Source organism: Sitophilus oryzae, unplaced genomic scaffold (genome assembly GCF_002938485.1).
Source record: "Sitophilus oryzae breed Bouriz unplaced genomic scaffold, Soryzae_2.0 scaffold_111_pilon_pilon, whole genome shotgun sequence".
In the NCBI taxonomy this organism is placed as follows: domain Eukaryota; kingdom Metazoa; phylum Arthropoda; class Insecta; order Coleoptera; family Curculionidae; genus Sitophilus; species Sitophilus oryzae.
Genome location: NW_022145749.1, coordinates 371,598 through 443,686, shown reverse-complemented (window position 1 = coordinate 443,686; position 72,089 = coordinate 371,598). Strand labels below are relative to the sequence as shown.

Genomic DNA, 72,089 nt, shown 5'->3' with positions numbered 1-72,089 from the left:
AAACTGATTTTTACCTTCTTCTGATCTTCAAAAATAAAATTTAAAACTCTCATTAACATCATAAAAATCTCATCACTCATGGATTGTGAGACAAAAGAGAGCATCTATAAATAAGACTAAAAAAATAATATAGTACGGGTTTTGTGCAATATTATAAGGAATAAGTAATAGAGTAGACTGGGTAGAGTTGAAACAATTTGGATATTATTGTTCGTAGTATTTTTGTTTGTCGGTTAATGAACCGAGCGATAATTAGGACAGTTAATCTGGCACCTTTAAGTTCCATCAAATTACCCCCGCTTTCATAGTTTGCCAGTCGTAAGTGGTACACTGGAAAAGATTAAATTCGAAAATTCGTATCCCTCCACCCCACCGTTTTTGAGAAACTCAAAAAAAATTAGATTCAATTTTCTGGCTGAACCGTAGAATAAAGGGAATTAAATTCTCTGAATGAATCTCTAAGTAACAAACCTCTAAAATCTACGGGGACAAAGCTAGAGGGCGTATTTTTTTCTAATTTATTCAATAGAAAATGACACTCTGAGTAGAAGACATATCATATTATTATGTCAACTTTTAACATTTTCGCTTTAAAAAAAAAGTCGTATTTGAAATTTCATTCTAGGGTGCCATGGCTGTGTTAAAAATACTAATTCTTAATCAAGTAGCCTTGGAAAAATAGATTTGATCGTCTATTGTTTTTCGTGCCTTGTCCTGGCCGGTTAAAATATGCCCAAATCCCATTTTTAATTATATCTCAATTTTTTTCAAATGGAACGAGGGTGGCACATTAGCAATTTGGGAAAAGCATTTTTTTACGAGTAATTTGGTACTACACTTGGTATTTCGAATCAAATTGTCGTTATGAATCGCATGTTGCAATTTCAAATAAATCATATTCGAAAATGTCAAAAGTTGACATATGATATATGTCCTTCTATTCAGAGTGTCATTTTCTATCGAATAAACTTACAGAATAGCGAGGGTGCCCTTTAAAAATCAAAAGTTGTAGTTATTTCCGGTGAAAGAGGAAGTGACCGAAAACAATAATTGAATACGTCAATCAATCCTAATTTAGCAAAACTCCATTAGCAAAACTCTGATACTCGAGTTTTTTGAGGATTTCGGAAATTCTGTGTATTTTTTAACCCGACCTCACCAGTTAAGTAACACTTCGGCGTTTTTTCTGTTTGCAAGTATTACTTATTAGTATACTTATTACTGTGGCTTATAGAAAGGTGTTTTTGAAACGATCCTGGTTTTGATCAGTGGGTTGCGTCGGTTTTGAAGGAAACTGAAAGTGTTTTATCGGCAAAAGAAAGGAGAGAAGGAAATGTTCTCGAAGTATTTATCTTCAACACGATTTGTTTTGTCCCAAAGGACAGTAAGCCTGCACTTTTTGGTTTGGTTAGCTTCAAAGCACCATACGAAAGCAACCGAAAATCTCAAAAGCCGGAAATCTTTCCGTTTTAGGATAAGACAGAGGTGGAATTGCTGGTTTTACCTCTCTTTGCTTCCTAGCCTACTACTATAATTTTTACACCAAATGATCCTAAGCGGCAGCCTAACATGATTTGTTCTCTTAATATATCCGGTTAGAGAGTAGATAGAAAGTTAGGCGCCGAAAAAAGGCGCTGATATTTTGGAAATTTTGTGCCCGTGTAAAAAGAAACATAACCTGCTATTTAAATTTTTGGTGCAAAAGCGCAATATCTGTTATGATGTCAAACAGCGCCCTCTAGCTACTACGAAAAAATCTATGGAAACAAAATTTGTACCGGAGATCATTAAGGAAGAAAAGCTCTTTTAAACAAGCCTTAGTTTGTTAAAATTGGTTAACCTAAACCAGAGTTATCCTTATTTTAATAAAATCAAATTTAACCTTCCCCCACCACTTTATTTTATGAGAGAGCAAAATACTCAATATCAAAAAAATTACAAATTTCTGGATGATTACAATAGTAATATTTAAAATACCTCTTCACCTGCATATTTTTTAGAAAACAATAGTAGTTGACGTTTTCCAGGCTTGAAAATAATTTCCAGCGATTTCTCTTGGCCGATTTACGCATTACATTTTTTTCCCAACGCTACACGATAAGTGGTTTCTGAGATACAGCCGGCGTCCATTCTTAGTTGGCCACCCGGTACATTTTTTCTAATGATATTTCTTGTGAACAACCAACCACTTTATGTTGTGGTAGTTAGTAGGAGTAAGCAAGTATTTTCAGCGTTGTTATTTAAGATTACTATGTTTTAATTCAATACTATTCATTCCAGATGTTACTAAGTAATCCTTTTTTTAACAAACTTACGAAAGAGTTTATGTTCTTTAAATCTATTTATTTTATGTTGATGACAGAAATCGTTATTTTATATATATTTTAGAATATCCTGAGCATCAGTTACAACTTTTTATTTTACAACTAGTTTCGCATAATTACGGATATTTATATAAAAATTCTGAAGAATTATTAAAGAAAAAATTTTAATTCACTTAAACCGGCAGTATTTTTTAGTTTTACAACATAAATTTTAAGATCTTATACGAGACTTTAGACGTCGTTTGATTTCGTCTATATTTCCCTTAATTACTAACTTTACGTGCACACTAAGAACCGTACGATGGAAATAATCGAGTCTGAATAATGCGAGCGAGTAAGAAAGCCAACAATCTTCATTATTCATCGCGAAAGACAAGTCATTAGTTTTCCGACGAGTTGGAGCGCTAGTGCGCGAAATAGAGAATAGAGCGGGAATTTTGAGCGATTATTTTGGGTAATAAATAAACTTTCGTGCCTAGAGTGCATTTTCTCTCCATCGTCGGTTTTTGTTAAATTTGTTAAGAGGAATGTGGTACAGCAAATGTACACAAAGAAATTAAAAATGTTTGAAAATTCATTGTCTAAATAAATTTTAACTTTTAAGTTCTTTATAATCATATCTATAGTCGTTTATTAACTATTAAGTTCTTTATAATCATATCACAAAAATCTCTAGATCAATACATTTAAGCGGCCCATATATTATCAAACAAAGTGCGCAACAACGCGATGCGCAACGTTGGGTTTGGTTTGGTTTGTGATGCGCAACGTTACGTTGCACAACTGCATCACCTATGCACTTGTTAAAATTTTTATCAAATTTTTTATTAAAAGTTGTGATTTGTTCGAGAAACAATCATGTCCTTAATTGCCATTGTGTCAATTATTATCGTATATACACTAGATGATGTCGACGATACCAAAAAGGAAAAATAAAACAAAGAATTTGGATGAAAGAACTAAAATATTGCACAACGAAGCGCAACACACACATACACTACACAACGCGTTGCGCAAACAGTCCTGTTGCACAAAAGAGTTGAAACATTCTTGAAACTTATTAAACAATTGCACAACGCATCAAACATTACCATACATTGGCAACTCATTGCGCAACATCCTGTGTTGCGCAATTTGTTTGATAATGTATGGGCCGCTTTGAAATCATCAGTATATTTAATTTATCTCATTCATTCGTTTCTTCCTTTCCTTTCTCTTCTCTTATCTCTGCATTTTTGTAAAAATTTTTGTATAATTATTTTAGTTTTTTTTTATATATAAATCGTTAAATACTTTATGGCTGAAACAGTATCTAGATCTTTCTAGATGTCTGCAATATAATGCCTTTTGTCAGCTTTATAAGCTAAAAAATTGTTATTTATTATTATTTTTTTTGTTGTTCTTTGTAATTGGGCTTGTGACAATAAACGATTTTTTTATAATTCCTACGTGACTACTCTTGTAGCCCCGATTCTACAAGACGTCATGCAGATGGCTAAACGTAGGCTTTCAATGTTTGCGTCCGTTCGGTCAGTGATCGTCAGCCAAACTCATCTGCCTCAAAAGTCTTAGGGATTCCAAGATAACAGCTTTCTGCATGTTGGTGGCCAGATTTTCGGATGACTCTTTACAGTTTGGTATTCTCTGTAGTTCCGTTATTGAAGTGTCTTTTGTTCCACCCAAAACACCGATAATTAACACTACAATATGCACGCGACATCCAGGATAGAGTCTGCGTAACTCTCCCAGTAGCTGTTGGTATTTGGCTTTCTTCTCTCTATTTTTGATCCCGATGTTAGTTTCTGCTGGGGCGGAAAATTCTATAACGTGTATGGAATTGCACTGTTTGTCTAACAGGACTATGACAGGTTTGTTAGCCTGAATGCATGTTATGGTGGGAAATGCGTAATTCCAATATATTCGGCTGTTGCCATTCTCCACCACCGCCTCAGTGTCATCCAAAGCAAACGGCGGTATCGTCGTCTCATCAATACCGTATCGGTGCCATAGATGGTAGTATAGCACACGTAACGCTGCGTTGTGCCGTTGGATGTAGGTGGTGGCAGCGTGTACGGGGCAAGCAGACAATAGGTGCATCATGGTCTCAGGGTGTTGTCCACATGATCTGCAGTTAGTGCCACTTACGTTGGGGAATTGGCTACGATAGACCAAGGTGTTAATCACACCATCCTGGTAGGCAAACAAGAATCCTTCGGTTTCGGACTTTAAACGAGCCGACCTCAAGAATGGAAAAAAAACGTTCGATTATTATTATATATATTAAATAATGAAATTTAAAAATATACAGTCTCCACGAAACAATCTACATAAATGCGGATTTTTTGTTATTATTTGAGAAAGGTAAAATTAGCAAACACAGTTACTTTATTTTTGTCTAAAAACCAAATATTATAATCATATTTGCACCTGTCAAATAAACATTTCTTATTAAAAATCAAAAACGTCCAAAACTGCTTTCTTTTCTTAAACTTTTTAAAATGTTGACTGAAGAAGTTGTTGGATTGTACACATTTTATACAGTGTGTCAATTTTAAAACTTCCCACTCTTAATATCTTTCTTGCAGTTAAAAATATGAAAGACACGTCAATTTTATTAGTAAGGGGGACACTTTAAATGAATATTTCTGGCCTTTTTCTTTCAACCCCTTAGGAGGGGTAGATGTTACCTTTACAATCTTAAATGGGAATGGGGGTCAAGTGGCACACCGTTTTAAAGGGCGTTTAATTCTCTTTTCAGTGGTATCCTACTTTATTGCTTTTTATCCAGAGGTTGCAGAATAATCGGGTTTCAAAGGTGCAGAAACAATTAAACGTGCCAGATTTTGGTTTTCAGGTTAGAGTGTTTACACAAAAGTTATTGCAATGGATCTCCTTGTAGTATAAATGATTAGAAGATTAGGTTACTAATTAGTAGTAAGTAACTGATTAGAAGATTAACTTACGCCCTATCTTATAAGTTGTTCAAAATGTTGTCCATTTTCCCGTAAACAGTAATAAAGTCTGTCAAACACCCCCCTAACTGACTGGCATTCTGCTGTAATTTGCCTTTTAAGATCATCAATATCAATATATTGTGTTTTATAAACAATGGATTTAAGATGTCCCCCCCCCCAAAAAAAAAGTCTAAGTGATCTTGAAAGCCATTCAATCGGTCCCCTTCTGCCAATCCATGTACCTGCAAATCTCTCGTTTAACCACTGTCGGACCGGAAAAAAATAATGAGCTGGAGCACCGTCCTGCTCGAATATTAACAATTCCTCCTGTGAAACTGATTAGAGGTTGCCACTCATTCGAATTTGAGAAAGGAAACGTTAATGTTTATGATGTTTTCTGTTTATTAGTATTTCGAATTTCGACCCTCTAGAAAAATGTAATGGCTACGTCCATGTTTCCACCTAACCTTCTAATCATTTGTACTACAAGGAGATCCACTGCAATAATTTTTGTGTAAACACTAGCGTGAAAACCAAAATCTCAATGCAGGCATGTTTAATTGTTTCTGCATCTTTGAAACGCGATTATTAGAAAATCTCTGGACAAAAAGCAACAAAGTAGGATACCGCTGAAAAGAGAATTAAATGTCCTTTAAAACGATGTGCCACTTGATCCCCATTCCCATTTAAGATTGTAAGGGTGACATCTACCCCTCCTAAGGGGTTGAAAGAAAAAGGCCAGAAATATTCATTTAAAGTGTCCCCCTTACTAATAAAATTGACGTGTCTTTCATATTTTTAACTGCAAGAAAGATATTAAGTGTGGGAAGTTTTAAAATTGACACACTGTATGCAAAATATTCAATTTTGTTTGTTAAAATTTCGATTATTTTGATCAGTTTCTGTGCCTAAATCGTACCGTATATACAGGATGAGTTCTCAACGATGTTCTCTATGGATATGTCGGAAACTACTGGGGCTAGAAAGTGAGTTAAATGGGAAGAGAATTGCATTGATTTTGTGGGGTCATAAAGATGAGCCTTTCGGATTTTTGAAAAAGTATATAGCTTACTAGATATTTCGAAAATAACAAATTTCGGCTATTTTAAAAATGCTTAATATTTAAAAATGCTAAATAATTCAATTATAATATATTTTAGACAAAAAGTTGTCAGATAAAAGTTGTAAATAATCACATCCCTAATGAATTTGTGTTCTCTGATTTTTTCTAAATATTTTTATTTAGACATATTATTTTATTGACATATGACACAAACATATGTTTTTTTTAAATGGAAACCCTACTTGGCCATGACTTCATAAAAAGCGCCATTTTTTAAGCTTTTCAGCGATATAAGTTATATGTTTTTTTACAAAAATTACTGCGTTATAGCCAATTTTTATCTTTTTAAAACAATTTCACTTAACCATAAAAACAAGTTCAATCGTCGGTACTCTCAGGGATGTCAAACTGTCAAAATACAACAAACAGAAATATCTTATTGAGACGCAACTAAATTGTAAATGTGAATTTTTCAAATAAAGAAAAGCGTGTGGAATTATTGGGTCAATTTTTCTTGGTCATACATTTTCGAGGATATGTTGACCGGTAACGTTACTTACGCTTTATAAAGAACGGTTTTGAAGGCATGTTAGAAAGTTTAAATTTAGAGACTCGCGCATCAATAGAGTGGTTCCAACATCACTTTCATTACGACGTTCCCCTTCGTAATGAAAGTAATGTTCAAAATTATTTATGCCATAATTTGCAAACTCAGTGATAGGAAGAGGTGGACCAATTGCCAATGGGCCTCCTCGATCACCTGACCCTACCCATTTTAGATTTTTTTATGCGGTATAGTTAACAACAAGGTTTACAAAAGAACTTATGATTTAAAAGAAGCACTCGAAGAGGTGGTACGGAAGAAGTTTAACGAAGTCGAAACTGCTTCCGTACCGCCGGCCGTTCTGTGAGAAAAACTTGTAATTAAATTTTAAAAAGATGCATTTTATGTACTCAAAACAACGGCGGATTTTTTGAACATTTGCTAAAATAACTTAAAGTGTATGGAGTGATATTAGTTTTAATTTGTTTAATGTAAATTGTAAAGAACCGTTTAATAAAATATTATTAAGTTTTCAATCATAATAAAATAAGAATACCATACCAACTCAGTGAAATTATTAAAAAAAGAAAAGAATTGGCAATAACTCAGTAATTTAAAAAAAAACATATTATAGCTTATATCGCTGGCAAGCTTTAAAAATGACGTTTTTTATGAAGTCGTAGACAACTATGGTTTTCATTAAAAAAAAATATGTTTGTGTCATATGTCAAAAACAATAACACAATCTGATTGAGGATGTGATTATCTACAACTTTTATCTAAAAACTTTTTCTCTAAAATAGATTATAATTGAATTAGTGAGCTTTTTTGAAATAGCTGATTTTTTTTTCAAAATATCTAGTAAGCCGTAAACTTTTTCAAAAATCCGAAAGAGCATATTATATATGACCCCATAAACCGGCAATTCTTTCCCCATTTACCCGACTCTCTAGTCGCGTCTGCTGACCTGTTCGGAGTCAATTCAGTACGCGGGATTACATTTCTTTCTATGTAAAATAAAAATCGTCGATAGCTCTTAGTCACAGTCACTCACAGTCTTATAGTCAAGTCGACCAATTCACTGCGCGTTTAGATTAAATCGAACATAATTTGCTACTTAAAAATAAATTATTGCAGGGAATGTTAATAAGTTTGTTTTAATTAATTATTCAGATTTAATACACTTTGTTAGAGTATAATTAAGATAAAAAGTTAAAACCCAGTACCATTTACCCCAGCCACTGTATATAAAAAAGTTACCCGTTTCACATACTATGGCGTGAATATATGTTCTTACCAGATTTAGACAGCATCTAAATAATTGCGTAGCTGGAGCAAAAAAGACATATCTCGGATGTATCTCGGCCAGAAATTAGGTAGCTGAAATTAAGAATGTTGAACATTATCGATATAAATATTTACAATATCGATAACTGTTTTGATTAGTTTTATTCCGATATTTTTAGTATTTCTTTTTCAGATAAAAACGATATTTGGTGTGTTAGTATATAACAAATCAGGATTGATTGACCTATTCACTTCAATCAGTTTCGTTTTGCTCTCTTCCTGTTTCCCCGGAAATGACTACAACTTTTGGTTTTCCAATGGTATATTTTCGGTATTTTTAGCATCGGCAAAATTTTTTTTTTTTTAATTTCACTCAAAATGAGTTATCTGGGTCATAAATGACCTAAATACAAAATATCTTCATGGTGTCTGTCTGTCTGTCTGTCCGTCTGTAACACGATAACTCTAAAACCGCTAAACCGATTTTAACCAAATTTGGCACAAAAATACTGTGGCACCCGAGAATCTGGCATTAGTTTTTGATGGGGGTGGGGGGTTGGTAAGGGGATATGGGAGGGGGTTAAAAATTTAAAAAAATCGTAACGTAAAATTACAGTAGCTAGCGAAACGCGGTTTTCAATTGAAGATTAGGAATAATATTTGCAACAAAATTTGTAATAACATCAAAATCAGTCAATGTCGCAGATCTTGAGATAAAAAAAAATGGAAAAAAAGAACTTTGAACTTGACGTTTACTTTGAAACTAAAAGAACTGCCTACCAACTTTGTATTAATATATTTTAGTATGGGCGGGTATACGTGCCTTCCGGCGCCAATTTTTTATATTTATTTGATACAAAATGACTTTCTGAATAGAATGACATATCATATGTCAACTTTTGGGATTTGCCCTTCAAAAAATGGCATTTTAAATTTCAATCTAGAGTACCAAAGCTTTGTTAAAACTACTAATTTTTAATCAAGAAACCTCGAAAAAATAGATTTGATCGTCTATGTTTTTTGTGACTTTTTCTGGCCGGTTAAAAGATACCCCAATCTTATTTTAAATAATAACTGAATTTTTTCAAATGGAAAGAGGATAGCTTATTAGCATATTTGAAAATAGCATTTTTTAAGAATAATTGGTATCCCAATTCTTGATATTTCGAATAAAATTGTCGTGATGAACACAGCCATTGCACTCTAGATTTAAATTAAAAATATTATTCTTCTTAAGCGAAACTGTCAAAACTGTACAGGGTGATTCCTGTAAGTCGGTCATGCTTTCGAGGAATGATAGAGGACGTCGAAATATTAATTTTGATATAGCACACTATGGGTCGGAAATGCCTCTTACGCCAGATACAGGGTGTTAAAGTTTTTGAAAAATTAAAGATATTCTTTAATAATTTTTTAACAGTTGAAGGTATCGTTATAAAATTTCATTATAGGAATCTACCTAACAGAGACACTTTAAATGTAAAAAGAAGATGTTTTAGTTTCAACCAGTGGCGTAGATGTGATACGCATCGAGTAATTTTTTCAAAAAAAATAGTACGCCACTAATAAAAATAAAAATTTCGGAGTTTTTTTTTATTTACTCGGTTGATTTCGAAGAAAAATTGTCTCTGGCAACTTTCTCCTATCTAACACCACTTTGTTACAATTTAAAAATAAATACATTTTTTAATGAGAATCTTAAATACAGGAATTATTATAATTAGAGGGCAGAAACACATGTGCATCGTTAGCTCCCTTCATCTTGGGTAACTTTAGTACTTTTTACTATTAGCTCTAAATAAATTTTTAAAAAATTATAAATTTAAACTGGATTTTTTTTTATTGTTAATAATAAAATTCGTAGTTTTAAGGTAGTTATAATAATTCGCATATTTAAGGTTCTCATTAAAAATATATTTATTTTTAAATTGTGACAAAATGGTGTTAGATAGAAGAAAGTTGCAAGAGACATTTTTTCTTGAAAACAAACCGAGTAAATAAAAAAACTGCGAAATTTTTATTTTTATCAGTGGCGTACTATTTTTTTTGAAAAAATGACCCAATGCGTATTACATCTACGCCACCGGTTGATACTAAAACCTCTTCTTTTTACATTTAAAGTGTCTCTTTTAGGTAGATTCCTATAATCAAAATTTTATAACGATACCTTCAACTGTTAAAAAACTATTAAAGAATATCTTTAATTATTCAAAAACTTTAACACCCTGTATCTTGCGTAAGAGGCATTTCCGACCCATAGTGTGCTATATCAAAATTAATATTTCGACGTCCCCTATCATTCCTCGAAAGCATGACCGACGTACAGGAATCACCCTGTATATATCAAACCAAACCAAATAAAGTAAAAAATATTGAAGCTAACATTTAAAATTCAAAACAGGAAGTGGCTAAAAATAATTGAATACGTCATTGGTATCGTATACCGTACTAAGTATACATATGGAATATCGTTTTTTGTCTGGTTTTGTTTGGTTTGGTTTTTGCCAACACTTTTGAAAAACACCAATTAGAAACCATTATGTCGACAAAAAAAATTCAATATTTACATTAAAATTACCATAAATATGTCTTAAACCTATTATATTATTGCTTGGTATACAGGTATATGATTCTATTCTCCAAGCAATATTGATGGAATTAACCAGTGGTGTACTCAGAATCGATTGAACCTCAACGTCCCGAAATGCTGTGTCATGTCATATCCAATTATCCAATATATATAAATATCTAACAATATACTGTCTAGAAAGATAACGTTTAGGTTAGGTTAGGATCATGTCATATTTGACGACCGACTAACCTTTATAACTCATATTATGCTCATATTGATCAAGTTGTTGCGAGTTCATCAAGACTTCTTGGCTTTATTATTCGAAACTATAAACTCTTTGTTGGTTCTGAACCTCTCAAGCTGCTCTATTTTTCGTTGGTCAGGTCAAGGCTGGAGTTTGGATCGTTGGTATGATGTCCAATCTATGAATGTCATGTTGCATCCCTTGAAACAGTACAGTGGCGTTTCTTAAAGCAACTGGTGTTCAGGGAGGAGGGGCCCTGTTAGAGGTGTGGATCACGTTGAGCTGTTGTCTCGATTTGATGTGCAACCACTTTCCTTGAGAAGGATCATTCACTCAGTAACTTTCCTGTGGAAGCTGCTGAATGGTCTTATAGATTCCCCCACTCTTTTGGAAACGATACCATTCCGGGTGCCGCGACCGACCTCCCGAGCGAATACCACTTTTTCGCTTCCTCGAGCCAGAACTAAAGTTAGGTTTCAGGATCCGATTTTCACCATGTGTAGCAACCTTAACTCTGTCTCCGTTGACTATGATTTGTTTGACTGCTCTGTGGGCCGTTTGGTCTCACTGGTGGGTGGGGGCATGAATAGTTAAAGATGGTTTATAGCAATGGTATAACAATGGTTTATAATAATAATTTAATAACTAATAATTTGTTATTATCATAATTGATTCATTTAGGTTTAGTTTTCACTTTTTTTTTGTAATTTGTTTTGTTTTTTTTTCTTGGTTTTGGTTTTTGTAAATTTGATATTTAATGTTTAGTAACAACCTATTTTTAAGGTTGTATTTCCTGTAAGTGGGCTCTAATTGCCTGTTGGAAGTCAACGCTATTATTATATGTTATTTATCAAATACCGCACGTGGAAATATCGATATAAAATATATCAACATCTCTAGATTACGGTTCAAGATGATGTAGCGGAAAATTAGCCGGACGCCCATCCTGGTGGAAACTGTTTTTTGTGGTGCCCTTTGTACAACAGAGAAATGAACTTTGGACAGGCTGGTTTTCTTTCGACTAGGAAAATTGGAAAGAAAATGAAGGAACAGAAAAAATTAGAAGCAGATAAAAAAATTGAGTGGCGAACGTGCATAGCATTTTATATATTCGGATTACGAAGAGCTTCTTGGTCTTAAGCATAGATAATAGAAAGCTTTACAGACAACTCTCCACTTTCAGCGAGTTCTTAAGACACGGCCGATAAAGAAAACTGTAGACGTGACTATTTTTAAAATTTCCTCTCCCTTTTCTTCTTAAATTCTAGTGTATAAAATTTGATGTTATTTTATAAAATTAATGAATTTAACTTCTGGAGTCCTGCAATAGTGCGTGGAAATTATGAGTGATGGAGTCCTTGGATGACTACTAAAGCTACAATTTAAAATTATTGGCAAAAGCTACAGAATGTCCTAAATAAATAAAAAAAATATCAAAGTTGTATTTTTAAATGGGACACCCTGTATATGATTACATATTATTTAGTTTCTACGATTAAAATAAATATACATTTAATTAAGGTGTACCGCACTTTAATTTAAAAATATTTACGATTCTGTGAAAATGTAGTAACAATTTTAATGTTTCATTTCTCCAGGCGTATTTAAGTTTTTGAAGCTAAATATTGTGATAAAGTTTTTCTGTTTACTAAATTTTATGTTGAAATAATGAAAAACACTCAACCTTATACAGAGTGTCTAAGAATTTATTTTAAATAATGACTAGCTTAATAATTTAAATGGAATACCCTATATATTTTACGTGTATCAGATGCACAATTTAATTGTCTATCAAATTTTATTATACCATTTTTTACCTATCTCTTCCAGTTTGTAGAAAATATGTTTTCTTATAATTTAGACCTCATTTATCAATATACATTTTAGATTTTCTTTTTTTTATGTAACAAATTTACAAAATGTACAGATGCAAAAAACGACAATATTGGGAGCATATATGTTTATAAAAAAGCTATTTAGATCATTGTAATAGACTACTAATTAAATATACTACCATTATTTCAGCCCAAATATTTTAATTAATTGCACACCTACTTAATTTTTTTAGTTAATAAATTATTCTAAATAATAATTGTGAATTTGAATCAGTAATGAATATATTATCAAATTATGAACATGAACTTCTCTGTTGTTATAAATAAGCATTCGTCAAAAAATTAAATCAAATTTATAAGGTGTTACTTTTTACCACACTGTCTTAATACACATACAAAATTCAGTTTTTTTAGTATTTGGAGCAATTATTAAACGCAAATAGCCAATTTAATGTAGTTTGAATACTGGGATCATAATAATTGGTCCTCTTTTAGAAATATTTAAATGGTATATTATTTTTTAAAGAAATTAGCGGAATATATCACCATATCAGTATCTGTACTCTTTGAAAATTTGTTTCATCTTTAAAAGTAATCAAAAATGTAAAGATTCCATGGGATACCGATATATATCGATTAATAATGTTTGAATTATAATAATATTCATTTTCTACGAAAACCCGAAAAGATAGCTAAAAAGGCGTAATAAAATTTTATAGACAATTACATTGTGATTGTGCATCCCACGTACTATGTATCATTCATGGAAAATATACCAGATGTTCTATTTAAATTAAACAAGTTTTTCAGTTGGAAGCTAGTAATTAATAAGAATATTTTTTAGACACTCTGTATAAAGTTGTAGTAGTTTTGTTATTGCCCAAGACAATATTAAAAAATTAACAATATTAAAACTTAAATACGCCTTGACAATTTTAATGCTTAGAGGCTTTTTTAATCCAATCTAATAAAAATAAATGTATTGTTTATGCATCTGTAGATGTTAGTAATGTATGGCAATCGTTTCTTTGATTTTAAAGAACATAACATACGTAAAAATTAAAAATAATCATACAGAAAGTTTGGGGCTTTTTGGTTTTTTACCTTACTAAGTAATTATTGTTATCAGGTACTAATTGTTAATTTTGAAGTTTAACTTGATACCTATAATGTCCTTTTAACAGAACGTCAACGGTTTTTGTAGACGTATCTGTTTTAAAAAACTAAAGTGTTCTCGAATAGTTGAATTTAAATATTTTAAATAGTTTTTTTCTTTATTCTTTGTATTTTTTTTTGCTTCCGACGACGGAAAGAGATAAACTTTCTCAAACGTTAGGCATTTTTTTGTTCGTTAGGCAAATTTGTATATCTGTAAATCTAACTTCTGACAAGTAGTTTCCGTTTGGGATTAACGCAGAAGTGTTTACAAAAAATAATTATTTTATTTTGTAGATTTTCTTGCAGTGGCGAAATACCCATAAAAGGTTTTTTGAAGAATTTCAATATTGTGTGTTATTTACCAAACGTTTAGAGCATTTGAACATTAAGGTAATTGGGTCTGCTAAGTTTATATAGAACAATATTTTTTGCTAAGAGAGTACATTAAAAATTAAAATGGTACCGTTTTCTTTAAGCGTCAAAAGACCTTTTATCCACTTTGGAGCCTATGTTATAAATGGATATGTGACTGCCCTGGCGAAAATATTTTAACCGTTTTGCGACAATAACAAGGAAAGGCCCCACGCAGCAAAGGATAACGATGCCCCGGGGATAGCCCTTGTCTCCCGTCCAATACCTACACTGGCCTCTTCTTTAACTTTTGCTTTTTGACCCCCCTAACTGATGTTTTATAAGCGAACGTGTGAAAGGCGCTTTTATTTAAGGGGGAATTTCCGATTGAGCATAAACGAAACGAGATAGGAAGGGAGCGCATTGTCATAACAGCATTTTTGAGCACTGATGTTACAGTTTCCTTCGGGTCGTATAAAGTTATGTCAGAAATTGGAGCTGTATTTGTATTTGTCCTGAAAAATTTGCGATTCTTATACATTTTTTCCTACACAGGAAAGTATATATATTATTCAGGTCTATCTCTAGGGATTATTACATTATTCATTTGAAAGGCGTTCATTCATAAAGAAAAATAACTTTTTTCTGTACTAAATATTTTAACAATGTTTTGTATACTAATAGCACAGTTCTTTGTTTATCAAGGCTTGGATCATTTCTTTGTTTACTTTTTAAACTTTTCTTCCGAAAAAAAAAGTCTCTTCTCTTTTTTGAAAAAACAACTATATTTGGACGCTATGTAGAATGTTTAGGAGGGGAGTTAATCACCGCGATCTTACAGATCTACTGTGTGTTCCCCTTTTTTGAGTGATAACGAGTTATAACTCATCATACAGTCTCACGGTTTTGATAAAAGCCAGTATCTGAGACAGCCCCACAGATGCCAGCTATCCATCTTTGATATCAGCCGTATCAAAGTTTATGGCACGAACGGTTGTCGTCTCGGCACATTCAGTGATTAGGTTTTCTGGTGTTTCCCCATTTTCCCCACAAAATCTGCATTCGCCATTGTTTTTCAGCTTCAACATATTGAGATGTTCGTTGGGGCAATGAATGTCCTGTTGGAAACCCCGTCACAATCTGAAGATTGTTTTTACTTAAATCAAAAAACATATATGATTTTTCTCGATCGTAAAAGTTCTGAGAATTTTTTTCGATTGTCTTAGACCGTTGGAGGAGTCCCATTCTACGTTACGGATGGAGTCTTCCAGGTTTTTCAGTTTCGCTTTAAGTTGGTTTCCGCTTGGAAAGCAGAACGGTTCTGGTTCAGTTAGTGTTTTCCAAGGTTTATTTACTTTCTCTAAAACGGTATGGTAATTTGGAAAAGGATAAACTGGATTAACCATTTTAGAACTAGCAATTTTTTAGGAATGCATTTTTCTCAAAATGCCCATAATAAAAAAGGATTTCTTCTTATAAAGACCATCCGGGGACCTACTACCAGGGAACCTACTGGCCCGGGTGGATTTTTTTTCGCCTTACGTTTTGGTTAATTGTTCCCTATATTCATTTCTTGTTACTGTTTGAAATCAGGAAACTAGTATGCAAAAAAACTAATGCAAAGCAAATGTTAATATTGTTAATCTAAAAAAAAGTGCTGGGAATAACCTCAGAATATTACCGTCACTTTTTTCCGTTTCATTTCTACACTGAAAAAACAACATATAAAAAGAACTACAACATTGCACCACAGAGTGTACTTAGTTTTTTGTAAACATATGACAGACAATTGTTGTATTAGCTAAGTTATTATTCTTTCCCAACTCAGTTTACAATAATAGTGCCTAGTAACAGCAAATTGTATCAAAAAAATAGCTAGTCTTGTAATACCGATTTTCTCTGACGCAAATTATGAGAATTGCCATCACACTTGTTCGCTATTTTCGTTCGCTATACTAAAATCAAGCATATTTAACTATTTTGGAGATCTTGTTATAGAAATAAAAGCTAAAACTTGATGCCTAGTACCATTTTAGGCGCAAAATGCAGCACCAGTCCCCCCCGACCCTGCCTACTGCAGAATATCCATATTATATCCGTGTAAAAAGTCTCTATACAATGATAAGGCATTTTTATATTATTCTATGACAAAAAGTTTTCAACAACATTCATGTAGTTTCTTAATTAAACAAAGCTGTAATTATAATATAAAAAAAGTTTGTATTAACTGAAATTTTAGATTCTTTAATACTTTTCTGTGATAAATTCAAGATGCAAAAAATATCTATATTTAAAAACAAATATAATATAAAACAAAAGAAAATCAAGACGAAGTAAAAGTTTACAGTAATCTTGGTAATTACAAGAATTCCAAAGTCATAAATATGAAGTTTGAATTCAAACTAATTTTTTATATATCCCATAATTTTGGAATGTTCAGAAGTAAAAAGGAAATTAACGGAGATGCTTTATCATTTTTATTGCTCGAAGTTTAATAATATTGCTCAAACTTTGTTTAAGTTATACGGTTAAAGCTGGATATAAATTTCAAAACCTTAGATTTTAAAATATCGGGCGATATAATTCAATTTATTGATAGTTACAATCAAAGAATGATAAATATTACACTAAAATATTATTGTTATTAATAATTTATAACAATATTATTACAATTTTTTTTGAATAGGTATATTTGAATTAATGTAGCCAGCTTTTACTATAAATAAAATTAATTATTCTAGAAATTAAAATAATTTAAATATAAAGTTAATTAATAAATAAACAGATCGTTGTTGTTATTGTTGCAAGCTGCAAGTAGAGAATCGACGCAGTTTATAATTTTGCGATCTACGCCCATTAATATGAACTCATGTGATATTCAAAAAAAAAGTCCAAAACGATGGGGAATGTAAAATTTAAAACTAACAGATAAAAATGCAAAACCAGGAAAATTACTAACATACCTTAAGTTGTCAACCTACGATCTTGTGAATGTCAAATTTGATTTCCTAAACGGCTTTTGCCTGTTTCAAAGAAGTTTTAAATCAGGAAATTCCTTTCGGGCCCACTAACTGTAGGTACTACTATAATGTAGAAGCGTAAATAGCACAACAGATTCACAAAATCCTAAGTCGAGGACTTAAAGTTTGTTGATATTTATTTGGTTTTGCATTGTTATCCTTTCGGTTTTAATTTAAAAATAGATGCAGTTTTTCTTAAATCAGTTAAAAAGGGCTTATCCAGAATTGTTCAAATTTGGCATGTTTATTCCATATGCAGACCTTTAAAAGCATATATAGAACGTTTGAAATTGTTTAAAAAATTATTTGTGGGCGTTTGAAAAACATAGCATGTTCTATTCGGAGTAAAAATGACTTTTTGTGCCTAGCCTGGTTAAACGTACAGCCTCGCCTCAAAAAGTATCATTTTTACTCCTAATAAAAGAACATACTATTATTTTATTAAATTTATTTTGTATCTAAATAGAAATAAAAGTTTTAAGCTACAAAATCTGCTCCATTAATAGTTTTCATGCAATTATTAATATTAGCCTACTAACTTTGCAAATAAATTCATAAAGAAAAACGTCCTAATCCACATTTTTCTAGTAATCAACATTTATTATACATATATTTATGTCTAAATTTTAGTGCATTAGATCTTCAGGCAAATACTTGCAGCAAAATATCAAAATACTGTTCGAAAATTAAAACAGTAGCGTTATTGTCACTAAACTATATTCCAAGTTTTCTCAAAACAAGCTTTTTAGGGTTAGGCCGATTTTGCGCGGGTAGCCTCAAGTAACATATGGAGTTTTTAGCCCATTTCCAATGCCAGGGTTACACCAAAATGTAATAGATTATGATTCTGAAAAATAAATAATTCTTCTCTAATATGTGATTCTGTAAACATATTTCCTGTCTAGTGACTCATCAATCGTATACAAATAACATAGGCTAGACAAGAAAAGTTTTTGCTACGAAGCTTACAGAATCTCACTGCTATATGTCCTAATCGAAACAGAGTATGACAATTTTGAAGACGGGATAGTAAGTTTCACGAAAAGCTAGCAAAGATTCGGGAAATACTTTATTTTCAACATTAACGAAAATATCCGGAAAGAACAGCCAAATTGTGACACAAGGTACTTAGCACGGAGAGCACTATTAACTTTATTAATAAATTCATAATTATATTTATTAAGGATTGGTATGTATTAATAAAAGTTTGTGTACTTACATTTTACAAATTTAAATTCCTCGACAAGTGAGACATCCCTCGACACCAAATGTCGAGGGATGTTTCACTTGTTAAAAAATGTGTGCATGTTCTGCCAAAATATCTCTTTACTGACAAGTCACTGGCAATGACTGCGAAGAAGACTGCCTATGTCAGCCATATAATTTTAGTCGACTTCCGTAAGACTTAATACTAACGACTGCCAGTGACTGCCAAGAAAATGTACATGTAAATCCAACAGGGGGACACTCCCCGCCAAAAGTTTCACTATAAAAATGTTTGTAATATTTTAAACTAGTTATCTACTGTAACAATCACGAAAAGAACACATAAATAATAACAATACGTCTCTCTAGATAAGCAAGAACAATAAGACTAGACGAAAACAATTCGACTTGGCATCGCACGCTGCTGGCCACAAAACCTGGAACGAGCGGAAGTTTCTCGGACCGCGGTGGACGTTCTGTGCTTATCGCCGTCGTTATTGTTTATTATTAGTGACGGAGGAGCCGCTCCGGACAATGCAGAACTGACGGCTCGTGAAAATTTACGGAGAATCGTCTTCGAGGAAAGTGACCTGAAGAGAAATAAGTGTGTGCTAGTTCGGAAACGAGTGGAAGTTTGGATAGATTTAGATTAAGAAGATAGAGGTGAGAGGGAAATAAAGATAGCAAAATTCCAATAAAATAACTTATATATACAGGGTGCTACAAATTCGAGGTACGAGCATGTGTATCTCAGGAAGTGTAATAGATACGAAGATGATTAAATGGGGGCAAAGTTGCGCCTTGAGATGTTCACCAAGATGCCATTAAAAAAGTTCTTAAAATTTCAAGGATTGCTGAGTTTTTTCGAAAAAACGGATTTTTTTGAAAATCAATTTTATTTTTTCCTGTCGTTACTTTTTAGGAAATCAAAAAACTAATTCCACATTCTCATAGCCACTTTATTAGGGCTATCTGATAGTATTTTTAGATTTTCAAATTAGCTGATAATTTATTAATAATTAAGATACAGTGGACAACTTATATTTTTTAAATACGGACCTGCATTTTTTATATCAAGTTTTAAAAGAACTCACTTTCCTGAGTACAATGATATGCCACACTTATAGTTTTTTTTTGTTTTGGGTACCTTAACAACAACAAAACTATTTAATTATTATTTAAAATTTTAAAATAATTTCAAGTCCAACTCTGGGTTTTTAAATTATTTAATCTGCTTATATTATATTCATCCCAACAATATTGATCAGCGCTAATTAACAATTCAATAATTAATTAACAAATTCAAATAAATAATATCCGGGTCAGCAAATTAAAGATATTATTTTTAACTTTTTTTACTGTGAATTTGAAATCTCCGTGTACGATCTAATAATTTACATAATATTAATTGTCGTTATTATAAATTAATTAACTTCTACTAACTAGTTTCTAGTGCTCTACATGTTCGAAAGGGTTATAACCCTCCCTATTGCACAAATTTATTTTTCGTTCAATTTTATTTATAGCTCTTGGAACAAATCTTCTTATACTTCCGAATGCATTTTGTACTAATTATTGTAAATGCTGAGATGTATTGACTTCACACACACATATTATTTATTTTATATTATTTTTTATTATTTTATTGCATTTGATTTTCCGTATTCAATGTTTTTCCCACGTCATTGTTATGTTTGAAGGCTTATCAATATTGGAACGATGAATAGATTAAATATCTAAAAAAAAACAGAGCCGGACTTGCAATTAGTTTAAATAAGTTGTCCAAAATTAAAAAAAATAGTATTAAGCGTGACATATCATTGTACTCAGGAGACCGAGTTCTTTCATAACTTGAAATAAAATATGCAGGTCCGTATTTAAAAAAATTAAGTTGGCCTCTGTATCTCACAAATTATCAGTTAATTTGAAAATATAAAAATACTATCAGATAGCTCTAATAAAGTGGCAATGAGAATGTGCAATTAGTTTTTTGATTTTCTAAAAAGCAACGACAGAAACAAATAAAATTGATTTTCAAAAAAATCCGTTTTTTTTCAAAAAACTCAGCAATCCTTGAAATTTTTTAAATTTTTGATGACATCTTGGTGAACATCCCAAAGCGCAACTTTGCTCCAATTTAAACATCTTCGTATCTATTATGGTTACCGAGATACCAATGCTCGTACCTCGAATTTGTAGCACCCTGTATAGGAGTGTACAGTAATATATGAGAAAAACTTCGGAAGGTGAATGCTTTTTGAAAAGTAACAAGAATTTTTCATATAAAACATTTCAGTTTGGTGTTATCTTAAAGGCCGGGTCACACCTATCATGCACGTTTCCGATCCGGCTCCGGTCCGATTTTGCCCCTGACGCGGATCGCTGTGAACGCTTCACGATCTCGGGCTTCGGCTGGAACAATCGCCAGTTTTGATTCAACAATCATCGCATGAAGTCGTGTGCGCAAAATGTTTAATAATTTTAGCAACAGTGATTTAGCCATGGTGGCACTTTGTTTGGAAGAAGAAGATGAGGAAAGTGAGAAAGCTTTTATAGAGAACAGCCAAAAACGCAGATTTTGGGTACATTCTGCTTGGAAAAGATCTGCAGAAGGGGAGTATTCCGCACTTTTACCTCATCTCTTGGACGACGAGACAAAGTTTTATGAATATTTTAGAATGTCGATGGCAACGTTTAACAAGTTGGAACTTAAACTTCAAGAAAAGTTGTCTAAGCAAGACACATATTTTAGAAAAATTCACAGTCCTTTACGAAGATGCAACCGGGGGGGCATTGAAAATGATGAATAAAAACGTAAAAATATGATTAGTGTTAATATGAGTGTATTACATACATATGTTTAAATAACGAACTTAACAAAAAACAACACATTTAAAGATTCACTGAAAAAGTAGTAATGTTAACATTAAATATAACATTATCAATAATAATTATGCGATCGCACCTATCCGTAAAACAAGCAAGCAAAAAAAACCTCGAAAAAAACAAAATAATATAAAAAACATCAGGTTAACATGATGACAGATCATGATCAATGACGATAAAGAATTCTTACGGAAAGTTACACTTTACGATATAATTTTTTAACTGTTAAAGGCAAAGCCCATTTAAACACAAAACTTTTTAATACCTACTACTGTATCTAAAAGACTTTTTTTTAAATTACTAAATTCTTAGCCACACTTCTGTTTTTCTTGGCGTCACGTCACAGATTAACAGGCCCACGTTTGCACCACAAGGCGATGCTGCAGACCACTAGGTATATAGACCGGTCGTAGAAATTTATGTTATACAACTTGTAGTCAATCTTCACAAATATTATCAAAAACTTTTTTTCTTTTAAAATGTGTTCAGATTTTGTAAAAAGTATAAGTCAAAATCGCATAACTTAAATTTGATATGAGTTTCTTAGTTTTTAACTAATATAGTGGCGAATTACAAAAATTCCTTTTCAATGAAAATTAATGAGTTAAATAAAATAATTTAATAAATTACTAGCTATTTCTCGCGACTACGTTCGCGTTACACCTCGAATCGTTCATGCATTGATTTAAATGATTTTTTACTTCTTTATAGAGAGCTAGTGAGCATAGATGTTTTTTATTGTTCATCTTTTTTTTATTTATTAAGAGCACTAATACTCTCTTTATAGGTTATTTTTTATTCTTTGAAGGATAATTGAGGAAGATATATTTCGTTATGATGTCACTAAATAAACCCTTGTATAAAATACTGTCTGATTTATAATGTTACAGTATTGCATTTTCGTACAGCAAACTTTAATTCCCTATTCTACTCCCTAAGGGTATAAATTTCATAAATTCGCTTTACCTTTGTGCCAATTTTTATGTGTATAATCCAGAGGTCACCAAGTTTTATATAAATTTTTACTAACTTTACCCATTTGGTTGATGAATTCCAAAAATTTCTTCTAATTCTTTTTGTAGGATTTCATTCTTCTAGACCAAATAGTAAGGAATTTTCATACAACAAACTGTTCCGAGATAATTTTACTCTCTAAGAGGATGAATTTCCTAAAATCGCTTTGTGTAGCTAATTCACTAATGTCGTTTAAACGAACCTTTGTGCTAATATTTATGTATCTAAAGCTGGCGGCATCAACTCACTCTAAAATATCTAAAAACGTAATATATAATCTAACTGACACACCACTGACAATGACAACTAATTTATTTCTGGAGGTATTGTGTGTAGGTGTTTTCAGGTATGTTTTAGTATTTAGTCGTTTTACACAAAGAAATAGCCATTAAGCACTATAAAAATACTTCATAACAAATCTACACATATATACCTTTCATTTAAAAAAAGAATCATCAAGATTGGTAAAGCGCTTTCGGCGGGATGGATGCAACAAAAAAACCCTTTGAGCTTTTATATATGTATGGACTAATTATTTTTCCAACATATTTTACTTTGCAAATTTTTATAAATATTCAGACTCGCCAATATCGTACTCCACCGTGTCCAGCCTGTTTAGCCAAACGTAGGCCGATTCCTCTTCGGCGGCGTCGTGACCCTGGCCGAAGGAAGAGTCTTGAAGACGCTCATCCGCGCATAGGAATAAGTTGACTGCGTAGCGTATTGCGTATTAATCGATTCTGAAACTTTCTATCTCGTGTATAACATGTTACGCAAGTTTATTATTTTAATCTCGATTTTAATAGATAAATGTGTGAAATGCCACCTGAATATCTTCCGCCATGACATGTTTTTACTTTTTTGTTATGGTAAAGTGATTTGTATAAACTTTATTCAATAACGTATATTTTCCTCCATTTGTGATTTTTTAATTTTAAGCGAAAATTAAGTATAACATTTTAGGAAAAAGAAACACTGTAATATTTAAAAGAATAAGAAGAAATTAGTCTTATTTTGAAAGGAAAATATAGAAAAAACTCTTTCTATAGAAAAAGTCTTTATACTAACCAGAATCCGGTGACATATACGCGGTCTCACCGGAAACATTACTTATTACTTCGCATAACTTGAAGAATATCTACTTTTAATAATGAACACTTCAGAAATACACCAGTAAAAACATTTATTATTTGAGATTAAAACTCGAATTAAATTATAAATATTAGTTACCTATGTTGTTATAGCTTTTATAGGCCTGTTTAACGACTTAATAAGTTACCTAGCGAAAAAATCTGTGCGCGTACCTACCACTATTGTTACAGGTTAATTCGTTAAAGAAATATGTTACACAAGTTAAAAACGCTAAAATTTTAATGGTATTACTTGTGCATTATTGGCCTTATAATGTAATTTGTTGGAATTATATCTTCTTTAAATATAATTAGACTTTTTAACGACTTTTAAGTTACCTAGGAAAAAATCTGTGCACGTACCTACCAGTATTGTTACAGGTTAATTCGTGAAACAAATGTGTTACATATTATTCGTGGTATTAGTGGTATTATATTGGAATCAGCTTGGCATTAGTGGGGCATTATATGAGAAATTTTGGTATTTAATTTGTATTTTGGCATTACTTTGGCATTAGTATAAAGACATTTGTCAGCGGTTTACTCCTTGTAGATAATCAAAAAGTTTTTTGATAAAATTTGCTTTTTATGTCAGATCATTTCTATGAAAAATTACATTAGATTTTTATTAAAGACGCTGGGTAATTAAAACATTGACTAATAAACCTTGTCCACTTTAAATACGGGGTCACGAAATATCCTCCTTGGAGTGTTTGGGTTAAGGGGTGTATAATAAATTAATCGTTGTTTTATAATAAAAACCATAAAACATTTATTTGTGAGTAAAATAATGCAATGGTTGGATATCTCTCCTTTATAATTCGGTGACTAAAAATACACTAAAATAATTAGAAAAAAAATCTTGTACTTATTTAGTAATTACGTCAATATTAATTAATTGACTTTCTAGTCTATTTTATTTTATGTACAAATATATTATTAAATTTTAAGCATTAAGTAATAAAACACTTTGTGCCCTCTTATATCGTAAAAGGTTACGAAATATACTCCTGGTTACACCCCTTACAGAAAACAGTGTAAGGGGTGTAAATAAATTGTATAATCACTGTTTTTTATAATAAAAACTATAAAATATTTCTTATTTGTGAGATTAAAAAAACAAAACAATGCATTGGTTAAAATAAGTACATTCAATACTGTTTTCAATTGTTAATTCAATAATGTGTTATAACATAATATAGCCATTACTATTATACTATTATTATTAAAATAATATGTGTGTAACATATTTCTTTAACGAATTAACCTGTAACAGACATTTATATGCCCAGTATATTTTTGTTTAACAAACCAATCAGGAAAAATCCAAAACCTACCGTTATAGGAGGTATAAGACGATTAAACTTATATAATGACAACTACTTATCGGATAACAAATTAATTACTACTGTCAGCTAGTTCAGCTACTGTCTAGGTAGAATTTACCTAGAGTACCTACACCTACCTATGATGATGTAGGTAGATTAAAGCTTATTTTGACGTTACCTCTCACTTCGGTGTCACAAGCTGAATTTTTCAGGGATGGAAGTACAGTACATCACAGTACATGATATGGGGACCCTTATTCCGAAAGTAGTACAAAATTAAACAGGGTAAAAAGGCACTATCATCAAAAATCGATATATTAATACCACCGTATAGAGAAAACAAATACTTATTTTTTGATCCAGTACAGAATAAAGTCTTCGTAGGGAGTAATTTTTTATAATTATTTACAAAAAAACATTTCCATTAGCGCTTATGACCAAAAAAAAACTTTAAACATGAATAATCATTTCAATCATGCGAAAATTTGGTTTAAAAATAGAGATTTTTTTTTAATATAACTTTCATTTAACGAAAAACGAAGGCCTAAATGAAAAAAAGAAACAATTTAAAAGTTTCGCTCATGTCTTGACAAGGTATCAAAGCAAACCCCATATTTTTTGCTTTTAAACTAATAAAGATATATCAATAAACAATTAGCGATGTAATGGTTTTTGCGCGCGCTGGCCGACTGCCGCCGCTGCGCCGAGATTTCCTATACCCTTGTATATATGACGTCATGGTGTGGCAAATGTAGCATTTTAATTCGATTTGGGCTCCCTTATATAGGATAACAGAAACATTTTCAATGTTAAAACAATCACTCCTAGACATCGTTTAGCAGTTTTTTTGAGGTAAGATGCTAATAAACTTTTGCAGCCCGTTCACACGGGGATAATTTTTTTTCTGGATCGTAATTTATAAGGAAACGTTATTTTTTTGTGGTGTATTGATAAATTTATCGTAATAAATAAATACCCTCCCCCCGCCCCCAACTTTTTTATTTGGCCTTTTTGGAGAAAATGTAGTCGCAGTTTCGGTACGTAGCTCTATGGTCTGGCCATACAGCACTGGATATTTCCTCACTTCTTCAATTAATTCCTCCGGTTTTATTGTTGACATTTTTTATTACTTTAGTAAAAAACTAAAAATAATACAACAAAAACAAAAATAAACAAAATAGTTCAAAACGACACTCGTCCCACAGCCGGCATCGACGAATAGACTGACAATCGGAACACGAACGGATGCAGGAACGGAGTCGAGTAGGAGCGGGGATGAATCACGTATCGGAAAGGTGTAAACTACGCTGGTTAAAATAACGTACGATTTCCCTCTCATACGGTCGTCCGACTGTATGATCGTGCATGATAGGTGTGTCCCGGCCTTAATACGAAATTATTTGAGTATGTAAGGTAAAACAAAATCACAACATATTTTCCAACTAGAAATTGCAACTACAAATTGACACATTTACCAGGCAAAGAGTGTCTTCGCATACCATTTTTTTAACTATTATTTTAGCGAGCTGCCTCGTAGATATTTAACTAACTTTTATGTAATTTTTGTGGTTGGCGTGCATGGAAAAATATCCATTGATATTTTCGTGTAATCAACTATCTTTATTTTTAACAAAAGACTTTTTAACCTTTTAAATGTAAGATTTGGTCGGTTTAACATACCATATGATCGAAGAAACACGCGTTAAGTTGGCTTGGAAGTAACGATCAATGACATTTATCATAATAAATAAATATATAAAGCAAAGTCGAGTTATAAATTATGTTTATACCTTTGTGGCTTCAGTTCTTAAAAATAATTCAGGCAAGTTTGGTTTAATAGTAAAACAAAACTGACAAATTGGTTTCCGTTTAGTTCGATTTCAGTGCAGAGGTGTTTACAAAAAAAAATATTTTGTAGATTTTCTTCCAAAAATTCTTCCAAGAATTCTGGGATTTTCTTCGAAAATCCCAGAATTCTTTTTAAAAGAGTCTACTTATTATTATTAGTTCAACCATATATTAACTAAGAACTAGTGGAATGATTTTAATGATTTCTAGTTCATTTTTATGACCTTCCTGATGCAAATTATTTAACTCCTTTACAGGCAACCACTTTCTTAAATCAGCAATTTCTTTAATTTGATCTGTGATGCCAAGCACCTGCGCCTGATACAATTGCAGACCATATTAGGCCAATAATCTATGTTTCTTTGTCTCATAGTATACTACAACTCAACAACTCGTTGATTTATTCTCGTATTGTGTTACATACATAAAATTTTTTATTATCTAATATAACAATAATAAAACCACATATAAATCATTGGTGTCAAAGATGCAAACTCCTATAAGAGAATCCGCTATTAATACGTCAAGTAAAACGAAGGATTCCTGTACACTTCTAACAAGTTTTTAATCTGGACTAACTTACGCCTAAACTGAAAAGTATATTAGATCTCTATTGAGTTTTGATAAACTATATTTTGAACCCATGTTTCAAATATAATCGACAAATAGCAATCAAGGAACAATATGTGCAATTATGCATATATTCTCGTTTTTCGTACAACCTTTATTGTACACCAGTTATTTTTACTTACTACCAACCTCTATTCGAAAATAAGAAATAAACAATAACAATATATCTCTCTAGATAAGCAACAGCAATAACACTAGACGAAAACAATTTGATTTGGAAAGTCGAACGCGAGTCGCAAGTTGCCGACCACAAAACCTGGAACGAGCAGAAGTTTCTCGGACAGCGGTAGACGTTCCGTGCTTATCGCCGTCGTTATTGTTTATTATTAGTGACGGAGAATGCAGAATTGACAGCTCGTGACAATTTACGGAGAATCGTCTTCGAGGAAAGTGTCTGAAAGAGAAATAAGTGTGTGCTAGTTCGGAAACGAGTAGAAGTTTGGATAGATTTAAATCAAGAAGATTGAGGTGAGAGGGAAATAAAGAATAAAGATACCAACGTTCCAATAAAAAATTTAACGTGTATACAGGGTATACAGTAATATATGAGAAAAAATTCTCAAGGTGAACGCTTTTTGAGAAAATAACAAGAATTTTTCATATAAAACATTTCAGTTGGACGTTTTCCTAATACAAAATTATTTGATTATACAAGGTGAAACAAAATCACAATATATTTCGCAACTACAATTTGCATAGACATATTTACCAGGTAAAGAGTGTAATTAAATACCGTATGATCTGAAAAAAAACGTCGTGATGCTGGCTTGGAAGTACGATTCGATAATGATGACATTCACCATATAGGTATGTATAAAACAAAAAGGTTATATACCGGGTGCGTCTCAAAAATGGCTCACCCCTATAACTTTTTTTATTTTTTTCACATAAAAAACGAGATTTGGTATGTTAGTATATGACATAAATTAAGATTAATTCACGTATTCAATTGTTTTTAGTCACTTCCTTTTTCCCCGGAAATGACTAAAACTTTAGAATTTTAAATGGCGTCCTCGATATGTTTTTACTTTATTTGATAGAGAATGACACTCTGGATAGAATGACATATCATATGTCAACTTTTAACATTTCCTCATATAGTTTATTTGAGATTGTAACATGCGGTTCATAATGATAATCGACTCGAAAAACCAAGTGTAAGGTACCAAATTATTCGTAAAAAATGCTTTTTCCAAATATGCAAATGAGCCTGCATGCAAATGAGCCCTGGTTCCATTTGAAAAAATCAGATATCTATGACTAAAAACACCATTTGGGCATATTTTAACCGGTCAGGAAAAGACACGAAAAATATTAGACGATCAAATCTATTTTTCCAAGACTCCTTGATTAAAAATTAGTGCTTTAACATATATAATTTACATCTACAGAGCCATGGCAATGTAGATGTACATTTAAAATACGTTTTTTTTAAAGCAAAAATGTCAACAGTTGACATACCGTATGTCATTCTATTCAGGGAGTCATTTTCTATCGAATAAAGTAAAAAAATACCGAGGGTTTCATTTGAAAATCAAAAGTTGTAGTCATTTCCGATGACACAGGAAGCGACTAAAAACAACTGAATATGTCAATCAATCCTAAATTATGTCATATACCAACAGTCCCATACCCAACATACCAAATATTGTTTTTTTTATCTGAAAAAATAAAAAAATGTTATCGGGTTAAGCCACTTTGGACAACTTTTGTGGCGGTTTCAGTTCTTAAAAAAAAACACTGGCTAGCTGTTTTCGTTTGGTTTAGTTTGGTTTCAACCGAGGGATTTGTTGGAATTACACAAATTGTACATTTTCTTAGCTGTCGCTGGCAGTCGTTAGCTGTAGTCGACTATAATGATATGGCAGACTAGCCACTCTTCTTCGCAGTCATTGGCAGTCGCTTGGCAGTAAAATGATATTTTAGCAGTATATGTACATTTTTTACCCAAGTGAGACAGTCCTCGGTGTTGACGTAGTGCTGTTTGTGTATTTTTGATCTTGTAGATTTTCTGCCAGTTGCGAAAAACCAATAATTCTTTTTTTTTTCTCTAATTTGTCGGATTTTCCTCCGCCCGTAATAGCAGAATAACTTATTAAAATATCGAAAAATTCTGGAATTTTGTAAAAAATTAGGTTTTTGGATCTCCTTACATATTTGTAATAATTGATGTTCATTACAAACCAATAACATACTTGACCTTACATAATAGTAATTTAATGGAAAATACTGGTAAAATAACATATTCACATATTCAAACTTATGACATTCTCACAAAAAATGTTATAGTTTTTAGTATAAACCGTATTTGGAAAAAGTTAATGACATTATGACTTTCGTTCACCCTGTACAAGAAATAGCTTTATTTAGTAACGCTAATTAAAAAAAATATATGAGAGTCCCCTTATTTTAAAAAAGTATAAAAAATTATCTGAAAAAATAAAAAGTTATAGGGGTGAGCCACTTTTGAGACGCACCCAGTATACAAAATTATGTCAGTAAACTTTAACTAAGTTTATTAAACTAAGTTTGCCATATAAAAGCAATATTAAGGAATTAAATAAGTTTTACTTAATACGATAAACTATATTGACCTTATAAGACTCTTGCGAGCCAATGAAACTAATAAATCTCCAAATAACAGACTAAACTTGTCGAATTGTCCTTATTACGTCTTTTGTTGAAACTGAAATTGAAAAATAAAATACCTATATATCAGAATTACTTCCTCGTCGACAACAAAAGGAATATAAGCCAATAAGCCCTATATCACAATTGTTTCTTTTTAGAAAAGGAATAATTTTCTGCTCTTGAAATAGTTACTAGAGGGATAGACTAGGGATAGAATTATTATTAGATTCTTAGAGATAACTGTATTTTGTAATAACATTTAGTTTGCCTTAGTTCTTTTTATGTATAATCCAGTAAATGTATTATTATGTGTATCTTAATAAAAGAATAAAAATTTCGATAAACAATATATTTTTCATATACTGTTGTAGTTTGAGGTTGAAAACAAACACACACAATCTGCTTAATAACCTAAATTATTTAAAGAAATATAAAACTGTGACCACAAAATTTATCTAATATTAGACAGTATTAACAAATAAAACTGATATTATTATGGCGACTAATTTGATAAATAAGACTACTTATAGAACGTACATTATTAAACTAACTAACGTACAAACTGTTAGCATATTACAATACAAAATAAATAAAAAGTCTAGTACTTGTATACAGGACGAGATGACTCAATATATTTTCCACTATTTGAAATGAAACATCCTGTATCTATTATTAATTAACCGTTTTTACTGTACAGAGTGGTCGAAATTGGTCTGTTTTAACAGAGAAAACCTATTTCCTGACTAGATAGAGCAAAACCGACGTAGATGTCATGGGCTCGATTTCTGAGACACGTTTAATGGCGTAAACCGCCTGTTGATATTTTCACTGCCAACTGAGATACGGGGTCTTTTTGAAATTTTTACCATTTTGAAAATTACCCATAAGTACCCATTTTGCTCATATTTTGAACTTTACCCATTTTTTATTTCGCGGAATAATAAAATTCTGTAAAAACGTTCTTAAGGCATTTTTTTAAGCACAATCCAGTGGCGCAGTCAGTTTTTTTCTATGCTTGCTCGAGTTGTCAGAAATAATGAAAAATATAATTTTTTAAATGGAAATAATAGTTGGCTATGGACTTAAAAAATGATGGCGTTTAACCCTTTCCTACGATATAAAGTTATGAGTATCTATTTATAAGATCGATATCAAAGCGGAATAAGTGAAAAAAGCTCGAATTTGGCCTTGAAAAATTATTTTGGAATAAAATCTCCTATCGAAATCTTTCAATGTAAATATCCCGGAAACTATGCATTTCCAAAACACAGCTTAAATGGCGCGAATATAGAGTCCTACTAGCTCTATCGGTAGAGGCCTCATTGGTCGTTTATAGGGAATGCAATCCCGCAAATGCGGGATCCCTCTGAGATTCCGCGGGATCGAAGTTGCGGGATTTATCGTGTGGGATCCGCGGGATTGACACATAGTACTTGTGGATAATTTCGTCAAATAAACTGCCGGACATAATTATCGGGACAAGCAAAATTTTAGGGTAAATTTAAAGTTGAATATCTCTTGAACTAAAAAAGATTTTGGGATGCGGTTTGGCCCAGGTTTTAGATGGATCTATTGTTATTAAGATGCTATGTGGTTTTCGAAAATATATTTAGCGAATTCTCGTATACAGGGTGTTTTATAAGAGAGTGAAAATTTGGTCAAGAATCTTTTTTACCGCAAATTTACGAGTTTTAAAAAATCGAAAATTCTACCAAGTACGAGTAATCTGTATTGAAACTAGAAAAAACAATTTGATTGGTTTTTAATTTTTCTTGTTTTAAGGAAAATTGAAAACTATTTTTCGAAAAATATGCATTTTTAGTCATACGTATGGTCCTAAGTGGTACAAAAAGCTTTGTACATTCTGCATATGCCAAAAAATTATTGATATAGAGTGTATCTAAAAGCAGATAACTAATGCAAGTTAAAAAATACTTCAACGTCAGAATAATATTTTTATTTATAAAATAAGTAGATAAATTATAATAAAATTTAAATTTATTTAATATTAAATATATTTTTTGAACACCCTGTATAAATCGGTCCAAATTTCTTTACAGCTAGTTTAAGATACACGCTATATCAATATATCGTGGGCCTATGCAAAATGTACAATGCCTTTTGTGCGGTTTAAGACCAAATGTATGACTATTGTTTACAGTCCCACAATTTTGCCGATCCGCGGAATTGATTGCTTTAATCCCGCGGGTTTGTGGGATTGAGATTTTGGTGCGGTTTAGGTTTGGTTAGGTTTCCCTAGTCGTTTAGCTACTTTACCGTTTACCGAGAGGAAACATCTTATTTTTATTTACACCTTTCTTTTTTTTCTTCTGGTATAATTTAATTTACCGGCCAAATGCCAAAATTTTCGAAGTGATTTCCACGCTTAATTTCAACGTTAACACCTTAAAAATTATTTAGAATCATAAAAAAGGCTCCCTTCTAAAAACACAAGGATTTTGGTAGCTCGACCGGACTATTGGCTTATAAAACGCTTATGTCTAACCACAATTTCTCTAGACGGATGATAATCAAAGGCCAGTGACATTCCTCGCAAATTTTGAAGTATAATTAGTAGAAAAATTAAAAGTTTGTTAACTTCTAACAATTTTGACGTTCTGAATGTTTACATTGAAATTAGAGGAACAAACTGCTACGCTAATTAAAACTGCTACGCTAATTATTAACTGTTAATTGTTCCACTAATTTTGAGGTTCTGAACCAGGCTTTTGTGTTGCATATGTTACGGCTAAAATGGATACTTGGCTAGTTTTTAAACTAGCCAGCTGTTTTGCAAAAAGCGCTGTTATTTTGTTGGTTAGGTGTTAGTTTGCGGTGGTGGTTGTGCTCTTTATCTGCAAAGTAGCTGGCTAGTTTGAAAACTAGCCAAATATCCATTTTAACCTTAACATAATATACACAAAGTATACTTTTTATTAACTATAGCTTGGATAGCCCTGTTGATAGATCCACCACACTTTTCCCAGTTTTCGTGTATCTTTTTTACCAGATTTCCATTAAATTTTGAAACATGTTCTACTATGAACTGTTTTGCGTGGTCTGTTAACTGTCCCGGTTAATTTTGCCACCATTCTATCCATTTGTTGGTTAGGTATCTCATATAAGTTTATATGCACATTTTCATAGTTCTTAACTTAATATATTTTAATTAAGGTTGTTATAAGAAATAATGTAAATAAACTTTCAACATGAACTTTTATATTTGGAAAATAAAAAATATAACATTTACAAACACGTAAGCTAATGTACTCAGCGAACAGACAAGTGCTTTCAGCTTACAGAGAAAATAGTCTGCTTTTGTCTCGGAAGATAAGCGCTTTCCAATCAAAATATTACCATTTTCTCTCACGATTTCACCCGGGGTTGTCACATCGATCGCAAATCCACTCCAGGAAATTCCTTTGGGAAACTTTATTACGGATCTGTTTCATTTAGCAACGTGCTATTTGGGGACACGCCATTTGTCTGATAGATTTTATTAATTTGAATACATTTGCCTTATTTATCGTTAAAAATGCTTTTATTAAATTAATTAGTTCTTAATTAAAATATAAGAACGAAGCGATCCAAAATGACTGAAATAGTTGCTGAAAAAGTTCAGCAAAGTATGTCAATTCACTGACGTCAATTTTTTGAGGATTTTTTTTCTTCTTGTAAATTTCCAGGTTTTGACGTTGTCATTTATTAACTCGGAATTTTCTTCAATATAAAAATGACTATTTTTCAATTTAACTATACAGGGTAATTCTTAAATATTTACAAATTTTAGTGGCAGTATATTTCGACCCCAGAAACACGTCTATTAGGTATTTTTCGATAAAATAAATGAAATTTTAAAATTTTTTAAAAAAAATTTGGATTTTTTTTTAATGATCATATAAATAACATAATTCCTTGATAATATAGATAGATTAAATTTACAAGAAAGAAAGCCTAGAAAAGATCCAGTGGTTATCAAAATTTAAGCAAACATTTTTTTTTAGAAATTGTCAAAGTAAAATATTTCAGTTATTTTGGACTTATTTGAAAAACGGTAAAGAGAAAATATGTTTCTTTTATCGAGATCTATCAGCACTGAAAATATTTGCACTTATTTAAGACTTACCCTGTATATCGATTATTCTTCAGTATCTTTTTTTTAGATTATACAACAAATCGAATGAATAAAGAAGTGTGAAAAACAACATTTTAATGAATGAGTCACGTATATCCCTGCTGTCAAATGTGACAGATCAGAACCACGATCGACAAAGAAGTATCAACGAAACTGAAGAATATACCACCGAAAATGTGACTATTACTTTTAATGAGAACAGACTATGGCAGACCGAAAACGAAGCTGAAGAAAACAGAGGTAAATTATATTTTTAAAAATAATATTGTAAATAATAACAAGTTAGTGTTGTATTTATATTTCAATGTATTGCACTGTGCACCACTAATGAATTGCAAAAATAAAACTCAGGACAAAGCAAAGTCGGTTTTATATTATTATTTTTTTACAAATTTTCGAAATTATTCGGAATATTTTAATTTTTAAATTGTCATTTTGTTGCACGTAAAATGCCGAAACTACCTTAATTTAACTTTATTTATATCTATTTTACAATTGCCGAGATTTCAACCTTCACCTTCGAATTTCGGACACCCTGTGCACTTCTAAAACTAATTTTTACTTCCAAATACAAGTATATTTCGTATATTATATATAACTAAAACAATATTAACCGCACTGAAACGAAATACCTGTTAAAACTTGTTAAAAGAAAAATTCTCAGAAACGATAGCCAAACTTTTAAAAGGAAATTCCAAGGAAAACAAGTTGTTTATTATTTTTCTTTCCACTAGAAACCTTCAATTACCGGTACAAATCTTCGAACTGGCGGGTTTAGATCGATTTATCTCGTTGTTTCTAATTCCAAACTTTTCGAAAAGATTCCCTAACGCCGGCCGTCTAAACGCTTTTCCGTAATTTTAAAATTTATTAGATTTGTAATTTAAAAAAATCACAAATAGATTCTGATATACGAGTACTAAACACCTAAATAAAATTTACCTACTAGAAAGTAAACAACGAGTCAAATAATCAAGTATTGATTTAGTCTGCTTTGATACAAGATATGCTATTCCAATTTAGCTAAAATATTAATTATTTAATACGGTCTTAGTTTTGATTCTTGACAATATCATTTTCTCTCCAAAAAATATTTTCACTCTATAAGGTGGCTCAAAAAAGTGTGAGTGGATTGGGATGATTTTTTTAATGGGACTCCCCTTGTATATTATTGCATTTTTGGCTTCCTTTCAGATCATTTTACATAATCCTAAAATTTGAGTTAATATGGTTCGATAGTTTCAGAGATATTACTAAATAAATAAAAAATATATATTTGCCAGCCTTTCTTAAAAAAAATTATTGAAAATAGAAGAACTGTCCTGAAATCAAAATATTAGGTATAAAATGACTGAATAAAAAATATTAGGGTAATTGCTTTAGGTGGTCTATACTTACTTTGCTATAAATATCGTAATCTTAAATCATATAGGGTGTTCAAAATTCTACGCCAAACTTTCGAAAATATAATATATATATTTTCTTCCATTTTAAATAGAACACCCTGTACATTATTTTTTTAATAGATGGAGAATTAAAAAATGAACAGTTTCTGTATATGTTTTGTAAAATGCAGTAATATACAAGGTGTTCCATTTAAAAAAATATCCCGATCCGCTGACACTTTTTTGAGACACCCCAAAGAAGTTAAAATATTTTCCTGAAATACATCCTCCTATACATTTTAGATTTACACTTAAACAAAATTCTCAAGGATTCTATGGGCTACAGATGCCCGACACACTATTGCCGGACCCTGTATAATTCAAATGAATATACAATAAAATTATACCTTCGCTAAACATTTATAAGTGTAAAACAATTATTGTATTAAATTAAAAATGAAGAAAAATATCTAGTGAATAAGCGACATTAAAATATAAATTGTGTCACTTAAAGAGTGGAACAAATAAATACAAATATACCAATTAACGAACTAAATATTCTCACAAAGATTAAATAAATCATGAGCATGAACTGTTGCCAATTATTTTTAAATGTTTCTGACAAGAAAACTGACAGAATATAAGTTTTGAGTAGTTTTATTTGAATATCTCTGTTTTAGCTAAATATAGTTTTCTCGTTTTTACACCACTTTGACCCTAAGTTATCTATCTCAGTATATTAAGAAAAGATGTGTTATTTCAGATGTGACAAATGGGGTAGATGCTAATGATGGTCATGAAGGAGAAATCATTGAAATCCCACTTGAACCTTCAGAAGAAAGTAACGGTCAATCTGATGGAAATCTTTTCGAAAAGGAACCACGGAAAATGATGTTGTTTGGATTTGCTGGGAAAAAGACTATTGCACAAGGTATACAAGTTATTAGGTATAAATTAATTGTTTTCAAGTTTAAAAATACACCTAGTATGCTTCAATTTTTTTTTGTTTAATATTTGGTTAGTATCTTGTTAACAAAAAATATTGGAAATATTTTTTAGAAATTTAAAACATATGATTAATCAATTAATAAATTGGTTTGCCTAGAACGCCTAATAAACATATTTCTTAAATCTACAAATGATATTCTGCGGAGCAAGCAACAATGATTGAAATAGTTGGCTTTCTGATTTTGTTCGTTTGGTTGGTAATAGTGCTGTGTCGGTATTTGAGTAACGCGATTTTGGAGCGGTATTTTTTTGTAACGTCGTGTCGCGCTCCACAACGAATCAGGAACTTGTTACTGAAGAACGACGATCATAATGACGACAAAATTATAAATTATTTATAATTCGCAAATAAATTATTTATAATTGCACTTGAAGTTAGCTCGAACCGTAGTAACCGCATAGCGACGTGTTTAGCTCCAGCCGTCGCGATTTCGTCGGTCGCCAACAGTAGTATCGGGAACTGGTATGTCCGTAGTGCCGCGCGATCTCGATCGGGACGGGTTCGCTCCAGCGGTCGCGCTCCTAGAGTTGTAGTTCCCTGTCGCGAACAGAAGTAACTGCTGTAACTGGGCATCGACGCTCGACCTCGGCGGCGACCTACTTCGCTCCAGCCGTCGCGCTCCTAGAGTTCTAGCTCCCTGTCGCATGGTATAAAACAGTGTTGTTTGAAAGATTAAACGCAAAAGCAAACAAAATAAAATAAAAATATTTTATTTGCTTTTATACATTTATATAAGTTTTATTGTTTATACCTATTTTTAAGGTTAGGTTAGACTAATAAACAATTTTTTTGACAGTGGTTTGGACTTTGTTCTTGATTTTAACATTAAATATATTATATTGCAATACACATAAATATGAGCCGTTCATTTTATTTAAACGAAAATTGATAAAGAAAAAAAAATAACAAGGAATCATCGTTTTTTTCTAAAAATGAGATAGATTGGCTATACACAATTATAAACTCGATATTTGGAAAATGAGTGGCGGATAAAACATTAATCTACAAATATAGATAAGTTAGATATATTTTTAGCGAGGACCGCAACAGTTTGGATGTCGGAACTTCGGTTACAAAATCGCGGTATTTTGTCGCGGTTTTTTTCTGGAACGGTCGCTATTGTAACGCGACTCATGTGGAACCGGTATTCCCATCACTAGTTGGTAATAAATTTAAGAAATTCTAATATATAATAAAATACACTTGAAATCAGTAGTAAGAAGTTCTACATATTGTTCTACATGAAATAGTTGTTATAGAACCAAGACAATATTTGAAAGTACCTATTACATGTGTCTACTTGTAATTGACAGTCGATGAATAAAAATAGTTGTTTGACAGAGTTTAACAGAACCGTGTGTTGTTTTTCAACATTATTTGTATTATACAGGGTCCGGCAATAGTGCGTCGGGCATCTGTAGCTCCTAGAATAAAAAACTTGAGAATTTTGTTTAAGTGCAGACCTAAAGTATGTACCAGGATGTACTTCGGGAAAATATTTTAACTTCTATAGGGTGGCTCAAAAAAGTGTGCGTGGACCTGGATGGTTTTTTTTTAATGGATCACCATGTAAATTATTGCATTTTTGGCTCCCTTTCAGATCACTTTACATAACCCTAAGATATGAATAAATATATTTCGATTAGTTTCAGAGATATTAAAAAATAAATCAAAAATATATATTTTTCAGCCCTTCTTAAAGAAATTATTAAAAATACAAAAACTGTCCTGAAATCAAAACTATATTAGGTATTTGCATTAGATGGTCTGTTCTCACTTTGCTATAAATATGATAATCGTAAATCATACAGGATGTTCAATATTCTACGCCAAACTTTCTAAAATATAAAATATTTTTTCTTTGTTTTTTTTAAATGGAACACCCTGTATATTATTGTTTTATTAGATGGAGAGTAAAAAAATGAACATTTTTTGTATTTAGAGTACCGTAAAATGGGGTTACTTGGGACAAATTCACTATAATTTTTTTAGCCATGTTATAATTTATAAAAGTTTTTGTGAAGACAAAACAACAGTTTATGTGTAGAAAATGTCCTTCATATGTATTTAACCTGTAAAGCATCATATATGGTTCCTAATGTAAGAATAATTATAAAAAAACTAACATATTTACTGTCCCAAGTTTCCCCGCACTGGGGTTAAATGGGACTGTAACGGTTTTATACCGAAAATGCATGTTAAACTACTCACGGGTTACTTGGGACAGCAGAAAAATAAAAAAAAATACACTAACACATATCTTAAGTTGAATTTTTTTTCTCAGATAATTATTTAGAGGAAAGGAAAATTCGATTTAACGTAAACTTATTAAAAATAATTATTTATTCATTAGAAAATGTAACAATTCTTCAATAAACATAATAGGAACAAAGTCTTACGATTTGAATCGTAAGGACAAGAAGGAACTAAAAACATTTTGTAAACACAAAAAAAAATAGATGCATTCTTCTTATTGTAGCCAATCAGTATTTTCTAATCCATTAAATGTATGGCGACCTCTAGTAATGCTCACGTCCTCTGCTTTAGCACTCTCACAATTTTATCCTCTGTGATATCATACTCATCAGCTAAATCTGGGTACACAAAATGTTTATTGTTTTTCGTAGATTTTCTCATAAAACCCTCTGATAATTTCGTCTTCTTCCTCTTTTTTCAGAACTGTATGTCTTCCATATCTTTCTAAATTCTGATTTTTACATCTTCTCTGTAAAGTTGATTTGGTTACCTTCCATTTGTCAGCCTCTGTTTTATAGGACATTCCAGATTGTAGGTACGTCTTCTATGGCACTTTCCATATTTTTTTCTTCAAAGTCATGATATTTTTAGAGCCTACTTTGCGAATGCGAATATAATTTCTTGGTATGTGGAGCCCTGAAAACAAAATCGATTAAATAACATGGGGTAACTTGGGCCAAGGGCTAAGTTAGGACAATAGTTGACCCAAGTTACAACCCAAACCAAACCATGACTTTTTTTAAAAAATATATTTTACAATCTAAAAAATGATCTAAACGCGGGCAATGACATTGGTATTATTTATGAAACATAAAAAACTAACTAAGAAATGTAATTGGACTTACCTGTTTACTTTTTGACTGCCTCTTACAGATAAAGTTTTCGACCACTTATTTTTAGCTTGCTTCCCACCACCCACTTATTTTTTTTATATAAATAAAATACTATCACTTTATATAGAGTTCGTTTAATTAAATCATCAACACATTGTTCTTTAACGAACCAAAACATTAAATTAAGATTATGTTTATATTTGCGTTGTTCCCGCCATTTAAATTAATAGAAAAACCGAAGTTGCGTCCCAAGTAACCCCGACGTCCCAAGTAACCCCATTTTACGGTATTTCAAAATTCTTAACGATTTCGCAAATACACGCAGTTATTATTTCATATGGCGCTTTCAATGGTAAAATATGAGAGAAAAATCATTGGTTGGCTTTGATAAAAATTTACTGTGGAAAATGCCATATGAAATATAAAACCGCAAATATCTGCGAAACCGTTCAAAGTTTTGAAATACTCTAAATACAAAAAAAATGTTAATTTTTTAATTCTCCGTCTATTGAAAAAATAATATACAGGGTGTTCCATTTAAAAAAACCAAGAAAAATTATTTTATATTTTAGTAAGTTTGGCGTAGAATTTTGAACATCCTGTATAATTTACGATTTTCATATTTATAGCAAAGTAAGAACAGACCATCTAATGTGAATACCTAATGTAGTTTTGATTTCAGAAAAGTTCTTGTATTTTTAATAATTTTTTTAAGAAGGGCTGAAAAATATATATTTTTGATTTATTTTTTAATATCTCTGAAACTATCCAAATATATTTATTCATATCTTAGGGCTATGTAACGTGATCTGAAAGAAAGCCAAAAATGCAATAATATACAGGGTGTTCCATTTAAAAAAAATCATCCAGGTCCACTCACACTTTTTTGGGCCACCCTATAGAAGTTAAAATAATTTCCTGGAATACATCCTGGTACATACTTTAGGTTTGCACTTAATCAAAATTCTCAAGTTTTTTATTCTAGGAGCTACAGATGCCCGACGCACTATTGCCGGACCCTGTATATACTATAATATTATCACACAATATCTTTATAAATTTTAGCCCTATGTGTTATTATGATGTATAAGCTCTTCAAGGTAAGTCTTAAATAAGTGCAAATATTTTTAGGAGTAATATATTTCAACCCCAAACACGATTATGAGTTTTTTTTTCGCGAAAAGTTTTTTTGAAAGTTTAGAATTTTTTGAAAAAAATTTGGTTTTGTTTTTAGTTTTTAGTTCAAAAACGCAATTTCTTGACAATATGGCCACATAGGTAGTAGCTTAAATTTACAAGAAAAAAAGCAGGTAAGATCCAGTAGTTCTCATTTTCTTCTAGTGGGCCGATTTTGATAGGAGCTTACTACTACAATTTGTAGCTAAATTATTGAACTTTTTAAAAATTAAATTAAAAATGAAAGTTATCTATCTGTCAATTATACAAGGGAAAACAAAATGTTTATATTTTGATAAAAGTTTGAAACACCCTGTAAAATATGTTATCAGAGCAAAGAATTTGAAAATAATTTTACCATCTAGGTACGTTGTTTCACGAGAGTTTGCTTTTTAAATCATACTCCACAGGGTGTTTCAAACTGTCACCAAAATTTCAACATTCTGTTTCCCCTTGTATAATTGACAGATGACAACTGTCATTTTTAATTTAGAAAGAGATACTAAAAAGTCAAATAATTTAGCTACAAATTTCTTAAAAAATCATCAAAATTGGCCCACTAGAACACTATACATAAAACTTTAAAATAAATCAAAATTTTAAGGTGCTCGTTTTTAGTGCCGGTGAGTGTATATTGGCTACATTTACAAATCAATTTTTAGAGTAAAACTAGTATTATGATACGTTAATACGCATTTTATAATCAAAATTTATTAGGAGCAAATAACCTAGTCTATTTTAGAAAAACTTCAGATTAAATCCATTTATTTCTCGTCTCGATTGGATTAGTCTCACATTGTTAATGAAAATGATTTTAAATATCCTCATCAAATTAATCTTTTTGACATTTGGTTTGTTTTGCTAAGCCACAAATGGTGAACAGTCGGTGAATATTCGAATTTCTTAAATTTATTGCCAACCAAACGAGCAAAATCAATAGTCAACGATTTCAGTCAATGTTGATTGCTCCGAATTTTGACGTTTCTATAATTTTTATTCAATCACTCGCTTCTAACTAAGATTTTTCTTCAAACCTTCTTGAATTACAAAAAAAATAAAGATATGTCTCATTTGCAGGAATGATGGACATCGCTCTGATTACGGCCAACGCCAATCAACTTCGCTACGTGCTGGAGTTCAGCAAAAAAAGTTTCACCTATCGCCTGTCCATCACCCTCATATCTTTATCTCTGCTGCTTCAAGTGGCCGTCGGCCTATTCCTCATTTATAAGGGCCGGTTCGACGTTAAGGGCGAATCGAAATCTGTCAACGCAAAAAAAGTCAACAACTACGTGTTTATGTGCGTTTTTCTGATCACTATTCTTAACGTGTTTATCGCTAGTTTTACGGTTATGGAAAACGATAACGGTCTGATAAAACCAAGCACACCATAATACGTTTGTTTATATCAATGTAATATAAGTACAGGGTGGACCATATTGGTTGTTTCTATAGAGTATCTAAAAAACCATGAGAAATATTCAAATTTTGATATTGCAGTCTCGGGTTCTTTTTTTTGATAAATTACAATGGCGCAAACGGATCGTGGCTATCTTGATCGGTTTCGAAGCTACAGGGGGATTCTCAAATTTTGTACTTTCTGAAGATGTTTGTTAGTTTGGTTATTTCAGCAACCATAGAAAAATTAACTATACATTATAAAGGCACTTTTCTGTGTAAAATGCAGTGGCGTAGTCAGACATTTTTCGAAAAAATATTTTTTGAGATATTAACTTATTACTTATATATTTTTTTTAAATAGAACCCCCTGTATATTTTTAATTTTTCTTATTCAGCTTGGCATGGGATTCTCGAAAATATATACCACTCCATATTTATTTTCACTATTAACCTCAACATTTCAAATTTTTCTTAAATTACCCACTTAGTAGATAGTAGGCCGCGCCGAGCAACAAAGTAAACGGTTGTCATGGTGATCGGAACATACCTTTGATGGATGCGGGACATTTCATTTCAACAGATTGAAGTGTATGTAATTTAAATAATAAAAAAATTAGTAAATTTGCCGTAAAATACCGCTCAAAATATAAATCAGCTGCCATTTGCTTATGTTTGTTAGATTCAATATAACATTCTAACACATTATATTTCTCAAAGTTTTCAAATTTACTAAGTTTTTTATTATTTAAATTACACATACATCAATTTGTTGAAATGAAATGTCCCGCATCCATCAAAGGTATGTTCCGATCACCATGACAACCGTTTACTTTGTTACTCGGCGCGGCCTACTATCTACTAAGTGGATAATTTAAGAAAAAAATGAAATGTTGAGGTTAATAGTGAAAATAAATATGGAGTGTTATATATTTTCGAGAATCCCATGCCAAGCTGAATAAGAAAAATTAAAAATATACAGGGGGTTCTATTTAAAAAAATATAAGTATAGTTAATATCTCAAAAAATATTTTTTTCGAAAAAAGTCTGACTACGCCACCGCATTCTACACAGAAAAGTGCCTTTAGAATGTATAGTTAATTTTTCCGTAGTTGCTAAAATAACCAAACTATCAAACATCTTCAAAAAGTACAAAATTTGAGAATCCCCCTGTAGCTTCGAAACCGATCAAGATAGCCACGATCCGTTTGCGCCATTGTAATTTTTTCAAAAAAAGAACCCGAGAGTGCAATATCAAAATTTGAACTGTACATATATCTAATTTTATTGTTAAATGTGTATTGATTTGTAAATAAATATTCTGAACATTATAGTTTTATTTTTTTTTTCATTTTCAACAATTAATTTTACCCACTAAAACCGCAACCTACAAAGAATTGCTTTTTGTTGGTGAATACAGTTTATGAATTAGTAAAGAGCTACTGAGATAAGTTTAGTGGCGACGTGTGGTCCAATAGGCCCCCATACACCAGAAGATCGATGGAATGTGCGACTAAAAGCCTGTCGTATTTTAGACAGCGGACCGGGCTTACGGACTTGGCCTACCGATTAAATATTCTTCTATGGGACAAAATTCGACATTTTATAGCAGTTTCTATATAGGGTGATTCATGGCGATGGCACGTTAGGCGTTTACGAAGAACCGATAATAATTTTTTTTGAAAATTTGGATTTTTGACAAAAATGTTTTTGTCAATTTTACACATATCTTATTTTTTATCTAGAAAACTATTAGAGAATGGTATAGGTTAGTATAATAGAAAAATTTTGAGATATGGAAGTAGTTTCGAAAAATATAACATATCGGGTGTTTTACTTAAAATAACAAGATGCCTCCACCATCAGTATGGAGCGGTAACACTGTAATGCTGAAAATAATTTAAACGGATCTAGCCAGGTGCCTATATGTAAAATCCTCGTAGCACGTCTTCAGTAGAACCATTTCTCAATAAACGTTTAACGTGCCATGGCCGTGAATCACCCTGTATAGGTAAATGTTTATCGGAATAAAAACTGTTCTCAGAAAGACGGAGCGTTACAAGCCCGCTGACTTTATTCTTTCTTTTATAGACCAATATAATTTGACAGATCAAGTCTGCGGATTTGGCCTGTGGTAGGCTTGTTTATAGCCAAAAGCATAGCCGAACTTGGTCCGCCCCATAAAGCAAAGTTTTTATCCGCAGGCCAAGTCCGCAGGCCAAATTCGTAGGCCAAACGTTCTGGTTGGGCTATTAGTTTTAGGGTGCAGAAATTTAGAAAACAAAATTGTCACGCGATTAAGTCCAAAAAAACAAAATTAGTTTTATAATATTAAAATATGAAGTAAAACTATTTCATATTTTAGAAAGTTTGGCATATAATTTTGAACACCCTGTTTGGGTTAAGACAACGAAATTTATAGGAAAGTATAGTAAATATATCTAGTATAGTTGTGATTTCAGAACATTTCTTGTATTTTTAAATTTTTGAAACGGTCAAAACATATTTCGTAATATTTTAGGACTACGTAAAGTGATCAGAACAAAAGCCAAAAATGCAATAATGCTTCTAAATCTAATAAAAATCATCCCGATTCACTCACATTTTTTGAGCCACCCCGTAAAACGTTAAAATATTTTCATAAAATACATCCTAGTACATGCAGTTATACACAATTCCTAAGGTTTTTTTATTATAGGAGCTACAGATGCCCGATGCACTATTGCTGCACACTGTATATCACCCGCATAGTCAATATTTTCTAGACTTCTTGTGATGGTTTCGAAAATTCTGCGTCCCAGATCGTTGCTCTGGCGCATAATCTAATCAAATCTAATGGTCAGCCTTGTTTTACTTCGTTTTGGATCTATTTTGTAAGTTTTCATTTATAAAATACTCTATACAGGGTGAGTTTCCTACGATGTTCTCTATGGGAAACTACTAGAGATAGAGAGTCGGTTAAATGGGGAAAGAACTGCAGTTTTGTGGGGTCATAAATATGCGTCTTTCAGATTGCTGAAAAAGTTCATGGCTTACTAGATATTTCGAAAAAAAAACAAATTTCGGCTATTTTAAAAATTGTCCCTAATTCCATTATAAGGTATTTTAGACAAAAAGTTTTCAGATAAAAGTTGTGGATAATCACATCTTTAATGAGACTGCGTCCTGCTTTTTTTTCTAAAGCCTGTCATTTTTGACATATGAAAAAACAACATGTTTTTTTTTAAATGGAAACCATAGTAGGCCATGACTTATAAGATATAATATGTTTTCTTCGAAAAATTACTGAGTTATAGCCAATTCTTATCATTTTTAAACAATTTCAGTTAGTTAACCATGGAAACAAGTTTAATCGTCTTTGGTCTCATAAATGTGAAGCTGTTACATCCAAATTTTGTAAATTAAAATAAACAAAAATTGTTAATATTATTTTTTTTTTGAATTTAAAGTAAAGAAAATATTTGAAGTTAACGTCTCCTTTTTGCTGCCATTGCTAATCTGGACGGGGCCTACTTTGTTTAGCGGAATCCGAACCGCGGTCCTCGGCCATATCACGGTCAATGGCCTACCGACTTGGCAAATGTCTAAATCGACTCTTACTTACTCACGAGATATCCGATCTCATCCGGCCTCGAACCGGCGTGAATGAACAATGTGTGTCAATAGATTTTACACCTTTGCCTTTATTTGACAACAGCACGATACAGAGTTTCGAACTGGTGACCCGTCCATCCACTAGTTTCGCCTTACGTCGCTTAACTTCGGTGTTCTAATGGGGACCGGTGTTTTGACGTAGCTGGGCCGTTACCCTAAATGATGAAAAGCGTGTAGGATTATTGGTTCAACCTTTCTTGACCATACATTTTCGAGGATACGTTGACCGGTGAATGTTACGTTTTTTAGAGAACGGTTTTTAAGACATGTTAGAAAAGTTAAATTTAGTTATAGCCAATTTTTATCTTTCTTGACTAATTTCACTTAGATTGCATGGTATTCTTATTCTGTTATGATTTATAACTTATAAAAAGTCAGAATATATTACTAAACGGTTCTTTACAATTTACATTACACAAACTAAAACTTAAAAAAATAATATCACTACATACACTTTAAGTTATTTTAGAAAATGTTCAAAAAATCCGCCATTGTTTTGAGTCGCATCTTTTTAAAAATGAATTACTACCTATTCTCATAGAAGGACCGGTCGACTTAATTAAACTTTTCTCGTACCGCCACTTCTAGCGCCTCTTTTAATTCATAAGTTCTTTTGTAAACCTTATTGTTAACTATACGGCATAAAAAATTCTAAAATGGATAGGTCAGGTGATCGGGGAGGCCCACGCAATTAGTCCACCTCTTCCTATCCCTGCGTTTGTATAATTATGATATAAATAATTTTTAACATTTCTCTCGTTATGGGGGTGGGGGGTGGTGTGTCATAATGAAAGTCATGTTGGAACAACTCTATTGATGCGCGAGTATCTACACGCTTTTCTTCATTTGAAAAATTCATATTTACAATTTTTGTTTATTTTAATTTACAAAGTTTGGATGTGACAGCTTCACATTTGTGAGAGCAACGGCGATTGAACTTGTTTCCATGGCTAACTAAGTGAATTTGTTTAAAAATGATAAGAATTGGCTATAACTCAGTAATTTTTCGAAGAAAAGATATTATAGCTTATATCAATAAAAAGCTTAAAAATGGCGCTTTTTATGAAGTCATGGCCAACTATGGTTTCCATTTAAAAAAAACCTATGTTTGTGTTATATGTCAAAAATGACAGGTTTTAGAAAAAAACGGAGGACACAGTCTCATTAAGGATGTGATTATCTACAACTTTTATCTGAAAACTTTTTGTCTAAAATAGTTTATAATGGAGTTAGGGACAATTTTTAAAATAGCCGAAATTTGTTTTTTTCGAAATATCTAGTAAGCCATGAACTTTTTCAAAAATCTGAAAGGCTTATATTTATAACCCCACAAAACTGCAATTCTTTCCCCATTTAACCGACTCTCTATCTTCAGCAGTTTCCGAGATACCCATAGAGAACATCGTAGGAAACTCACCCTGTATAAACTAGAGGCATCATTATACCGGGTGCATCTCAAAAGTGGCTCACCCCTACAACTTTTTTATTTTTTCAGTTAAAAAAACGAGATTTGGTATTGTTGATAAAACCCGCGATGAAACTCAAAATTTAAAAATGTAGTGTGACAGTGAAGAAAAGGAATATATTGTTTTCTCTCTTCCAATGCCTCTCGAAGCATTCACGTCGCGTCGTAGCCCAGTTTGTTTATGTATTTTACAGTTGTAAATAATAAATAATAAGTAAAAAGTGCATAATCTTTATACAGTCCACTAAGTATAAAAAGATAGGTTAATAATTTTAGGTTTAGTATTATCCAAAATGCTTGATGATTAAGAGTCTATTACGCTGTACTGTTCGGGTCGCTCTCAGCGGTCGGGTAAAGCGGGTGTGTAGCCGAAGGAAATATAATATATTATATTTCGGAAATCTGTCTAAGACTTAGACCGATCCTGTCGTATTTAGTCACACCAAAAATTTCAAACACACGTGCTTTGATTAAGACTTGATTAAGGTTTGCAGAGCTTCAACATTTGCCATAAAATAGCGAGCAATTTGTTAGAAAAGCATATAAATTATATATTACTGTAATCACAAAACTTCACAAACATAAGGAATATTTTGTTGATGTTATTGACCTTCAAAATCTAAAAAATAAAGAAGATGTCTAAAAAATGTGCTACAATAAGGATAGAGTATAACCCTTTATCTTTAATTTCCTTCTTCATTTGTATAAAAACACCTAGCCAGTTTTACATAAAACGTTAAATGTCGAACGCTTATTTTGCTACTTTTTCGGACTAGTGAAATGGACTCTTAAGAGTATCAATTCATACTCAACACAAGACGTTGTGTAAATTTTCAAAATTAAAGATAATGCCACTTCAACAAGATATATCAAAACCAAAACCAAATAGTTAATATATTATCACATGCTGCTCGGATTATTTCTCTTAAATCTGGTTTATTCCTGTCTAATGCTGGGTACTTAAAGTTTATACCCTCGATGATGCCACGTTATAAACTCGTTTCATGCTTATGTCGAGTACGCTTTGTATCTTGCGGAACGATGCCGCACGGATTATTCGTATTTACGTCTGCAATGAAATATTCTCCCACAATGTTTCTAGACGGTCGCTCGCCAATATTAAATGGACACAGTTTGCCGTAAATATGGCCGTTTAAACAACAAAGATGCGCTTCGAGACTAGCTATTTAGTAGGCGATTTTCTGTTAAGAGCGCATTCGTTGCCAAAGCATGTGTGTTTTGCGTTGATGGCTTTTGTCGTTAAAAGTTTCACTTATACGCGACAATGTGTCTAGCTTCAATAATATTCAACTGTAATGTGGTCTTTTATTTACTTCAAAATTATATTTTTACGATCAGTGTGGTTACACTTGACGGGTTTATTGGCCAACTATAGTTCTCACATACTCATCGGCACGAAAAACGGGCACCTTGAAATTTTCATGTATTTTAAATATTTATATATAGTGTTCTAGTGGACCGAATTTGATGATTTTTTAAGCAATTTGTAGCTAAATTATTTTACTTTTTAGTGTTTCTTTCTAAAATAAAATTGAAAGTGGCCATATGTCATTTATACGAGGGAAAATAAAATGTTGATATTTCGGTGAAAGTTTGAAACACATTGTGGCGTAGGTTAACAAAGTAAGGAATTTAAAAATCGTTTTTCATCTAGATTAGGGAATGCAATCCCGCACCTAAATCACAATCCCGCAAACCCGCGGGATTAAAGCAATCAATCCCGCGGATCTGTAAACAATAGTCATACATTTGGTCCTAAATGGTACAAAAGGCATTGTACATTTTGCATAGGCCCACAATATATTGATCTAGCGTGTATATTGATATAGCGTGTATCTCTAACTAGCTTTACAGAAATTTGGACAGATCGATGCGTACAGAGTGTTCAAAAAATATATTTAATATTAAATAAACTTAAATTTTATTATAATTTATCTACTTTTTCAATTTCAATTTCAAAAGTACTTTATCGTTTAAAAAATATACAAATATTTGTTAACAAAGCATAAATATTCCTAAATCTAAACCTAAAATAAAAAAATTGTGTAAATATAAGATACAAATACATCCTAAATGGATGTATTTCAACAAAATAGTATTCAGAAAACAAACAAAAAATAGTATTCAGAAAAATAGGGTAATAAGTCAGACTAACAAGCAATTCTAGACTCTAAACACTAATATCAAGGGAGCCCCGGTAGAATTCGTCAACGCTGTAAAATGCCCTATTTAAAAGTTCCCTTTTCAGTAGTCTCCGGAAGGTTTTTATGGAATTAACCAATCTTAAAGCAACCGGCAGATGATTAAAGATCTTTCGGCTCTCATATATTATAGATCTTTTGACCAATGTGCTATTTGGAAGTGGTAAGGGCAGATTCAGGGTTTGGCGGATTACAATATTGGGTATAGGACCCTGTAGTCTGATACGATTTTTAAAAATAAGGGATGACGTTTCCAGAAAAAAAGACGTGGTAGTGTAAGAATTTTTTTTTGAGCTTTGAAGTGTTGTCTACAGGATTCGTTAAGTGGTACATTTACAATAAATCGTACGGCCTTTTTTTGTAAAATAAAACGAATGTTTAGTAGACCCTGATTAGCCACACCCCAGAATGGTATTCCATACCGTAGATGAGACTCAAACAAGTTTTTCAGAGACTCAAACAACTCAACCCAGTTTTTCCCTAATTGCCCTAACAGCAAAGCATCCAGAAGACAACTTGCCACTTAAGGCCAGAATATGGTCTTCAAATCGCAGATTTCTATCAATAATAATTCCTAGGAATCTAGTCGCAGGAATTCCTGCAAGCAAACCCCCCTTGAAATGTAGATTTGCGATGTCTGTACTTATTTTATAAATAAAAATATTATTCTGATGTTGAAGTTTTATTTTAACTTGTGTTAGTTATCTGCTTTTGGATACACTCTATTACAATAATTTTTTGGCATATGCAGAATGTACAAAGCTATTTGTACCATTTAGGACAATACGTATGACTAAAAATGCATATTTTTCGAAAAAATATGGTAATTTTCCTTAAAACAAAAAAAAATTAAAAAACCGATCAAATTGTGTTTTGTAATTTCAATACAGATTAGTCGTACATGGTAAAAATTTCGATTTTTTAAAAATTGTAAATTTGCGGTAAAAAGGATTCATGGCCAAATTTTCACACTCTTATAAAAACACCCTGTATACGAGAATTCAATAAATATATTTTCAAAAACCACATAGCATCTTAATCACAATAGAGGCATCTAAAACCTGGTCCAAACCGCATCCCAAAATCTTTTTTAGTTCAAAAGATATTCAACTTTAAATTTACCTTAAAATTTTGCTTGTCCCGATAATTATGTCCGGCAGTTTATTTGACGAAATTGCCCACAAGTACTAGTTAACCGCTTTTCTTCACTTACGCACATACGCCAGAAAGAGAAAGAAATCTAACAACTAACTTGTTTGTTTCACTTATTGACACATTTTTAATGGCCACGCCGTAAAGGGAATCCCCCGGGTTCCGAGCGTCGACGCATCGGCCCGGAACGAAGCGGTTTGATCTTGATTCGGTTACCCAGTAGGAACGTGTCGATCCCGCAGATCCCGCACGGTAAATGTCGCAACTTTGATTCCGCCGAATCTCACAGGGATCCCGCAAATGCGGATCCCGCATTGCTTTCCCTAATTCAGATCTATCTTTTCTCGATATTTTGTTTTTTGATTCATCTCAATAGCATTATTTTTTGGGAGATATTCGCTTTGAATGAATGAAAACAAACAAACTCTCCAGAAAAGACGTATCTAGACGATAAATAAAAAAAAAAAAGTTTCTTGCTTTGTTAACAAGTGTTATCTATTGTTAACAAATGTTTTGTGTTAGTTGTGTTTCAAATATTTTCCAAAATATCAACATTCTCTACTATAATTGACAGATGGAAACTAAACCAAACCAAACTAAAAAGTAAACTAATTTAGCTACAAATTGCTTAAAAATCATCAAAATCGGCCCACTAGAACAAAATATATTAAGCTTTAAAATACATGAAACTTTTAAGGTAACCGTTTTTCGTGCAGGTGTGTGTGGGCAGAATCCCATAAAATCTATGTGGAAAAGTATACCTAATTAAAAACAAAAACAAGGACTAATTAAATATAATAACCTCAAACATATAACTTTTCCTAGAAAGAAAGAAAGAAAGAAATTGCTTTATTGTCATAAAAAATTTACAATTTTGTTGACAAAGCTTAAAAAAAAGAATATAAAAACATACAAAAACTTCACTTAACAATAGAAAAAACATATAAAACTAACAGCAAACATACAAAACTAAACAATACTTTATACAATTATAGAAATTGTACATTGTCAAAAATTTATTTAATTAAATATAAATAAAATATAAACATACATGTAAATAAACAACTGTATATAATGTCAATACTAAATTTAAAATGGATAGAAAACAAAATCATTTCTTAAATTTAGTGAATGTGTGTTAAATTTAGAACCCTAGATATTAATAAAAAAATCGTTAACCGCGTAAAAGGCTTTCTCCAGTAAGTATGATCTCAAGGCTCTGCGAAATGCAGGAAAGGATGAAATGGAATTAATTTCAGATGGCAGATGATTGTGCATTTTTTTTGCATTGTACAATATGGAACTCTTTACTAACTCAGAGTAACTGGCCCTAGAGAAATACTCGATACGTGCTTGCGAACTAGGCAGACGGATTCGAGTATGAATAGGGAAGGAAGAGTTAATATTTTATATCTTTTAAACAAGTCCCGGCAGTGAGCACGACTGGTTAGCCTCAGCGAATATCGCACAGCTCTCTTTTGTAATTTGAAGATACGCTGCCTCAAATTGGAGTCGCACAACACGCACCCCAGAATGGAAGTGCGTATCGGAGATGCGACTCAAAAAAAGGGCATAATAGACTGTCCTAGATGTTGACAAATTAAGCACATTAGCAACTGATCTAAGTGCGAAACAGGCAGAACTTAATTTTTTAGCTAAAGCATCGATATGCAAATCCCATTTTAAATAGTTGTCCACAACCAGGCCTAAAAATTTCACAGAATCAACGACGTCAATGGTGGTATTATCAAGTTGAAAAGGTAGCAACGTACTTTTATATGATAAGACTTTAGTTTTAGAGACGTTGAGACACAGATAATTAGAATCGCACCATGTTTTTATGTTGATTAAGTCACTGGAAATGGTTCTATGAAGTGCCGTGGTGTCCGGGCTGCTCCATGTGAAACAAGTATCATCCGCGAAGAGACAGATTTTACCACTGATGTCCAGACTAGCAATATCGTTGATAAACAACAGAAACAAAATAGGACCTAGCACTGAGACCTGAGGTACTCCGCATTCTATTGGCTTGCAAGAAGACACAGTCTTATCAACCCTCACACGCTGGTTTCTGTTGTTAAGGTAGGACTTAAACCATTCAAGAGGCGTTCCCCTGATACCATAGTACTGCAATTTGTTAGTTAGGATGTTATGATTAACACAATCGAAAGCTTTGAGAAATCACAGAAAATTGTTGCTGTAACGAGACGGTTGTTCAGACTGGAGTATACATTATTAAACAGCGAAAAACATAGCGTCATTTGTACATTTGTTACTCAAGAACCCAAACTGAAAGGGGGTGAGTATTTTGTATTTTAGAAGAAATGATACAAGCCTCTTTTTAACCAGTCTCTCCATGATCTTCGATAACGTGGGAAGGAGTGCAATTGGACGATAGTTGGAAGTTTGCTCTTTATCACCTCCTTTATGCAAAGGAATAATTATCGCCGACTTAAGGCAATTTGGAAAAGCACCATCTTCAAATGACATATTAATTAAGGCTGAAAGATGGTTTAATGTACATTCCGGCATACTAGAGAACATTTTAAGAGTAAGTCCGTCAGTCCCTGCTGAAGATTTATTTTTAATATCATTTAATGTATTGCGAAGCTCTGCCAACCTCACAGGCGTAAGGAAGAAACTGTGCAAATTAACATTATAGTCAGAGAGAAATGATAGAGGATCAAGGGAGGGTGAGATAGTATTCACTTATATTCTTCGCCACATTTACAAAGTAATTGGTTTAGGTCCTCAGGAGAAGTTGAGGTTATGTTGGACGAAGAAACCTTACTCCTCAAGTCATTCACAATCGACCATGTTTCTTTGGCAATATTACCGGACTCAGTCAACCTCCTATTGTAATAGATGTCCTTGGCGGCTTTTATAGTCTTATGGTAAATTTTTCCTGTAAAGTTTCACGTACTCGTGAAAGAAGACACTATCCGAGAATTTTTTAGGTGAGATAAAGAGCGCATGTTTTTGCAGATGTACGTAGGCCCTTAGTAGTCCAGGGTTTATGATGTTTAATTTTGACAGGCCTGAGAGAAAGGCTTTGGATGCCAGACCAGATAATGTTTGTGTAAATCTGAAAATTCAGTATCTACATCACCAGAGATGACATGCCAATCTGTTGTTAGACAAAGCTGCTTAAAATTTATAAAGTTTTTTTCCGAAAAAATACGTCCTAATTTATGAAAAGTGTTTCTACTCTCGGATTTTATGGAAAATCTTGTTAATACTCCTTCATGATCAGAGAAGCCTGAGTTCAACACAGTACAGTCAACCAATTCTGGATCAAAGGATGACACGACATAGTCTATAGTACTAGAACAAGTTCTAGTGATTCTTGTTGGTGCATTAACATGCATTACTACACCAAAAGTCTCGAAGATAGACTGGAGAGATTCCCGAGCATCACACACACTGGAGAAGTCAATATTAAGGTCACCACACAAGATCAACCTGCTATTCACAGGCAGGGACTCTAGCAAACTCAGTAATTTCTGAAAGAACATATGCATATCTGCGTCAGGTGTTCTATAAATACAAACAATATAGAGGTCATAAGCAATGTGGTAGATGATAGAAAATTCAAACATTTTCTCGGCTAATAAGTGATCAAATTTTGTTATTGCCGTAAGGTTTTTGTTGGTAGACATTATCATAGTACCTCCATGAGATAAATTACTTCTATTAAATCTAGCTATTGTTGTGTAATTTTTCACAAACACGGGCTCATCGGTATTTAACCAATGTTCCGTTATGGCAATGATTTCAGGAAATTTGAGCTGTTCCAATAAAAGAAATAATTCATCTGTTTTGTGTCTTAAGGACTGAACATTGATAAGAAAAATACCTAGCTTGCTATCGTCCGATTTATCAGAGGGTGCTTGATCCTCTGTTCGCGTCAAATGAATTAAAAATTTTTATTTTTAGATGGAGAGCCACTGGAAAAATACTTGCTGTGGCTTTCCCTAGACTTCTGAAGGTGAAATAGCTTCTCTGATGAGAAAAAGGTCCTGAAGGCGGAGAGATCTGCCTCAACCTCAGCCACGCCAATGCCATACGCGTCGTGGAAGCGATAAAACAACTTGCGCAGGGAGTCCATGTCGCATGGGAGACCTTCCGATGCTAGCGCCAACTTGATGCTGGTGTTGGTGTGTCCCTCAAAACACGCACTGGGGGGTTGGTCATGGAGGTACGCAAGGAATAGCCTGACAGCTTTCAATATCGAAGGGTCCCTTAGTCTCGCCAACAAATAACGTCCATTGGCCGTGTCCGATTCACGCGATAACCGCACAATAGGTGGAGTCATTGGGTCCAAACTCAGCACCTCACCTTCCCTTGGATGCTTATTGATAATATTTTTCGCCTCCTGCTGCCCAAAGGACTTACTCGCAGCTATAGCCTCCCTGTCTGAACCAATTTTAACGTATTTGACCTCCTTGGCTAGATCTGTAGGTAAATTGGAAGATTGTGGAAGGCTTCGTTTCTCCAAAGTGGAAATCTTAGGCTGTTGAAATCCCATGGCAGAAGATCTTGATTTTTGCGGCGATACCTCCGAGGGAGTCAAAGATGGTTGGACATTGCTATTGACTACTTCAATTCCTGGGGGCCACATACTTATATCAAGCAGCCGCTCTAGGTGCCTTATATTCTGCACTCCAACTTTGAATTTTGAGAGTGAACTGTCCTCACTATTAAGCATAGGAAAGCAACGAATAAAGTCCGAAGTTCCAAGTTTATCCTTGATATAGTGAGCCAGTTGGTTTGCCGTAAAGGGAGATGGGATATTGGACACAACGACATAATGCCAGGCTTTTCTAATGGAGGGTTTGTGAGGTGGGGGAGTACTGACTTTAGAAGAAGTGACACCCACTGAGGCTTGGCAATCTGTCTGAGTCGAAGTTGACTTTTTTATTGCTGGTGGGCTACTCCTATTATTTTGCTTGCCTTGGGCAGCAAACTTTTCTATTGTGGTTGCCATCTGATTTACGCTCCTACGCAGCTCACTGACTTCCTTCAAAAGATCTACCTTTGAAGAGTCATGAACCTGGACCCTAACAGACTCATCCTGAAAGTCCATAAAAATGGATGATAGGTTGAGTATTTCTTGTTTTATTTCACTGATCGAATGAAATAAAGATTGTTGACCATTTTCCGAAATTTTGGAGTGGTGGCAGTGAATATCATCCATTTTTTTGTATAAAGACTTCCATTTGGAGTCATGATAACTCAATATGTCATAGATTTCAGTTATGACTGGAAGCAGGTCGTTGTTCCTTTTTAAACAGGTTCCCAGACCTTCAACAGTTTCTAGAGGGATCTGTGATTTCTGAAGCTGTGAAACTTTGTCATGGAGATACTTCATCGTGGGAGAATCACAAACATTGCAGAAAAACCTAATATTTTTGAACTTTTGCTGGTGGATCACTTTTGTGGTTGTCTTGTCCAGCCCAGTACAGGTCATACAAAAGTTGCGGCGGCACTCCCCACTACAACGAAGTCTATATTTGTCCTTTCGAGATGGTTTTTGGCACGAATCACACTTAAAATCTGCCATTTGGAAGTGTAAAGGAACAGCAAAATCGGAAAATATTAAATTAAACAAGACAGTATAGTTCAATAATAAAAACAGTGTCAATGTCAACGAAGTTAGGTCACGTTTAAAAAATATCTATATAAAAATAATTATATAAAATAAAGCAGAAACGCACGTTCAGCGAAAACTAGCGAACTGAACCGGGTCGGGTCAAGACCGAATAACAACACACGACAAATCCAAACAAAACAAAACAAAACAAACGTTCAATACCGGCGGTCCACAAACGAAACGAAAGCACGACCGTCTCGAATGACTGTTCGATCTGAACTGAAGTGTTATACGCTGAACCTAGAGTGTTATACGCTCTACGCCATCTAGCGGTAGCTGTGACAATCACAGATCGTACCGCCAAAATTAAAACCAGCGGCCTACTGGACAAACATGCTTGCTTTATCCACGTTACTGTAGATGGAGCTAAGAAGGCTTAGGTAGGGTATATATAATAAATAAACAAAAATACGAGTAGCGGAAAAAAGGGGCCAAAAAAATTTTGGCGGTACGATCTGTGATTGTCACAGCTACCGCTAGATGGCGTAGAGCGTCTAGACTCTCGCCATAGTAGTACGTTTTGTAAATGCTATTCTCTGCTTTTCGTTGGTCAGATCGAGGGTTACAGCAAAGTCGGCCTGACGATGGAGAAAAATCTCCGAAACCGGTCGTCGAATGGCTGTTCCCTTCGGTCTGATGAACTTAATGCAGAGAATAAGCATATATGTAGGGTTTTTTGGCCCCTTTTTGCCGCTACTCGTATTTTTGTTTATTTATTATATATACCCTACCTAAGCCTTCTTAGCTCCATCTACGGTAACGTGGATGAAGCAGACATGTTTGTCTAGTAGGCCGCTGGTTTTAATTTTGGCGGTACGATCTGTGATTGTCACAGCTACCGCTAGATGGCGTAGAGCGTCTAGCACTCTATGCATGTATACGAATTTTTTTACTTATTTTTATCTGCAGAATATGCTGCCGAAGTTTCCGGAATACAGTTCGGTCTACCGTGTATATTAATTAATATGCCATTGCAATCAACTGTGAAATAAATGAAGAATTTTCATATATTTTAATAAACAATTTATTTTTAAAAATAAACAAAATACTTCTCATGCTACATGATTTATAAATTAAAATTATATATTAACAGCCGGAGCAAAATCCATTTAGTTATATTTAGCAATTTACACGAAATATGAATTATATAAGTTTTAATAGATTTAATCAACAGAACTAATAATACGTAAATCATTACGATTTTAATACAAACTGCGACAAAGTTATTTTATTTAATTTATATTGTTTAAGACAATAAATAAATATTAATAAATTGTGATTTGACGTACAGTAATTATTTTTAATTCTGCCATATTTATTAATTGCAATACATATGTAAATATGAAGAAGTAAATATTTATTTATTTATTCGGTAAAAATTAATTAAAAATGTTCCATCGCAATTTATTGAAAGATAAATAAATTAATTATAGTTATAAAGAAAATTTCTAAAACATGGTTTTAAACGAGAGGCAAACCGCTGGCTGGTGGTATTTATTGTACAAGCACTTGGTAATACTGGTATTTTTTGGTACTTTTGATACTAATTTGGTATTTTTGGTACTAATTTGGTATTATTTGTTAATAAACTGGTATTATTTGGTAATAAACTGGTTTTATTTGGTATTAAACTGGTATTAAACAGGTATTTTGTTGGACATCCGGCAACGGTGGATGTGGATTAGACACACGTGGTGACGCGACGGCCGGGAAGCTGATTGCATCATTTTTATTCCATTTGCATTGAAAATGAGCCGCCTTCGCGCTTTTTACACGATCAAAAATTTTTGGTGTTGATCTATTTTATATGAAGTATTTTAAAGTTTTTATATTTAGTGCCCAAGGTAAGTACCTACTTAACAATAAAATATACCTCGTAATATGCATTTCTTCTTATAGTGCCATACTCAATATAGAGCGTCGGCTACCTCTCACATGTACTTGTGATGTGTGTCATCAGCGTTTTACAAGTACACGGGACCTACAGTTTATCGCCGAATCCGAACGGCACTAATTGCACAGTCGCATAGCCACTTCATTAGGGCTATCTGACGGTATTTTTAGATTTTCAAATTAGCAGATAATTTATGAGATACAGAGGCAACTTAATTTTTTTAAATACAGACCTGCATTTTTAATTTTAGGTTTTGAAGGAACACGGTCTTCTGAGTACAATGATATGCCACACTTAGTATTTTTTTTGTTTCGGACATTTGAATATAATTTATTTAAACAAATTTCAAGTGCGGTTCTGTTTTTTTTTTATTTTTTAATATTTATTTTAATCTATTCATGGTTACAATATTGAGATAAGCATTCAAACTTAACAATGACGTTGGGTAAAACATTGAATACGGAAAATCAAATGCAATAAAATAATAAAAAAAATTAAAATAAATAATAATTAACATAAATAATATAATATAACATAAACAATCAAACCATTTCCCCGGAAGATGGATTGGAAATGGTAGAGCAGTGTAATGGCCAGCGAGGTTCCTGGACTTGTCGCCAAGGGGTGGGGGGGGGTATTACTTGTCGTCATTTGTAAAAGTGAAATCAATACATTTCAATATTTACATTAATGAGTACAAAATGCATTCGCAAGTATAAGAAGAAGGCATGTTCAAAAATCTGTAAATAAGATTGAAGGAAAAATAAATTTGTGCATTATGAAGGGTAGTAACCCTTTTGAACGTGTAGAGCATTAAAAACTAATTTGTAGAAGTTGATTTATTTATTATAACTCCGATTAATAAAATTTAAATTGCTGAGCTGGATATTATTTATTTGAATCTTTCATTTGGCTTGATTTTCCTTATTCAAAGTTAATTAGCGCTGATCAATATTATTGCGATGAATATAATCAGATTAAATAAATTAAAAAACCAGAGTCGGAATTAAAATTATTTTAAATAATAATTAAATAGTTATTGTTAAGGTACCCAAAACAAAAAAAAAGTATCAAGTGTAGCATATCATTATACTCAGGAGACCAAGTTCTTTCAAAACGTGAAATAAAAAATGCAGGTCCGTATTTAACAAAATTAAGTTGGCCACTATATCTCACAAATTATCAGCTAATTTAAAAATCTAAAAATATTATCAGATAGCCCTAATAAAGTGGCTATGAGAATCTGCAATTAGTTTTTTGATTTTCTAAAAAGTAGCGACAGGAAAAAATAAAATAAATTTCCAAAAAGATCCGTTTTTTCCAAAAAACTCAGCAATCGTTGAAATTTTTAAAACTCTTTTGATGGCATCTTAGTGAACCAAGGAGCAAGTTTGCCCCAATTTAACCATCTTCGTATCTATTACGGTTTCCGAGATACCAATGCTCGTACCTCAAATTTGTAGCACCCTGTATAAATGGTGCAGTAAAAAATTCGAGATTTTTTTTGAAATAGATTTGTGTGTGTGGAAACGTTCTATCCTTTTTTAATATGTCTATAATTATCGTTAAAGTTGTATGTCAATTTTTTGAAAATGACGTCTAAAGATTGACCTCCCTTTTGACGCCCTTTTTTTGATCATACGTTACCATATTTCCATACTTTATAAATATAAAAAGATAGAAGAAAATAAAAATTTAAATAAGGTAGTAACTAATTAGTAAATTCAATTAACAATTTAGATCTTTATATGTATACAGGGTGTTTCAAAAAACGTGTGCCATCTCTCGTGGGGAGATTCCTAATATAAAAATAAGATTTATTTTTTATACCAACATAGGTCCTATTCTACTTTGTTTCGTAGCTAAAGGGTGGTAAAGTCTTAATAATCGTTCGATTTATTATAATTTTCTTTCAAGTACTTTTAGTAATTCGAATGAACTTTTGAGGGTAATAGTTATTATAAGTGCTACATATTTTAATGGTAAAAGAGCGTCGATAAATTTACTAGGAACGTGCGAAGGTTTTCAATAGAATATTTTAAAAAAATATGTGCGCCACTGACAATTTACTGACGTTTAATTCCAATTAAAAGTTATTTCTTGATATTTTGTCGAATTCGGCCTCCTGGATGAAATAAACGCTATTTTATTAATCACAATTAATAAAATTAAAATAAAAATAAAAATAATAAATTATATATTTTACGTAATTTATTATTAAATATAATTACTATCACTTATTATTACTATTAGTACCAACCTACAGCAATTTCAAATAAAGGAAATAATGGTATTTCAATTACAAATTACAATGGTATATTAATTACAAAAAACCTCATTTTAAAAAGTTTTAACATCCTGTAACTCTAAAACTATGCATTTTCATACCCATTATTATAGGATTTTTTTTTTCATATTTTTTGATGAGGAATCAACGAGTACTTATTTAAAACTTTCACAAGTTAATGATATTATTTTTTTAAATGTTGCTGTTATAGACTGGGGGATCAAGGCAAATTAATAAAATGACATTTATCTCATGAAGGAGGCCGAAATCGACAGGATATCAAGAGACAACTTTTAATCGGCATTAAACTGCTTATACTATTTCGCTAACAAAAGAAAAAAAAGTCAGTGGCGTACATGCCTTTTTTAGAAAAATATTCCAGTGATAACCAATATGTACGTCCCTGGTAAATATGTCGACACTTTTTTAGCTTTTAAATATGTCGCATTGATAGTAACTTTTACCCTCAAAATTTTATACGAAACGTTACAAGTACTTGGAAGAAATTTATAATAAATCGAAAAAAATATTAAGACTTTAACACCCTATAGCTACGAAACAGAGCAGAATCGGACCTATGTTGATATGAAAATTATATCTTATTTTTATGTGAGGAATCTCCCTACGAGAGATACAGAGAACATATTTTTTGAAACACCCTGTATAAACACAGAATTAATACAAAAATGGATTAAGAAATCTAAAATTGTCGGAAAGTAAATACCTTAAGGAAATCGTAAAAATTTAAAAACTCGGCATTTAATTAAAGAGAAAGTGTCCAACTAAACAAACAACTTGATTTCGCATCACGCCTTTGACAAACCGGAAGACTCCAAAGATAATAACTCTCCTCAAAAAACAAAGTAAACTGTTCAAGGATACTTCTTTTCCTCAGTTTTTTTTCTTTAAAATACTAAAAAAGATAATTACTTATCATTTCAAAAGAACATTGAGAAAAGGAATAAAAATAGCCGTCTTTAAATATTCCCTTTTAAATACGTAATTTTCTTTGAATTAAATTGAAAGTTATAGAAGAAAAATGTAGGTTTTAAGCTAAGTTTGATGAACATTAATAAATAAAAATAAATTGTCATTTATTTAAAAATAACTTTCATTTAATAAATCTTTTTTAATCTTTCCTGGAGGTATTTAGTTCTCTGTATCATATATAAAATACAGCATGTTTTATTACAAATAACTGTAAGGGACATAATTGTTTTTTTTTTCAAGCAGTCAAGTCAAAAATAAAAATAAATACTATAATACTATAAAACTAATATAACGCGGTCGTGAATGTTGTATAATAAAATATAACAAAATTATATAAGAGTTTTTTACCTTGAACTGCTAATATAGAAATTAATTCCACGCTGTGTTCGTCATAATGTGGATCAACCTGCTCTCACTACTGGTTTCGGGGCCCTACCCCATCATCAGGTGAGCTTGGATATTTCCACAAAACGACGAGCACAACGCAGAGTATATAAATACGACTTGTAAAGTAGCGGTAAGATATTAAGACCCGCATCGCATCTTACCAAGATGACCTGCCTGCAAACAAAGTAAGAATAACTGTGAGCAACAATATTACCGCTTATTATTAAAACAAAGTGGATTTAAAATTAAACAGGTACTTAAATAATATATTAATATTCCGACATAAAAATACAAGTTTAAAAACAATAATAATATGCCACTCAGGCTAGTCACACAGACTGTTCCTACACAGAGAATACGACACACAGGCTAGTCACACAGAGAAAGTGCCACACAGGCTACTACCACCACACAGGATAACTACGCCATTACTACTACTATTATACAACACACTAGATATAAACAGTTGTTCACTCACAACCATTTAGTTTTAGTCATAGTTTTAAGTGCTGTATAATATTTAGCAATATATGTAATATTCTGTGATAAAAATATTATAATAATGGGTGCGTTATGTGTTTGTTATGTGTAAGTTATTTACAGAACTTTAATGCGCAAGAAAAAACTAACAATAATTGTCCTCAAACTTCTTGATGAGATAAGTAACAAATAAATATTACAATAATAAAATAATACAATAATTACAATAATTCAATGTATCATAAGTTTTAGAGCTTCAGGATGCCGATCTATTTTTTTTAACAGAGTAAGTTTCTTACAGATGATAGTTCGATCCGAGAAAATTATTAGCAGGTGCATGATATTATTGATAAAAGTTGTTGACTGAGCGTTCATACAACATAGGCACATTGGCACATCTTCGTAATTTAGTTTAAAAATAGTTATTTAAAATTAATCAGATTTCTAATAATATTAAATTTAATGTCATATAAGCACGAAACGAATAAAAACTTAAAAATCTATTTAAAGTTACACATTAAAAATTCATTCTTAAATTTGAATACCTTGTATATCAAAAATTGAATTAATTAAAAGGAAATATTATCCAGTTGCTTTTCTAAAACTAAATAAAAATTTCCGCAATTACTGAATTATTTAATAAAAAATTAAATATTATTTGTGTATTAAAGTTTATTGGCCATCAAAAATCGGCAAGATCGATCTAATGGTATTAATAGATAAATATATTTTATCTTCCATTATAGTCATATAAACAAATACTAATAAAACTATAAAGAAATAATTTAATTTACTATCATCTGCCATATATTTACTTATTATTCAATCAAATTATCTTGTAATTTGCCTGAGATCTAGAAACATAATAAATCGCAATAAAAACAATAAATGGTAACCAGCTATAGTTGTCCAGTGAGATAAAATAAACTCACCTTAGTCAAGCTTTGTTCTCGGAACAGCAATGGAACTCAGAACCACCACAAAACCGTAATTAAATCTCAGAGACTTTATGAGTTGTGATTTAATAAACGCGCACTGCTTCTCTTCCCAACGTTTTCCAATACATTGTTTCTTATTTGAACCTTTTTGAATAGGCCGGTATGATTCGTCACTGTTTTTGTTTATGTTCTAAATTCCGTCGCTACGGGTTTTTTAAGCGTTTATCGTAAAATGGCCCCTTAAAAAGTCTGTAAATAAAAATAGAGTTCTTACATAACCAAAAATAAATATTATTTAATTTTTATCTCAGATTTTATAGAACAAGTGATTTATTCTAATTTATTATAACTGCTTTTCAAGACTGCATTACAAAAAAAAAATATTTATAGATAATAATAATAATTAGACCTTTATTGTGGTGGTTTTTTATTTGAAAAGAATTTTAGGTTTGAATGGAAGAAAATCTACAAAATAAAATTAAATATTTAGGTAAAGACCACTGCGTTGGATCAACTAAGACGAATTTGTCAGTGGTATTTTACACTTACTAATCAACCAGATTTGCCTAACCGAAAAAAAATTAATACTCAGTTCAGGAGGCATGTTGTACCGCTGTCAGAAGCAAAATTACTCAAAAAACGAAGAAAAAAATTACATGAATCAAGAACACTTTAGTTTTTTTAGGAGACACGTCTATTATCACAAAACACATGTATAAGAAGAAGGGCAAAAACGCCTATTAAATATTAGGAGATATACATGAAATATAATTTCTCCACAAAAATGTATTATTATACCGGGTGCGTCTCAAAGTGGCTCACCCCTATAACTTTATTTTTTTCAGATAAAAGAACGATATTTGGTATGTTAGTATATGACATAAATTGGGATTGATTGATGTATTCAATTGTTTTCGGTCACATCCGGTTTCACCGGAAATGACTACAACTTTTGATTTTTAAATAGCACCCTCGGTATTTTTTTACTATATTCGATAGAAAAAATCGAATGACATATTATACGTCAACTTTTGACATTTTTGCATATGGTTTATTTGAAATTGTAGCATGCGGTTCATAATGACAATTTGACTCAAAATACCAAGTGTGTGGTATCAAATTATTCGTAAAAAAATGTTTTTTTTTCAAATATGCTAATGAGCCACTCTTGTTCCCTTTGAAAAAATTGAGATATGATTAAAAATACGATTTGGTCATCTTTTAACCGGCCAGGACATGACACTAAAAACATTAGGCGTTCAAATCTATTTTTCCAAGGCTCCTTGGTTAAAAATTATTGTTTTTAACACAGCCATGGCACTCTAGATTGAAGTGTAAAATACAATTTAATTTTGAGTGATTATGTCAAAAATTGAATGATATGTCATTCGATTCAGAGTGTCATTTTTTATCAAATAAATTAAAAAAAAATACCGAGGGTGCCATTTAAAAATCAAAAGTTGTAGTAATTTCCAAAGGAAATGATCAAAAACAATTGAATACGTCAATCAATCCCAATTTATGTCATATATCCCAATCGCAATTTATGTCATACATACCAACATACCAAATCTCGTTGTTTTATCTGAAAAAATAAAAAAGTTATAGGGGTGAGCCACCTTTGAGACGCACCCGGTATATATTCTTCTATGAAGATATATATCATAATTTTGAAAGCAAAATTATACTAGGGCTGGCATTTCTGGTCTAAGGTGCCGATTTTCGTGTGTTCGAAGAGTACGGTCAATACGCTTAGCAAAATGAGATGTACTGAATAAAAACAGAAGGCAAGTATTTTCCCAAGCACATGAAATGAAATCTAGCATCAGATAAGTGGTTATGTAATAAATACTTCGTATTTTTGCTCTCTCCCACTTACTAGATTGCTATAGCGATTCACTCCTGTACATGTAAACGCCGATCCAAGGTTTCGCTTGCCAGCAGGGTATGGGAAATGTCATCGATGATCATTTTTAAGCCAACTGGACGATTATTTCAAACATACAGTATATAATTTCAATATCCTAAGTGGACAGAAAACCTTTCTGTTTTGTACTATGGTCCGTTCCTTCCGATGGCTCATCTCGTTCATATTTATGAAGGTATCCATATTTTACTATCGGTCCTGGGATGAAAAAACATAAAATTCAGTTTGATTTGGTGATCCTTTTCTGTTACCTAAATCAGGAGAATGACAATGAGCATGTGAAGATGAAAAAAAATAGTACACATTATTTATCTGTACTTACTACACATTAGGCCGAGGAGTTTTATCAAAAACCTATATTTGCCTAAATAATTTATGTATTAAATTTGCAAAGCAAAGTGCAGCGTGTAAACAAAAGAAATAAAATGTCAACGACCCGACAAGAAGAAAAATGGTGTTCGAATGACAAATTATGGGTCACCAAAAATTGTGTGTCTCCTTTCAACGCACGCTTTAGAAGGAAAAACAGGTGAACTCAATTACTGAAAGATCGTCAAGGTTTTATCTGTCATTCTTGTCAATAATTTATCGGTAAGGAAGATTCCTAGAAAATCGCTTGTAACCAAGTTTTGAGCCATTGCTAGTTCTCCCATAAGAAGTGTCATCCCAGTGTCTATTATACTAGATTCGGGAAGCGATATGTTTGGGTCGAGACTATGGAGCCGATCGGACGACTATTTTATTGCATATGAGTGCGGCTCCAAAAGAATACACTGGTTACAAACTAATAAACTAAATAGTCGGCCAACTGAAAATTGCCTCTCAGCGCATAGCCTTATGGTGAAAAAATGATTTTTTTTTACTTTTTAATAAATAGCAATTGCCTTATTAAATTTTATACTTTTACATTAACATTTCATGAAAAAAAGAAATAAACTAAAACATGTTATAATTTGTTATTTAATATTATTATTTTAGCATTTTCTCCTGCAATTTGCTGGTAACGAAAAATATTATTTTTATTTATTTACTTTCAATTACTTTCCAGCATGGTATAAAAACAAACTAATCAAATTTAATAATTTAGTAAATATTTTGACGTTAAAACACGTGGTTTGCTTCTTTAAGGTTAATTAAATGTTGTTTACTAGTGATTTCGGATTTTTTGTGGTAATAAAGTAATTGTTATTTTAGCTAGAATAAATTGAAAAGAAGGTTACTAGATAATTTAAAACTTAAATACATTTTAGCAATTTTATTTTATTTTTTCATTTGAATGCTTAATAAATGGTTAGCAAAAGATATCGTTGTATTAGTCTCAGTCAATAATTAAAGATTAATTATCATTGTTTTAATTGTCCTATACAAGAAGTACCGTATGTTCGTTCGAAAAAAAAACGACGTCCAGTTGGCTTGGAAATGACGATCGATGACAGTCTCCCATATAATTTTACATATAAAATAACAACGATCTTCATTTCATCGCCATCGCTGACGCCGTTTTTTTTTATCATACGGTACAATTTTATATGTTTGAAAAAGCACCAGTTAAATATCATTTATGCTTTTTATTTTATCACGTGTGCTTTTTATTCAATATCCCATCCATATACTACTAAAAAAGTCATAAAACCCATAATTTTATTTTCAATGCATATGACGCTTGTAATTTTTGGAGTTTTTACTTTGGTTTTCAAGATTTTATCGCATTTTTATATTGCAAAGGATGTAATTGTGTTCAATTAGAAGTTAATTTTATGTTTGTTCTGTTATAGCTGTATATCAATTTTTAAAATTCATAATCATCACAGGAAGTGAAATATCTGGGAATAACCCTGGATAGTAAACTTCTCTGGAACAGGCATATTAAGAACATTACGAGCAAAGCCACAAAGGCTCTCATGATGTGCAGAAGACTGGCCGGAAATAGGTGGGGCTGCTCCCCTAACATTTTGCGCTGGATGTATACCTACCATGATAGTAAGACCCATGATTATCTATAGAGCAGTTGCTTGGTATACAAAACTAGAGCAACGTACAGCAAGGCAAAACCTGTGCAAAGTACAGGGACTGCCATGGATCTGCATCACAGGTGCCATGAAAACATGTCCAACAGCAGCAATGGAGGTCATTCTAGACCTAACACCACTGCATATTGTCGTCGGTAGTTATGCCGTACGACAATGATTAGAATGGCCATTGACGGAAACAGTACTGGGAGAATTTTCAGGTCAGGGGCTTGGAACACCCTCAAAAAGAAAATTCTACTTCTCCAACTTCCAGTGCATGACATACCAAGAATTTACAACTTTGAGAACTGTAGTATTGAGTAATAAAAAGGATTGGAAGGAAGAAACGCTTACTCGGCATGTAAAAGACCATACCATAACGTGGTATACGAGGGTGGTCTGAAAAGTTTCCGACCTAACAATGATACAAGACATTTTTTCTGAATATTTGTTTTTATTTTTCAACATAGTCCCGTTGTAACTCTACACACTTTTCCCAGCGATGCTTCCATCTCTGTATCCCGTACAAATAGTACTCGGCGTTTTTTCTCTGCAAAATAGTGGTTCACGAAGGTGATTGCCTCTTCATTTGACGAAAATCTGTCCTCCGAGCGCAATTTTTAAATGAGGGAACAAAAAGAAGTCGCTAGGGGCTAGATCTGGTGAGTAAGGCGGATGGTCAAGCAGTTCAAACCGTAATTCGTGGATTTTCGTCATGGCAACCGCTGAGGTGTGAGACGGTGATTTTTTGAAGATAATCAATTATAATAACTCCATGACTATCCCAAAAAAACGTCGCCATCACTTTCCCAGCCGAAATAACAGTTTTTGCTTTTTTTGTAGCCGGTTCTCCCTTTGCCGTCCACTGTTTGGACTATATTTTTGTTTCTGGTGTGTAGTGGTGTATCCAAGTTTTATCTACAGTAATTAATCGACGCCAAAACTCGGATTTATTGCGCCTAAACTGCGCCAACATAGCGTTAGAAATGTTCATTCGAACACGCTTTTGGTCTAACGTGAGCAAACGCGGCACCCAACGCGCGGACAGCTTTCTCATGCCTAAATCTTGATTTAATATGTGACAAACACGTTCTTTTGATATGTTCATAATCTCTTCTATCTCTCTCACTTTAATTCGGCGGTCGTCTAGCACCATTTGGTGAACTTTGGCGATATTATCGTCGGTAGTTGCAGTTTTTGGACGTCCCGAACGTTCATCGTCTCCCAAGCTCTTATGGCCACGTTTAAATTCAGCTGCCCAAAATTTCACTGTGGAAAATGATGGTGCAGAGACCCCATACACAGAATCCAACTCATGTTTAATTTGTGTAGGCGTATTGCCTTTCAAAACCAGATATTTAATGACAGCTCGATACTCGATTTTGTCCATTTTCGCAAAAACACTCACATCAACTCACTCAAACGGCTGTTACATAACAACTACGCATCCAAAATGGCTGAAATTTTGGTGAATAACTGTCAACAGATGAACAATGAAAATTCACTAGCTTTTATCTACGTGTGCTGCCATCTTCACGTTGAGGTCGGAAACTTTTCAGACCATCCTCGTACTAATGTTTCCAAAACTAAAGCAGGGATAAGAGTATTTGGGCCGAAGACTAAATACTCCGAACCAACGGGCACCTACCCCAGTATCCTTCAGACATAAATTTACGCTATCGAGAGATGCGTACAATTTATCTTAGATAGGAACTGTCGAAAACAGGAAATTGTCATCCTATCCGATAGCCAAGCAGCACTAAACGCGATCAACTCAGTAACCATCAATTCGAAGTTGGTCAAAGAATGCCTAGAGAAGCTCAACAAATTAGGCAAAAAAAATAAAGTCCTCCTCCTCGGGGTGCCTGCTCACCAAGGGATAGAAGGCAATGAGAAAGCAAATGATCTAGCTCGAAGAGGAGCGAACACTTCGATGGTAGATTAAAGTGGCTATTCCTCTAAGGTTACAGAAGAATATTTAGTTTTAATCATTGTCTAACATTATTAATTACAATATTGTAACGTTTTTAGTTCGTTACATGTATTTTTTATATATGATTTATATGATGTCTGGCGTATCGGATTCCGTATCGTTCAGGCCGGATAATTTATTTGACGCGCTTGGCGTAATTTTTTCGTTCTCTAGTCCACAACCCTGTTATCGTTTGACACAACCCTGTTATCGCTCTGTGGAAGCGCTGTCAACATCGCTTCTGTCAACTCTCTGTGCTGTGGACTCACTTTGGCTTTCAGCGCTCTGTAGCCTAACCTAACCATCCCGGCTTTTAGAAATGGTGATTATTTAAATCTTGCTGTATAATCTGAATCAGTTGCTATTTCAAAGCAACAGGTACAGATGAAATATTATCCTTTTAGATTCGATATTATTACTGCATATTTTTAGGGTAGAGTTTTGGATGTCCCAACTTAACTTGTATTTGTATTTTGCTGGCACGTTGGCGTCCCTTTTCTTTTGTCCTCCAGAATGTTACATGGAAGAAAGGACAGTTTCTTTGTTTATTATTGAGTCCTCGGAAGTAATTCGAGGTAGGTTTATTTTGTTTATTAGACCTTGTTTGGTTTTTTAAACAAGAAATTCGTATTTTTAGGGTCTTATGGACGGACTGTGTCCAAGGTACGGGTAGTGTTCCCCTATACCGTTATCTTATGGACAGACTGTGTCCAAGGTACGGGTAGTGTTCCCCTGTACCGTTATCTTATGGACGGACTGTGTCCAAGGTTATGGTCCAAGTTACGGACATTATCCAAGGTCCTTTCCAATTCCAAGTGTTCCAAGGTACGGGTAGTGTCCCCATATTGCCACAGTATGGATACAGCGTAAGCCCCATGCTGCTTCGCTCCCATATCTAAGCCTAGTCAGTAGCTACGGCTGTATTGATTCATGGTGTCCTCATTCTGGCCCCTTTTGTTGTTTTGGCCAACAGGATCGCCGACAGACAGTACAGAGATGCGAGCCCACCTCACGCTGTTACTGTTTGAAGCAAGATTACATAAATAACAGCTAAATGTAGATTTAAGTTCTTGTTTTACATTTAACATTTAAAACATTTTCAGTCTTAAACAGTAACGTACATCTTAAGTAATATCGTACAGACTATGTTTAGTGGTTAGGTTGTTAAGAACATTCATGTCGATTTAATATTTAAAATATGATTTAGATCTTAGGTTTCATTACATTACGTCTTGTAATGGTATTACTTTCATAGATATTTAGTACAACTCTTAACACCATTTTTTTGACATATAACCACTATATATTTATTAGAATTCTACAATGTCATGTACCAGCAAAGAACATCATGAAATATAGTCATTAGTTTTAAGTAATATACAACTGTGTTTTCTTTCTCTGTACATGCCTGGCGCCCAATATCTATATTTTTTTGTTTATTGTTATTGATTAGTTTTCGCTCTAGTGAAATACCTTATCCACGACTGCTATCCGATGAAAAGCTGCCATTCGCAGTGGTAATGTTTTATAAAAAACGCTACAATATAGTAAAAAAAATATATTTCCAAAACATAAAATCGTAAAACTGCAGGGCAATACGCAGTGACTAACTGTTTATTGCCCTGCTGTTATCTATAACCGGCGGTCCGCCTTTTATAGATTGTAATCGAATCCACGGTGTTAAACTGTTTAAAAATTCGTCTAATTATTTCTAATTTCTGAATGGATTTATATCAAATCATGTTATTATAATATATAAAAGTATCTTTTTTTTCGTTGACATCGGGTCAATCAATAATTTTCCAAATCAGCTCGATATATTGTTGATGTTGCCAGTATTACCCATCAGGCATTACTACTGTTATATTAATCAATTAAAGCCGCGTAAACAAACATAACATATACAATTTTATATACTTACTAATACATTATAATAAAATCAAATAATACAAATATTGTAATTATATTCCTGCAGATTAAGTTAAAAGTTTTGTTCTTAAATGTCTACTCTACGTGTTACAAACGCGTGTTTAAATATTAATTTTGTGGAATATAATATATCAACATAAAACGAGATGTAATTAACAAAATATCATCGTAACAACAGCTATTTTAGAAACGTCTAGGTTTACTTATTTCACTGAGATTTATGAAAAAAGTCCTTTGCCTCGGGTACAGATACCGCCACGTTTTGAAAATAACTCCAAACGAAATTGAACGAGGTAACAGTAAATGCTAAAAACAATCCCCCACGCCCTCCTCACGAGTAATTTTCAGGCGTTTTTAAAAACCGAATGTAGGCCCAAACAAATCCTAACCTAACCAGACAAATCGAAGTAGGTCAAGACAACTGGAAATAAACCGAAATGCGAGAAAGTTGCGCGACGAAACCGACCTTGACCTGCTTCGGAGTAGAGCTGTAGAGCTTGTTTAACGTATCGGCTGCTTGCTTTATTTGAAAATAATGACGTCAAAAGTTTACCTTAATTTTAATTTGCACTAAATATGTTGTGCTGTCTACTCATTTCAGTGCAATATAAATAAACTCTCAGTTGTTGATCGTTTGATTTTTGGAAAAGCTGGGTATAGTGCCACTGCCACTAGTATAGGAAACTAAAAAATAGAAGTATCTATTTTTTGTAAAATGCCACTAGGTTTGGGGTATTTTCACCATCACCGGAAGCAAAAAATGAAAACTATTTGAAATATCGACAATTTAGTAATAAACAATTTCATAGTCAATTTTTTAAATTTGAACTACACTCTAACTTTTAAATTTTTTAATTAAAATGTGCTAAAGTTTGTGTATCGTAAAATCGCTATTGCAACGAATCAAATGGCG

At 32.5% G+C, this 72,089-nt stretch overlaps 1 protein-coding gene and 1 pseudogene across 3 annotated transcripts; one reads left to right on the top strand and one right to left on the bottom strand.

Annotated features, from left to right (window-relative positions):
• The first annotated feature begins 27,644 nt into the window (after positions 1-27,644).
• LOC115882865 lies at positions 27,645-42,278 on the top strand. 3 transcript variants are annotated; one of them, XM_030901124.1, is made up of 5 exons: positions 27,645-27,862; positions 28,010-28,201; positions 34,189-34,400; positions 36,309-36,476; positions 41,897-42,278. In XM_030901124.1, exons 3-5 carry the CDS (start codon positions 34,238-34,240, stop codon positions 42,211-42,213), a joined length of 648 nt encoding a protein of 215 aa, XP_030756984.1. In that variant the 5' UTR covers positions 27,645-27,862; positions 28,010-28,201; positions 34,189-34,237; the 3' UTR covers positions 42,214-42,278. The 3 variants fall into 3 exon arrangements, with proteins under 3 accessions (XP_030756984.1, XP_030756975.1, XP_030756993.1); XM_030901115.1 differs by having other exon boundaries at positions 27,645-27,958; XM_030901133.1 differs by lacking the exon at positions 28,010-28,201.
• Positions 42,279-67,963: 25,685 nt separating this feature from the next.
• On the bottom strand, positions 67,964-68,846 carry LOC115883008 (annotated as a pseudogene).
• Between the last annotated feature and the right edge of the window lie 3,243 nt (positions 68,847-72,089).

Coding starts and splice junctions, on each gene's coding strand:
- LOC115882865 (XM_030901133.1), top strand. CDS start 34,238: ATGAATGAGTCACGTATATCCCTGCTGTCAAATGTGACAGATCAGAAC. Junction 34,401..36,308: donor CGAAGCTGAAGAAAACAGAG/GTAAATTATATT, acceptor GTGTTATTTCAG/ATGTGACAAATGGGGTAGAT. Junction 36,477..41,896: donor GAAAAAGACTATTGCACAAG/GTATACAAGTTA, acceptor TCTCATTTGCAG/GAATGATGGACATCGCTCTG.